Consider the following 72,089-nt stretch of genomic DNA (forward strand, 5'->3'; position numbering starts at 1 on the left):
TCCAATCATTATTTTTGAAAATATTTTGTTTTAATTTTTCAAAAAAATGAATACACTTTGTTAAAAATTGTGATCAGCTGGTGGCTCAACCTTAAATGTAAAGAACGCTTTTGCAGAAAGATTTGCGACATTGAAGTGTACTATACCTCCAAATATTCGGATTTTTTATGATTTGTAACATACTTTTCACCGGAACAACTTCAAAGTTGGTACTTGAAGTTCGGGTTTTTTTTTTTCTATCATTGGTGGAGATGATATTGAAAAAAGGCCAAACTTTAGATTCTTGCTTATGCTGGTACAGGACATATTTCTTATATTAATATCAGTAACCATTGTGTTTCTGTTCAAATTCCCATAAAAATGAAGAAGCCAAAAAGTAAGAAAAACAATTGTGGTTTAAATTGCAGTGAGAACATGACATTAATATATCGTTTCTATTTCTGCTTTAGTACTGGTATTTCGATACTCCCTCTTCAAATAAAGTATCGATAATATCGAATGCCATCAACTGTTTACCAGCTCTAAAACAGACGGAACTTTGTGAAAAATTGTCAAAAGAGAGAGAATTAAAATAAAATTAATTATTAAAATCGAAACGACTAGATCTAATTAATTTACTAGCAAAAAATACGAATAAGAATAACTTAAAGAATAGAAAATAAATTTAAAAAGAGTTCACACAAACATGTTTTCTAAAAATGTTTCGAGAAATGTTTAACATTAAAAAGTGAAACGAGAAAAGCAAGCAAATACAAAACAAGAACGACCAAGTTGCCTGGCAAAGAAATACGAAAAGGGGCACAACTAAAAACAAAGAGTGTAAAGTTCGCACAGCAGTGTCTGACTGACGTCGAGGCACAAGGTGTTTTTGGCGTAGCGTACCTACGTTCCGTTCCGTTTTTCGGTTTCTCTTTATTTTGGGCAAACAAAAGTCTTGCCTTTTCTTTATTGGGGAAGGCCTTTAACCTTTGTTAGCATTTGCCATTTGGTGTCTAATTATAGATCAATTCCCTAGGGATTGGAATGTTTTGTGTATAGTTTCCTATTGCCAAACCACTTTGGGAATCGGGAAGTGCAAAGCACTCACAACATTATCATTTCCAACAAACTTCGACCAAAGACATACCCTCCAAACCAACTGAAGTAGAAGAAGAAGCATTCCACATTGAGACTGCACTGAGAATTCCGACACTGTCTAACAAAAAAAAAATACTACTACCAACTATTTATTACTACGACAACTCATCGCACTGCACTAGAGGGAAGACCTTGAGAGATCTGGCTTATGGTTGCAAATAATCGCCAAATCGCTCTGATTGCCGTTTGCCGACGTTCATTTATGATTGTGCAAAATCACCATCACCAGGCAGCCTAAGCAAAATAGCCGACAACAACGTAAACGTAAACACTCACACACATTGGGTTTGTGTGTTTTGAAATTATTATTATTGTTGTTTTTATTACACATCTAGAAGCTGGTGTGATTGTGATTTTTGTCTTAACTCAATAATTATCATCAGCTGGAAATTATCGTAACTCTAAAGCAGAGTGGAGGTAACGGGAAGAAAAGTTGCCTACCAAACGTATTAGCAGCAGCAACAAATCTGAAACAGTTACCCTAAGCCGACACAATGTCAATACGAACCAAAGTTCTTGGCATGGTGGATGTCATTATGCGTGTTCCACCAATTTTAATTATAGATGAAATCCTAAGAATTGATATGGGACTTTCCAGTAGCGGCAGTAGTAGTAGTGCTGGTGCTGGCGGTGGAGGAGGTGTTGGGAGTGTTGATTCGACAGTAGATGTTGTGGATAGTAGTAATGCTGCCGGTGTGGCGGAATCAATTGTTGCAGCTGCAGCAACGGCTGCTACCACAGCGAACGCTACCAACCCCGGTGGAGGTTTTGTAGGACAAATGTTTGTTGACCTCGTCGAGGATTTTACAAGTGAAACATATATATCGGACCTGCTCGGATTAACATCAGTGAGATTTCTTATATGTCTGTTAGGTGAGTATTTCTATTATTTTACTGAATTTATTCTAGATGTGATTTAATAATATGTGACCCATTGTATCTCCCGCTTACGTTGTCCATGTTTTGGTCGTCATAGTTTCAAAGGTGGTTGTTTTTGTTCAATTTCGTTTGGAAGACAAAAGCCTTATATAATAAACTTCTCCAGTAATTTGACAATGAAACCGCACCACTCTCAAATTTATTACCTTAAACTCCCAACACCTCATTTTTAATAAATTCAAATAGATCAACACCCCCATAGTCCAATCGTTCGTTGATCTTATCTTCGAATTTTGCCGAAGGGTAGATATGATTCGACCATCCGGTTATCACTGTTTTCATTATTTGCTAATTTTTCTGCTTCTGTGGCTGTTTTTTATTTAACCATAACCCATAACAGAATGAAAGATTAAAAGAAGAAAAAAAAAAGCATTTGCGCTTTGTTTCATACAGGGGCACGACGTAACAGACCACCAACCTGTTAAGTGACTAAACGGAATGCAATAAAAAATATAAACAAATATAATTTTGCCTTGACTCTTTCTCACAAATGTTTTGTTTAAAAGAAAAACACATTTAAATAATTAACGCTCACAGGTTCCAAATTGTGGTAGCAGCAACGTAATTGTTGAAGAGATTATATTCTCAGATAATGTAATTTGGGATGCATATTTTAAGCTGGAATAAATATGCAGTTTTAAAATTATTCTATTTTCAGTTTCGATAACTCCAACTTCTTAATACCTGACTGTAGATTTTGTAATCATCTATTTAAAGAACTTATCAATAACAAATCTATATTATAGACAAGCGCGATAAAAAGGACTCATGTACTTGACGAATACGTGGAAAAGCAGAACAAAGTATAAATTTTGAAATGAGATGACTCAATATGGCTTTTGCATAATTTCTCATTTAGTCATGTACAAATCGTCGCTGTCATGCTTAAATGTTCCATAGATCATTTTTGATCAGAGAAAATGTGTTTGTTTCTGTATTACCTTTGCATGGCTTATTGACCTTGTTATCCAATCATTGATCTTATAGATTGACCTTGTGCCTAATTTTATTTATGTCTAGAGTAGTCAATGTATAGATGGTTATTTTTATGACCCAATGGGCTAGGTATCTGTATCTATCCTAGCGATAGTAAGAATTCGGCTCGACGGGACCAAATGTTTCTCCCTCATTTCTATGAGATGTCCTCCCATGCACACAAGCCGTGAACGTAAATAAAATAGAAAAGATTACCATTTATTAAATGGTGAGCTTCGAGGTTCGTATAAGAGAGAGAATGCAAGCAAATTCCCAATCCAGCGAGGTGGCTGGAACCAACGATGCTTCCGAAAAATCTCCAACAGCACTACTGGCTGAGAAGGTATCCAAAGAGAGTGTAGAGAAAGCTGCCTACGGTAGGCCCCAAGGAGAGTTTAAGGGAATATTTTCAGACTAGGAAGGGTTTTTTTCCTACGGTCCGTTCCAAGGGAATGTAGGCTCCTAGTGGAATTTTAGACAATCTTTTAGCCCATGAAAACATCTCTCAACGGTCCGCGCTAAGTGAATGTAGCCACTCTGTATCCTCTTGCAATATGCATTTGCATCATAAACACCCACCAATGTAACGCAAAAGTGTTACCCACTCGAATATTAATCCCCATTATGTTATTTTTTAATACTTCTCTTGTTGGAGGCCCCATCTAACTTAACCAAAGTATGTAGGGTCGTATATTAAGTTTGTCATTCCGTTTTTAACCCCTCGAAATATCCATTTTAGACCCTAAAAAGTATATACAGGGTGAGATGAAAAAACTGCAACCAACTTCAGACTGCTGTCATTTCAAAGCCACTCGTCCGATAGTTGTTAAAATTATTTCATTTACAACTCATTATATTGTTTACAAACGTACAAAAGCGTTTTGGTGAGAATTTTCCAGAAAAAAAGTAATTTTAGTAATAATTGATTTCTTTATATTTGGCTGGAAAACCACACGTGGCTATCGTTAGAGCCCTCCAACATTTAAATGTGAATGAATTTTTTGTGTCTCGTACCATCGCTCGTTATCATGATACCGGTAGCGTAGCCCGACGTCAAAGAAATGGACGGAAGAAAACAGCAACATCAGCAAAAATGGTTCGAAAAGTAAAGAAGCGATTTGGTCGAAACCCCCGTCGCAGTGGCCGAAAAATGTCTCGTGAGCTGAACATATTGCAATATTCCATTCGGCAAATATTGAAAAATGAGCTCGGAGTAAAGCCATTGGAACTCCAAAATGTGCAAGAAAACCGCAACAGAAAGAAAATAGCCTTGGCCGAAAGTGGTGAACTGTCGAATTTGGTTTTTTCCGATGAGAAAACATTCGTTGTCCAGCAGTTTGTAAACAAACAAAATTATCGTGTTTACTTGCCAAAGAGGTTAGCCGAAAATGTGCACCTTCGGTTGGCCACCAGAACTCAAGCGCCGGCCATTGTGATGGTGTGGGCCGTCATAACATCCGATGGTCACTCTCCGCTCGTATTAATCGACCGTGGCATCAGAAAAAATGCCGAATATTATCACGAAAATGTTCTGGAGGGTATATTAAAGCCTTGGGCATGCAAACATTTTGGCCACAGACCTTGGAATTTCAACTGGACTCAGCACGCGCCACCCAAGAATGGTTACAAAATGAGGTTCCTCGCTTCATTTCCAGCGCACAATGGCCACCAAAATCTGGGGATACCAATCCGTTGGACTATTGTGTCTGGAGCATTTTGGAAAGCAAGGTGGCACTAAAAAATACCAATCTCTCTACCTCAAGCAAGCGATTCGTCAGGAATCGACTAAAATACCGCAGAGCAACATTAGGCAGCGTGGGACGGTTTAATCGGGCATAATTCGTGCCAAAGGTGACCAATTCGAGCAAACCTAAACTTATTCTGAAATTTGATGCCATTTCCGACATTTTTTTGCTTTCATTCTATAAAATTAAAAAAAAAAACAATGTAAAAATTATGGCGTTTGACTTTGTTGCAGTTTTTCATCTCACCCTGTATAGGTCCACATCTTCGTATATCCCTCATAAAATGGTACCTTCCGATGTTTGGTATTTTTCCCGATTTTAGTCATATATCTCAAATATGTCTCAAAATTGATATTTGGAGTTCGCATCAGTTCTGGCAGATAATTAGCAAAAAAGCTCCAATCTTTCGTATAGCCCCCATATACCACTCGATATTTGGTATTTTGATCATTTAATAGGAAATTTTTAAACGGATTTTTTATGTGCAGCAAGATTTTTCGAATTTGTGGAGGGTATTAAAAGTTCGGTTCGACCGGATTTACATTTTGTTACAATGGCATTAGACAATTCAACAGGTTTTGAATATTTTAGCTGCCTTGTTCTGTAGCTATTTTCATTTTTTGTTAATTTAATTTTTTGCATGGTAACAATATATTTTTGATTCAATTTAACTTCCCCACAATTCTTTCGTAGTACAATGGTAATGTTTTATAAAATTAAATTATCTAAAACGCTTTGTTTACAAACTATTCCTTCCGATATGTTTGTCTATACATATTGTGGTTTGTGTAATCGACAGCATTTATCATGGTTTGTTTGCTTTTATATTGGTATTCCATAAAAATGGTTTGGCCAAACAACAAAGAAATTTTGTCAACTCATGTTTTCCCCCTCGAAGTAATTAGAATTGTGAAATAGATTTTATAGTATGTTATTTATGAAGAAAATCTATGTATATTATTGTTCTTAAAATAAATATATATATGTATCTCTTCCAACGAAAGTTTCTTCTTCACTCATGCAATATGAATTTTATATTTAATTACGCCCATATTTGCGTAATTACTTTTTATTAATAATTAATATTCAATGTTCTTTAAAACACAAAGCATTCAAAACGGAATGACCTTATTCGAGGTTAAAACCATAGAACAGGAATGGGGTTTGATTTTGTATCGTGATTGTATAAGAAAAGAACATTTGAAGATCTTTTGTACATTTTGAAGAATTGTAAATTTAATATTTAGATTAAATACGACAATTTTTGACCTTTGAAGAACTTTTGGTCTTCTATGAAAAATTGTTGATCTTTTATGGGAAGACTTTTTGGTATTCTATGGGAAGACCTTTTCGTCTTCCATAAGAAATCCTATGAGAAGAGTTTTTGTTCTTCTATATGAAAACCTTTTGGTGTTCTATAAAAAGACCTCTTAGTCTTCTATGAGAAGACCCCTTGATCTTCTAAAAGAAGATAAGACCATTTGATATTCTACGAAAACACTTCTTGAATTACTACAATGAGACATTCTGTGCCTCAATGAGAAGACTTTTGGGTCTTCTCTGAGAAGACCTTTTAGTCTTCTTTTAGAAGGCGTTTTGTGCCTACGAATATATTATTGGTCTTCTGTGAGAAGATATTTTGGTATTCTAACAGAAGATCTTTGGGCATTCTACAAGAAGATCTTTGTGTCTTCTATGACCTTATATGAGAAGACCGTTTGGCCTTTTAAGATAAGATTTTTGATCATTTTAGAGAAGGCCTTTTGTTCTTCATAGAGAAGGCCATCTGGTCATATAAGAGAAGACTATCTTGATATGTATGAAAAGACCTTCGGGTTTAACAAGGAAAGGCCTTTTGGTTTTCTATGAAAAGACTTTTTGGTCCCCGTTTAAGAAGGCATTTTGGTATTCTACTAGAAGAGCTTTGTGTCGTTTATGGTAAGACCATTTTGTTTTGGTCTTCTACAAGGGAACCTTCTTGCCCTCTAATAAATATTTTGATCTTCTATGAAGAGATCTTAGGGTCTTCTATGAGAAGACCATTTGGCCTTCCCTGAGAAGACTTCTAGTGGTCTACGAGAAGACCTTTTTTATCTTCTTAGGGATGGAGTTTTGTCGATCTATGAGAAGACTATCTGTTCATCTAAAGGAAGAATATCTGGACTTCTATGAGAAGACCATTGTGGCTTCTATGAGTAGACCAAGTCTTCTAGATTAGACTTTGTGGTCTTATATGGGAAGATTTATGGTCTTCTATTAGAAGGCCCTCTGGCCTTTGGTGGGTATTATTTCTGGTCTTATGCAAGAAAACTTTCAGATCTTATGTAAAAAAGCTACTGGTCTTCTGATCTCCTGACAAATAAAAGGACCTTAGGTTAGGTTAAAGGATGCGTGGTTGTTTTAACAACCATTCCACTCGGTGACCTGCTGGTCCATTGTGTTCATCCTATGTGAAAAAAGATTAATATCAGCGGTGCTCAAGAAAAAATACCTCTTTTCAGTCAAATTTCTCTTTTCTTATTTAAATCAATAACAAAACAGTGTTAAGTCATTATTTATCCATTTGCTTTATAAATTAATTTTTCAAACATTCGTGTTTAAAAACAATTTAATAGAACCGTAAAATATAAAGAAAAACAGAATTTTAATTTTCTCTTAAATTATCTCTTTTTTCGGTTCATGTTCTAGAACACGGTTTTTGAGCACTGCTGTTAATATAGAGAAAAGGAAAGAAGCAGAGGTAAGGAAATAGAGAAGAAGGATAGAGTTAAAATATGGGGATAAGAAAACGAAGGACCTTTAAGTCTTCTATGTACAGAGTTTCTTGTGAAAGCCTTATGTTCTTCTATGCGAAGACTTTTTGATCTTCTATGAGAAGACATTTTGGTTTTCAAGGAGAAGGCATTCGGGTCTTCCGTGAGAGGGACTTCTGACCATCTATAAGAGATTTATTAAAATAACTTTCTGAAAAAATGCAATCTTCTCCTAGCCTTATAGTTTGCATTCCAACCATTTAGAGCAATGTTATTGGTCTTTTAGCTCAAAACTGTGTACATTTGGGATAATAGTCTCTGCTATGTTATTTGGGAGTACGGAAGACTTTAAACATATCCAAGATATTTCGAAATCTCTTTTTACAATTTTGTTGCATGTGATTCAGATTTTGAAAATTTGATTCTCCTGACACTGAAATGTTTCCCAATTTCTTCTTAAAGCATATTTTGAAGAAAATTTTTAGTATTGCAACAGATAGTATACTTTTAAACTTGATCTTATTTACCACCGAAACCATTTTAAATATTTCATTTCCCTTGAATACAACTCAATAATATATCCCTTCTCTCCAGGTCTTATATGTGCTATTTGTGTTGTTGTGCTTTGGACGAGGCATCTGGTTGTGGTGTATATGTTTGTGATATCACTGGGTTTAACCTTCCTCTCACACTGGTCAAATATAACGGCTCTGGCGATAATCGAAAAAAGTCCCTGCATACTGGAGGATGTATTGTCGATGAACACAACACGTTTAATGGATACCGGTAGTGTTGTTGTGGCGGTAGCACCACATATTGTCGCTCAATGGTTTATGGGTATGCTATTTGCCTATATACATTTGGGTCCACGCTACAAGATGCTGCAAAAAAAGATGCCATTGATTTTTGCCAGTCCCATATTACTAGCCACTTTGCCACTGAAACCAAGATTAATAAAATATCTATCACTGCTGGCACATACCATACCATTGATATTAACGAAAATCACCCTCTTAACCAGTGCCATGGATGTCATTAAGACTGTCTGCAATGGCTATATGTATGCCATAAATTTTATAAGTAATTTTGGTGTATCCGCTTTGATTGAGAACGAATGGCAGCGGCTGAATGTGCCAAGTGTTTTGAGAGTTTTCTGGATCATAAGGTATGTCCTTGCTTTACTTATGATTATAACTAATAATCAATTTTTATTTTCACAGGATGACTCTTGAATTCGTTTCAATGATGTTGCGCAATGAAGTGAACTCTGGAAATCTTTTACCCACCATACAATCGCTGCTCGTCAATGGCTGTGGAACATTAACGACTGTCTTGGGCATGACATCTGTTATATCGGTGATATGTGATTACATAGGCAAAGCTTTCCAATGGTATCTCTTGACATTCGACAATGAAGAAGAGAAATCTCTGGGTACTGTGTCGGCAGTTTTGTTCTATGTTCTGGCCCTACAAACCGGCCTAACATCATTGGATCCCGATAAGCGTTTTGTGCGTCTATGCCGCAATTTAAGTCTTTTAATTACGGCATTGTTGCACTTTATCCATAACATTGTCTCACCCATGCTTATGTCGCTGAGTGCAGCCCGTAATCCATCACGTAAACGTCATTTCCGTGCCTTAACCGTGTGCGCATTCCTAGTCATTGCTCCGATTTGTTTGTTGATAACACTGTGGAAACGCCATTCGCCGTCGACATGGTTGTTGGCCGTGACAGCTTTTTCAGTGGAGGTTGTTGTAAAGGTAAGGCTTTGGGTGGAGCATATTGTCGGTTTAGAATGACGTTTAGCGATACCTTCTTTATATCGCCCACCTTAGAAAAGATGATATATCAAAACGTGTCCGTCACCTCCAAATGTTAGTCGGACCGAAACTCCATAAAGTGAAGTATTGAGAATAAGATATATGGGTCCATGCTTTCGTACAGACCCCATATAACTGTACCTCCCAATATTCCATATTCTGACGATTTAATAACATTTTGTTAAAAAATCGGCATTTGTGGCATATATCTATACCTCCGGATATTCGGTATTTTGACATCTATATAGATCCACAATTTTCCATAGCTCCCATATAACCATACCACCCGATATTTTGGCATATGTGTTTATAAAATTTGGCATATGTATTTAGTAGTGAATTCTACCTCCGGTGGCAGAACTTTATATAGATCCAAGTTTTCCTATAATCGCCACATAATGATAATGAGCTACATTTTCTATTGATTTTTTTTTTTAATTCGATATTTGTGGTTTGTAGTGTCTTCTACATCCTGTGACTTAATATTGTCTAAATAGATCCAAGTTTTTCCTGTGACTTTTAACGAATTTGTTTTAAATTCGACATTTGAAACGCCCAGTAGAAAACAACCAATTTAAGAGAAAATTGTCGGAGTATGTTCACGATTTGGTATTGTTCCCATATAGCCCTGCTGTCCATTTTATGAAGACCTAGACTGTCTTCTCCAAACAATTTCACTAGCATTTGCACATTTATTGTTTAAAATGGAACTCGTTCGAATTTTGAATACCGATACGTTTATTTATAAAGGTTTCAGTTGCCTCATGAAAAATGGTTTATGCCAGACTTAAGATTTTTTGTTTTATTTGTTTAAACTCTAATAATCGTTTTTCTTATATTTTATTTGTCTAGGTTCTCGTTTCCTTGGCCACCTATACCTTGTTCCTTGTGGATGCATGGCGTTCCACGTTCTGGGAGAAATTGGATGACTATTTGTATTATGTCCGTGCTTTTGGCAATTCCGTAGAATTTTGTTTTGGTATTTTGCTATTCTTTAATGGTGCTTGGATATTGGTCTTTGAGTCGGGTAAGTCCTATAAAAATGTTGCATTTTATCATTTGTGCTTTATGTTTTCATTGCTTTATAAGTTTGGTTGTGGAGTCTTTTTGTTTCACAATTTTTTGGTTGTTGTTTTATTTTTTTAAATTTTCATGTCATCGCAAATTTCTTGTATGTAGTCTCGATAATTGAGAGAATCAGTGATCGATCATTAATCAGGAGATGAAATTTGGAAATATGAAATATTGGAGTCAAATTTATCTAAATTTAATGTTTGTTTGATCGTTTCGAAGTTATTTCCCCCAATAAAATATTTAATGTAATTATTGTACACAAACTCAGTTATCAAGCCCATAGGTTCATGGATGGTTCCAAAAACAAGTCTATCCTTTATATGCTATATTTAATTTTTGTTACCCTCTCTAAATTCTAAACGGATTATCAATTTTTTTTATCAGGTTATAGCTTTATCCAAAATATTAACCTAGATCTTTTTTCTCTCATGGGACAAATTAAATATTTAGTCCATGGACGGTTCTAAAAACATTTATACATTTTCTACCCTTTTAAAACTTCATTAATCCTGGGTAATCATTTCTTAAAATTTCAACCGTATCCAGTACGAAATTCTAAGCATTTCAATCCATTTCCTGCTCAGTCTACATTAGTATGGAGACAGGAAAGTACACATAATCGTATCTTCTATTTGACGTGGGAATTTATTACCCTCTCTGAATTACAAAGGGAAATTTTCTGATAAACTATAGTCTTTTCTTCTATTTGACGTATTGTTTGTTCCTATCGGAAATTATTACCCTTTCTGAATTATAAAGGGAAATTTTGGATAAACTATAGTCTTATCTTCTATTTGACGTATTGTTTGTTCCTATCGGAATTTATTACCCTTTCTGAATTATAACGGGAAATTTCGAAAAAACTATAGTCTAAAGGTCTCTTTTTGTAGAAAGAAAGTTACCATTTGAAATATGTTTTCAAATTTTGATTTAAAAGAAAAATCATTTGGAATGGTTTCTTCTGTCGTATTCACTTTCGTTTAGCCATATACAGAAACATTCCATTAACTTTCACCCGATGGGAAATATTATTCAGATGTAGTTTATAAATTCCGCATAAATTCAATTTTTTGACTTAAAATGGAACTGAATATTCTTTAACGAGAACGCAAGTTCGTTCGGGAACAAAAATATAATTTCAAAAATAAAATTTCAGCAAATATTCAAAACCTATTCGGTCTTCTAGGTGCGCGAATAGCTTACTTTACAAATGTATGAAAAAATAAGTCGTGCAAATAAGACTCAATGCTAGTTCCCATATAATTTAAGTTTACAGTACAGGGTGAGATAAAAAAAACTGTAACAAAGTTAAAAGCCATAATTTCTACCTTTTTTAAAATTTAATTGAATAAAAGCAAAAAATGTCGGAAATAGTATCAAATTTTAGAATAAGTTTGGATTTGTTCGAATTGGTCATCTTTGGCACGAATTATGGCCTTAAATGAAACCGTCACACGCTGCCCGAATGTTGCTCTGCGATATTTTGGCCCATTCCAGGCGAAGCGCTTGCTTGAGGCGATCAACACTTTGGTATTTTTAGTGCCAACTGTGCTTTTCATAATACCCCAGACACAATAGTCCAACGGATTGCTATCCGGAGATTTTGGTGGATATTGTGCGCTGGAAATGAAGGTGGGGTTTCCATTTTGTAACCATTCTTGGGTGACGCGTGCTGAGTCCTGTTGGAATGTCCAAGGTCTGCGGCCAAAATTTTTGCGTGCCCAAGGCTTTATTACACCCTCCAGAATATTTTAGCGATAATATTCGGCATTTATTCTGATGCCACGGTCGATTAATTCATTTTGTTTGTTTACAAACTGCTGGACAACGAATGTTTTTCATCGGAGAAAACCAAAATCGGCAGTTTACCAGTTCCGGCCAAGCGAAGTTCTTGCACTTTTTGGAATTTTAATGACTTTACCCCGAGCTCATTTTTCAATATTTGCCGAATGGAATATTGCGATATGTTCAGCTCACAAGCCATTTTTCGGTCACTGCGACGCGGGATTCGATCAAGTCACTTCTTTATTTTTCGAACCATTTCCACTTCCTTGACGTCGGTCTACGCTACCAGTATCACGGTAACGGGCGATGGTACGAAACACAAAAGATTTCTTCACATTTAAATGCTGGAGTGCTCTAACGATAGCCACTTGTGGTTTTCACGCCTGAATTCCATCACGAATAACTTTTTTTTTTTGGAAAGTTCTCACCAAAATGCTTTTGTACGCTTGTAAACTATATAATGAGCTGTCACTGGAATATTCTTAACAGCTGTCGAAGGAGTGGCTTAGAAATGACAGCGGTCTGAAGTTGGTTGCAGTTTTTTCATCTCACCCTGTAGTAATTTAAAAAATCCATTCAGGGTCAAAAGTAAACCCAAAATGTAAATTTTTTCCATATTCGAATATGTATTGCATATATATCAAAACCAAAGAAAGATAGGAGCTCCATTAATTTGGCTTTAACAAGTATGGGCTACTTCATCAATTCAAAAAAAAAAAAAATGCTTCCAAAACAAATTCATATCCATAATCCATCATCCACCATAATACCCTACCCCCAAAACATTGTCATTTCAAAATGTCAAAGTTATCCATATTGCTGCAATGTAATTCCCAAACAAACAACAACAAAAAACAAATCAAACAAAATTTATCCTCCTTTCCAAAAAAATACAAAAAATTGCGTGTGCATGTAAATTTTTTTTATTTGGTTGATTGGTACCGTATAATATAACTTGATAGCACAAAATGCTACAGGCGGCGCCATCCGTGCAATTATGATGTGCATACATGCTTACTTCAACATTTGGTGTGAGGCTCGTGCCGGTTGGTCAGTGTTTATGAAGAGACGATCTGCTGTACATAAAATATCAACGCTGCCAGAGGCAACACCGGCCCAGTTGCAGGCTTTCGATGATGTCTGTGCTATTTGTTATCAGGTATGTTGGAAAAAAAAACACCTAAATGATGAGATATATAATTTTGCCTACTCAAATAATCCATATTGTTTTATTTCCCCTAGGAAATGCATTCAGCCAAAATAACCCGTTGCCGTCACTATTTCCATAGTGTATGCCTACGCAAGTGGCTATACGTTCAAGATAGATGTCCATTGTGTCACGAAATCATGATGTACACCGATCGAACAGATGATTCGCACAATAATGTGCCACACCAGCAGGATATGGATGCTCCATTAGTTAATCGTAATCGAGAGGTAAGTTTTTTTTACAGAAGGAATGTGAATTCGAAAACAAACTTATCAAGAACTGAACAGGCTAGAGTAGGCAAGTGGAGGAAATTTCTTGTAAATTGTTGTAAATCCAGCAGGGATTGATACCACCTTTTGTCTACATAATTCAAGATTATCGAGACCGAATACGTTTTTCAATCAGGGTATCTGCGTGCTTGAATTTTTATTATTATTTTTTTATGTTTACCCAAAAGTGCAGTAAACGAGAATAAATTGAGATAGGTTTTTTGTAAGCAATGATCGTACCAAGGCCAATTTACTAAGTTCACTCATGAGGCGAATTCAGGATTCATATTCTTCTCTTGCTGTCTAAAGTTCTTCTGCGTAAAATCTATCAAAAAAAGAGGAAAACACTAAAGATTGTTTCATAAATTTTACATTTCAAAAGTGCAGGAAAGGTAAAAAAATACATGAAATCTGTATTTGAATAAATAATACGGTTCATATAATTTCATGTTTGAAGAATATTTGGTGCAAATGTAGTTGAGTCCTATATGGCCCATCCGCTTTTTCTCATTTTGGCATACTCTTTTCGACATTTCGGATGATATCTCACAAATATATGTTTCAATGTCGCCTTCCAATGTGTCAATTAAAGCGAGTGTGTCTGTATAGCCATAAGCTTTAACATAGCTCCTCTATATAAATCCCAATGTTACGGGTGCTGTGTGGCATGTGCCACCGTCTTTTTGAAACCACATATTTTACACTTTGGGCAATAAAAGTTGTATATAATCTCACGGCAGCGCTCACCATTCACAGTTACGTTTCGACTCATATCACCTTTAAGAATGTATGGTCCAATGATGCCACCTGCCCCAAAACCGCACTAAATTGAGACCTTTATGGATGCATTGGTAGTTTTTCCAATGCTTCTGACTGATTTTCATTCCAGAGTCGACACAACACAATTTTTTGATAAAAGACACGGATTTTCGACCAATTTTCCGACCAAGAGCCCATTCATCAAAGATTCTGCGTTCGGCTTCATTTCTTGCATTAGCTGTATTTTTAAAGGTAAAATTTCGTTCCGCAAAATTTTCCATGTCGTTGAATAACAAAGGCCCATTTGCTGCGAACGGCGGATGGATAATTGATGGTCTTTCCGAAACAGTTGCAACATTTCTACACTCTACGTAAGCGTGTTGGTGGTTAAATTCCCAACGATGTAAAATTTGTGGAGAATTTTAGTCAGTGGATGTTGATAATGGGATCTACGCGTGAGAAGAACGTTAGAGTTCCTATTTCCACCCACCTTCCAAATAGCCTATGTCTCCTGTGGGCAGTGGTCAGTCAATGTACGTAGACTTACTAATTGATAGAAGGTATAGAAGTTCTTCTCGAAATTAACGGCCAAATGACCTTAGATACCCTGTAGTCGGGTTCAAGCTTTTGTCAGCTTTTTTTTGAAGCAGCTGACGTAAGTAATTAATTGATACTATAAATCGGTAAATTTATGGATTGGAAGATCTCCTCGATCCATTTCATTCCCGATTTTGTTGCTATGTCCAGAGAATCAAGGAACCTTAATGAAGTTCTTATATAGCAGTGGCCAGTCAATATTCCCACCTCGATTTTTAGATCAGTCTTGCTAATTGATAGAAGGGAGGTTATTCTTCTATCAATTAGCAAGACTGATCAAGACTGGTTTGATTAATTAACTACCGAGATATAAGCAGGCAATCCGAAATTTACTGTGTTCGTGTGGATGTAAAATGGTTACCGTAATAAGTGAACCCAAAGTCCATAGATATATTGATACAGAAGTAATATTGCTTGCTACCTCAATGATGGCCGCCAGCATTTCGGTTAATAGTCGCCATACGAACTTTTTGCCCAAATAATTGACGTGACAAAATAATGAAGCTTATTTTGAGAGGATAATCGAAGCTGGTAAAGGGTCGTCTAAGGAAGATAATACATTTTTTTGTATATCCCAATGTAGACAGAATGCCTCTATGGAGTTTCACTTTCGCATCAACACATTAAGATTGTTTCAAACCTGACCGGAGGCTATATAAAAATCTTAGTTGCTAGTATAGCTGCATTACATTTAGAGCTTATTCGAATAGCAGTTTAGGGAGAAGTCTATGATATATACACATGTATCCATTGCAACTGTCATGTATACATTCGATCAATCAGTGATTCAAAATATTATATATTTCCAGGATGTTGCCTTAGAAAATGCACGAAGTCGATCGACAGCTGATGCCGATAACAACACATCATCGTCGTCATCATCATCAACGTCTGCAACAACAACAACAGTATCTGCCAGTCTCTTGGCTACAGCTAGCGGCGTCGCTAGCGTAAGTTCTGGTCTAGTTAGCAGTAATTTTAGTGCGGGCAGTGCCGGTTCCAGCGCTGCATCACATTCATCATCGTCATCACAGATCAATACCACCGCACCCACAACATCCAGAACAGCAGCTGTTGCTGCCACCGCCACAGCGGCGGCGAGCAATTCAACGCATAGTTTTCGGTTTCCATCCGATTTTGATGTACAGGATTAACTATAACTATAATTTAATGTAATTAAAATAAAACAAAAAAAAAAAAAAAAAAACACAAAAAATAAATATACTATAACTACTACTTAAGGTGTATGTATAAATGAAAATTTAACAATAGAATGAAAACAAACAAACAAATCACATACGCAACATATGTTTATTAACGAAATTTAATTAAAATTAAGTTAAGAGGACACATTTCTATGCGACACGTTTTTGTTTTTGTTTTTCGTTTTCTTTTTTTTTATCGATATAAGTTATTTTTTGTTTAAACATTAATATAGGCATAGACTTGTGTTTGTTTTAGTAAAAAAGGGAAAGCTTTGCTTGATTGTTTTTTTTTTTTATAAAATAAAAGAATATAAAATTATTGATATGAAATGAAAATGATTTTAATGTCGTACACCAAGGAGTGAAAACTTTGTTTGAGTGCAAACCAAATTTATTATTAGTCTGTTCCAGGTTCTGGAACAGAGCATATTATAACCTCCCTTTGTTTTGTTGTTATTTTAGACTTATTCAGTATCTATTGAGAAGCTCTTAAATTGGGGATGTGGCAAATTAGCAAATACTTGGAACAAGAAGAAAAAAGGGATGTTTTTTTATATGTCGATACGTAAGTGAATGTCAAAAAAGAAAACCATTAGTTCGTTAAATCGCACCATCGCCTCTAAGCTCAAGTTCATTGTTACGCGTGCTGTGTGGCATGTGGTACTGCCTTGTTGAAAGCACATGCCATGCAAGTCAAGTTCTTAAATTTTGGTTCTAAAAGTTCGATATTATCTAATTGTAGCGCCCAACATTTACGGTTACGTTAAAATTCGTAGCATCTTTGAAGAAGTACCATCTAATGGTGCTAATAAACCGTACCAAACTGTGACTGTTTCTGAATGCATTGGTAACTTTTGCAATGCTTCTGGATAATTTTCACTCCGAACAACACAATTTTTCGTTTCTTGAACTCTCTTAACAGAGCACGCATTGTGATAATAAAATTCAATTGTTTGCAAGCTTTGTTCATTTGTAAGACGATTCACGGTTTAATTATAGACCAGGCAAACGTGCTTGACCTATTTAAGTCAGTGTTGTTAAAAAGATAATAGGTAAAGATGATCTCTTTACGGCAACCTTTGTATGTCTGTTTTCAGACATATAACTTAATCTTCTTAAGACCTTCAAATTGTTTTCTATTGTTAAAAGCCATTTTGGAGGACTTCTACGAACGCAAGACTTCGTTAAGGCATTTTTCAGACAGAAGACGAAGGTATTCAACTTCAATTGACAGATGTTCTTTTGAAGCTATTCTGGGTCTTGCCAGAGAGAGGCTAAAGAAGACCTTCAAATCTTGTTCTATTGTCTATTTGGAGGTTTTCTACAAAAACAAGGTTTCTTTAAGACCTTGGTAGAGGACTTTTTGAAGCTCTTCTTTTGATAGAATATCTTAGAAGGAGGTTCTTAGAGACGAAGGATTATTAAAAAGTCTTCTAAAGGTAAAATATTTTTTCGAATTTGTATTCTATCCACTATGTATGTTACGTTTTCACGTTTTGGTACTAAGGTTTTTTAAGGTTTTTTTTGGTGTTTTGTCACAATTTCAAACCGGCATCACATTCTCTGACAGGTAATTGGCTGTAGATGTCCACGGTTTTGTGAAGGCCCCATATAAGCAACCGATATTCAGGCATGTTAATGATTTGTTTTACGTTTTTTACCGAAATTGTTTCAAATTCGGATTTGGAAGTTCGTAGCGGGTACTGCTTCCTATGACCTAAAATGACCAACACAAGTTCACGTCTTCGTGTAGCTCCTATACAACGGTTCCTCTCAATATTTGGTATTTTGATGATTTTTGCTACATTTTTCAAACAAATTATCTTAAAGTTCGTGTTTGGATTTCGTAAAGGGGACCACCTTCTCTGACAGATAATTGGCTGTAAAAGTCTAGTTTTCGTATAGACCCATATGACTTTGATACCTGATACTCGGAAATTTTCAAATAATAGAGGCGTATTTCAAAGGAATTCTCAAATTTTGCTAATTTCTTCCAAATGCTGGGTGGTATTGAAAGTTCGGCCCGAATTTAGGTACTTCTTACTTTTATACCCTACACCACAAGGTCTTTGTTCATTTGTTTGTAACAGGCAAAAAGAAACGAGATAGACCCATAGTTCCTTTTGATGATTTGCATAAAGTTTGAGTCGATTTATACATGTCCGTCCGTCTGTCCATGTATTTTTGTAAACAAAGTACATGTCGCATTTATTGACCGATCCAGATGAAATTTTGCACAAATCATTTGTTTGGCCCAAGGACGAGCCCTATTGAAATTGGAGATAATCGGTCAAAATTTAGGTAAATATCCTATATATATCTTCGTGCGATTTGCTTTTTTGTGTGCACTAAACGTGTAATATCAGCCCAAATAGTATGGAATTTTGCACATACGAACAAATTAGGCCAGAAAATAAGTATGCAAATTTTGATCGAAATTGGTTCAGATATAGCAATAGCTCCCATTTATATTTTTCATTCGATTTGTTAGTTTTGTCCTCCTCAGCAGTAATATGCACTCTGTAATAACAATATTTGTGGAAATATATGAAATACAGCTCAAAAATATCTTTGCTAAATTTTATCGAGATCGGGTCAGATTTGAATATAACTTCGTACGATTTGCTGTGCACCAAACGTGTAATATAAGCCCAAATGGGATAGAATTTGGCACTTTCGACCGAATTGGGTCTAGAAGCTAGTATGTCAATCGTTTCAGACATAGCTCCTATATAAATTGTTCACCCGATTTGTTATATTTGTTCCCCACATCCGTAATATGCACTCCGTAACAACGATATTCAGGGACATATATCAAATGCAGCTCAGTAATTTCTTTGCCAAATTTTATCAAGATCGGTGCAGATTTGGATATAGCTCGCATATATATCTTTATCCGATTTCAAGTTAATTGTGCACCAATGGGACAATACAAGCCCGAAGTAAAAAGATACAAATGCTTCGGCACATTTAGACCTTTGAACTTAATATACCATTTGCCGTTATTTTGAATTTTCAAAATTGTCTGGAGTTCCTTTAAGTATGCTATAAAAATATAGAATATAAATTATGGAAATGCTTATTTAGATATGACTTTACATCATTTGTGATCGGAAAATTTTGAAAAAAAAAAATAGTCACAAATAAAAAGAATCATATAAACTCTAATTGATTTCTCAAATGTTGATGGAAATCGATTTTTTAATAAAAGCAATTTTTACTAAAATCCTGTAAAATATTCAAAACTTTCCCTTATAATTCCCGAATTGCGAACTTAAAAACCCATTTCTGGGCCGGGACTAAAAACAGTGTTTTATAGTGTGGACCAGTTTGTTGTTTTAATTTTTAAGTTTTTTTTTTTTTTTTTTTTTTTTTTTGACACTATGTATTTAATGGACCACCAAGAGATTTTGACGATTTTAATCACTTTGTTAAGGGCATATATTTAAGGATATGTTAGGATTGTTCGATCTATATTTTAATATGCGAAATGATTAATTATTCAAGCTCGAGTTCATATATAAATTTAAAATAATTTGGTCTTTTAACTTAAAATTAAAATAAGAACAAATTATGACTGGATGTTCAATTAAATAGTGTCCTCAAATGTTTTAAAGTATTGTGAAATATTGTCAAAGTTTCCTTGAATTACAAATGTCTCTATCACCAAATCCCATTGCATTCAAGGTTTAAATACTCCAAAAAAAGGCAGCAGTTACAAAAATATAACCCTTTTTCTTTTAAGATTACAAACAAAACAAGATATTAATAAATATATTGTGAAGTCTGATATGATGAAATCTTAAGCAGAACATAAACATTAACAAATTAGCAATGTATATTTTAAATAAAATATAATAAAAACCCCATAACTTAATACCAGAGTTAATATTCTAGGCTAATTTTATATAATGGAAACAAATATAAATAATTAATAATAATAAACAAATTTAAATAGCATTAAACACAAAACCACAAAATAAAACCAAGAAAAACTCCCAATCTTTATTATTACTCTATAAGTTAATGGCATATATTGTAAATTGGATAAGGATAAAGGAACAAAAAACGAATTATTAAATTATTTTTAAAAACAAATAAAATTGTATGTTATTTTAATTTAACTAATTTTTGGGATTCTTGTTTTATCAACAACAATGTTATTATTTTACAAATTCGTTGAATTATTTAAAGAAAAAGAAATCAATCTAATCATCTCTCGTCAAATGATCTTCCGCCAACTCCCGGAATACCTCAGGGGTGTTCAATTGAAAATCAAATCATTATAATTACTTAACAAATGGTAGGGCGACACACGACAACAGGTGGTGGTGCGCACCACTGTCACACGATCGGCACGTTCAAAGTTAGCCTTAACGGTTTCATAATAGCGACCATCACTGCAATATATGTTTATAAAATATTATTATTTTCATTGTAGATATGAAATAACAGGTCGTTACTCACCTCAATACCATGCATCGCAATTTCAAACATTTCACACGCAACAAATCGATGGCCTTTTGACTTTTATCCGAAAAACGCAGATTGTCTGGATCCCATCTGAAAAGTATTTGAAGTATTATTAGCGTATTTGAGATGTCTAAAGGTTTGTTTTAAAATAACATAGGATAAGCTTCCAATCGAACTTATTTTTATAGAAATATACAGGGTGAGATGAAAAAACTTCAATCAACTTCAGACTGCTGGCATTTCTAAGCCACTCGTCCGACAGTTGTTAAAATTATTCCAGTGACAGCTCATTATAATGTTTACAAGCGTACAAAAGCATTTTGGTGAGAATTTTCCAGAAAAAAAGTTATTCGTGATGGAATTCAAGCGTGACAGTGTGATTTTTTATGTTTGGCTGGAAAACCACAAGTGGCTATCGTTGGAGCACTCCAGCATTTATTTTGTGTCTCGTACCATCGCTCGTTACCGTGATACTGGTAGCGTAGCCAGCGTCAAGGAAGTGGACGAAAGAAAAAACAGCAACATCAGCAGAATTGGTTCGAAAAGTAAAGAAGCGACTTGATTGAAACCCGCGTCGCAGTGGCCGAAAAATGGCTCGTGAGCTGAACATATCGCAATATTCCATTCGGCAAATATTGAAGAATGAGCTCGGGGTAAAGCCATCGTATTATTCGACCGTGGCATCAGAATAAATGCCGAATATTATCGCGAAAATATTCTGGAGGGTGTATTAAAGCCTTGGACACGCAAACATTTTGGCCGCAGACCTTGGACATTCCAACAGGACGCAGCACGCGCCACCCAAGAATGGTTACAAAATTTATTTCCTAGCTTCATTTCCAGCGCACAATGGCCACCAAAATCTCCGGATACCAATCCGTTGGACTCTTGTGTCTGGAGTATTTTGGAAAGCAAGGTTGGCACTAAAAAATACCAAAGTGTCGATCGCCTAAAGCAAACGCTTCGCCGGGAATGGGCTAAAAAAACGGCAGAGCAACATTGGCCCTTTGAAGGTCCTAATTCGTGCCAAAGTTGACTGATTTGAACAAATCCAAACTATTTCTAAAATTTGATGCTACTTCTGACATTTTTTGCTTCCATTCAAAAAAATTTTAAAAAATGCAAAAATTATAGCTTTTGACTTTGTTGAAGTTTTTTCATCTCACCCTGTAGTTCAAAGTGGGTATATCGAAAAATGTAGAGAAGTCTTAGGTTAGGGTCGAAAGTGAAAATATTGGATTTTCTTGTTCCCCCACCCACAAAGAAAATATATCGGCCCAATTTTGGTACCTCCCTCACAAGTTCAAAAAGTTCAAGAAAAAGATTATACATATATTTTTTAAAAGTCGAATTACGGATATTTTCCAAACTTGGGCCGTGGTAATAGTAATAACAAACTTCAGGAGCAATTTTGGAAAATATTGGACCACTATTTCAAAATTGGACCAAATGTTCAAAATTGTGAAATATGAATTCAATTTTTGATTTTCTTCAAATTTAGCTTTCCATCATTAGACAGCATTAGATCGCACATGAATATGACAAATAACTTCACACATTGCAAAAAATTAAATCTAATTTAAAGTTGGGATATGTAGGACCAATATTTCGGTACGTCCTAGGAATTTTTGTTGGGAATTAATTTATCCATCCGAAATTGAAGCTTATTATAACACATAATTACTCTTTGGAAAGGTATAAAACCTGTTTTGCAAAAATTGTCTTTGTAGAATTATACATTGGCCCGGCTCTCTAGATACTTTCAAGGATTTTTAGCTGTGAAATGTATGAAACCTTCTTTCTCTTGAGAAATTTTCCTAAGTTTGTGTTGTTTCAACTCACCTTAATTCCAAACGTTCCAAATTGCCGCAACTCGATGCAATTGTGTCCATCAACTGATCAACATGGATGTTAACTCCCAATTTTTCAGATGTTCCCATAACCAGGATCCTGAAATATTTTAAAATTCATTAATATAAGAATCTACAAAATTAATATATAGAAGAACAACGATGTCAGTATTTAAAACTTGTTTTAACTTTCGAACAACGACTTTGCCATATATATGTTTGTCCGCGGCAATTATATGCACATGATGTTTCTTTCCACAGAGCTTGAGTTAAAATAGTTAGTTTTTGTTAATTTTTTTTTTTGAAGTTGAATATTTTTGTCGATTAAGAGAATTATCCAATTAGGCATTCATGCTGTTCCATTTTTCGACGAATTAACTCACTTAGCATTGGTCAGGACGGGTAAAATACTCATCCAAAGTTGATCGGTAATGTGAGGCATGCCGGATAGGCAGCATGCACTCAACTGTTGACCATGACGGGTCAAAAACTTTTGTAAACCATCGTCGGATACATTGTCCGAAGAATCCAAATCAATGGACATTAAAGATCTGGAAATTCAACAAAAAAACAGAATTAGTATCTGGAAAAAACATCAATTAGATCCACCTACCTCGTCATTCCTGATTCCATCCATTGCTTGAGGACCGTATCATTAAAGCCATTGATTTGACCGGCCGACAGAAAACGCAAATTCGGTATGCGCGTCAACATGTCCACCAAACATTCCGTGGACAGATCGGTGGCCGTAATATCCAACTCTTGCAAGGCACATTTATCCCAGTCTACTTGCATGACAAACTCAGATTTCAAACTCGTGCCATTCATTAGCAGACAGGTTAAACGTTTCGAGCGTTGGATCAGTGTTTTCAATGTTGAGCCAGTGACTTTATTGCAAAAATTCACGGCCAAACATTCCAGCTGAATACAGTTCGAACTGAAGGCATCGATATGCGAGTCATCAATGAAATTGATGCCATACAGATTGATGACCCTCAGATTTGGTGTGGCCGATTTCAATTTATGCACATTGATGACTTCGTAGATTTCCTCCTCTTCCTCTTCACATTTTTCATAGGTACCAATGAGATGCAGTACCTCCAGGCCGTTGATGAAATTGTAGATTTTACGCATAAAACCCTCCATAAAGATGACCTCCGACAGGCAAATGCACATGTAACGCAGTTTGGTGGGAAAGGCTTGCATTTCGCTGAAATCGTGCAATTGCATAGCTGGAAAAAAAGAGAGGAAAAAATAACCATTTAAATAAAATTACATTTTCAATATTTTACACTCTCTTACCAGTGGAGAAATCCAACAGCATGTGTGTTAAATTGGGACATTTGGCGGACAACTCATGCAGCACAGTGTGGGTAATCAGCTCAATTGGCAATTCAATGTAACGCAATGTGGGTCCAAAACGCACGGCAATCAACGACAGCAAGGATTCCAAGGAGCCAACATGTAAACCTGACACCTCGGGGCGCAGCGAAACATTTTTCCACAAACGTGTATCGTAGGCTATTTGACGCCAACGACGACATACTCGGGCCAAGCGGCAAATTTCACGATGTGACAAATATGAGAAAATCTGCAATATTACCTTATCCGGCAATTTTTCAATGGTCTGTAGGGGTAAGAAATGAAAAATGTATTAATTTACGTTATTACCACACATTAGTTTCCATGCAGTTTAAAAATGGAGGATGAGGTATGTTTCTAAGTCATTTTCAAATTAAGAGCGAAGCTTGTAAGTAGCTCAAGCTAGAAAATATTTCCTTAAACCTAACTTGTACCCTGTACACAATGTCTTTGTACAGTAGTTCATAGCAGGCAAAAGGACACGAAATAGACCCATAGTTCCTCTTCATAACCTTGACAGAATCACATTCTGGGTCCATTATGTCAATCCGTCTGTCCATGTATTTTATTTTTTTAAAGTATAGGTCGCAGTTATTGTTCGATTTTTTCGGCCATAGGACGAACACTATTGAAATTGGTAATAATCCGACCAGATTTTGATATAGCTCCCATTATTTTGTTGTGCACCAAACGCATTATAAATGTCCAAATAAAATGGATTTTGAAAATACGACCGAATTCTAGTATGATAAATTTGGTGAAAATCGGACAGGATAATATCTCCCATATAGGGTGAGATGAAAAAACTGCAACCAACTTCAGACTGCTGTCATATCTAAATCACTCGTCCGATAGCTTACAAGCGTACAAAAGCATTTTGGTGAGAATTTTCCAAAAAAAAGTTATTCGTGATGGAATTCAAGTGTGGTAGTGTGATTTTTTTATATTTGAAGAAAACAGCAACATCAGCAGAAATGGTTTGAAAAGTAAAGAAGCGACTTGATCGAAACCCGCCTCGCAGTGTCCGAAAAATGGCTCGTGAGCTGATTTGGCAAATATTGAAAAATGAGCTAGGGGTTAAGTCATTGAAATTCCAAAAAGTGCAAGAACTTACACCGCAACAGAAAGAAAATAGACTCTAAAGAGCTAAAGATTTGCTTTGCCTGACCGAAAGTGGTGAACTTCCAAATTTGGTTTCCCCCAATGAGAAAACATTCGGTGTCCAGCAGTTTATAAACAAACAAAATGATCGTGTTTACTTGCCAAAGAAGCCAATTAATGTGGTGATGGTGTGAGCCGCCATAACAGGTGATGGTCGTATTAATCGACCGTGGCATCAGAATAAATGCCGAAAATATTCTGGAGGGTGTATTAAAGCCTTGGGCACGGAAACATTTTGGTCGCAGACCTTGGACATTCCAACAGGACTCAGCACCATCGCACTCAGCACGCGCCACCCAAGAATGGTTACAAAATGAGGTTCCTCGCTTCATTTCCAGAGCACAATTGCCACCAAAATCTCCGGATACCAATCCGTTGGACTATTGTGTCTGGATTATTTTGGAAAGCAAGGTTGGCACTAAAAAATACCAAAGTGTCGATCACCTCAAGGAAGCGCTTCGCCGGGAATGGGCCAAAATACCGCAGAGGAACATTCGGGCTGCGTGTGACGGTTACATTGGCCGTTTGAAGGCCATAATTCGTGACAAAGGTGACCAATTCGAACAAATTTAAACTTATTCTTAAATTTGATGCTATTTTCGACATTATTTGCTTTCATTCAATAAAATTTTAAAAAAAAAATATGGCGTTTGACTTTTTTGCAGTTTTTTTATCTCACCCTGTATCTTCTTCCGATTTGCCTTTTTTGTGCACCAAACGTGCAATAAGTATGACTGAAATATAGTATGCCAAATTTTATCAAAATCCGCTCAGATATAGCTATAGCTCCAATATATATTGTTCATCCGATTTGTTATTTTTGTCATCCACAACAACAATATTTGGGGAAATATATCAAATACAGCTCAGAACTACATTTGCTAAATTTTATCGAGATCGGGTCAGATTTATATCTTATTTCCTATATATATCTTTACCCGATTTCAGGTTAATTTGGTGAACCAAATGGGCAATACCAGCCGCCATTGAAAATATACAAATTCTTAGGTATATTTAGTTCCTTGAACTTTTAATTATAATTATAATCAAAGTGGTGTAGGGTTTCATAAAGTCGACCCCGCCCGACTTTATGACTTTCTTTTCCAATTAAATTTAATTGTATGGAAGCAAGAATTCTTACAATACGATAGGTCTGTTGCTGCTTGCTGGATCCCCAATCTGAAAACTGTAACAGTATGGTTACTCATTGCCATAGTATCCTTTCCTTTCATTATACGGTTGAATGTTACCGCGAGAGTCACTTAAACAACATATAATGAAGCATCATACATTATATCGAGATATTTTGAATTAAATAAGAAAAAAACTTCAAAATTAACTAGTCTATCAGACAGTTTTGAACAGAATTCAAGCTCACAGAGGCCATAGCTCAAAACAGCACAAATATCAGAGTTCATTTCATATGAAAAACTTCGGTTGTCTAGGCAAAACAGGAGTTTTTGGGCCAGGCAACATTCACGATGATTCACGATGATTCACATTGGGCGCCACGTACAGAATATCTTTACAGCGTGCGATACAAACATACTTAACTAGCTACTGTATCTATTCAATTGGTTTTGCAACAAATGCAAACATATCTCAGAATATGACAATAGGCAAAGACCAGAACAAAGACGGTCATAGTTCTTCTAACAACAACGACGACGAAATTCTGGGAATTATCGTATTACATTCGTTCGATACATTACATTAAGTTTTAAATTCATGTAAAATTTCATGTTTTTCTCTCGTCGAAGACTAAAAATAATACCTCGACCCAACTGGACGTTCTTTTAGTTGTTTATTTTATATTTTTTTGTCTAAAGTAAATTTGTTTTTTAATACCCTTGTTGAAGGGAGATAGAAGTTTTTTTGAAGGGAGTTTCGATTTTCCCGATCACGAGTTAGGGACCACAGTAATGTAAATTTTTGTTTGTTTGTCCATTTTTAACATTTAAACATATACGCCGACGATATGGAAAGAATTTGATATTAACATCAATCTTTATACCCTACAACACTATGTGTTGGGGGTATTATTTTTACTAGTTTTTGAAAACTTTTCTTTCGAAATATTTTTATTATTATTTAAATATCAAATTTTTTACTCAAATTGTAATATTTTAAAATGCTTTTCTTCTGGATTTTAACATTGTTCACAGTTATTGTTTGATTTTCCTCGTTTTTTTTTCTAATTTTAATTTTCTATGTTGCGGGTGTCATTTGTGTATTAAAAACGTTCCACAATTTTTGTTTTCTTTTCTCAACTTTTTCGTTTTGGCTTATTCTATATTTAGATTTTCAAAAAAAGGAACACACATTTTTTGTTGTCGAAAAAAATTGATTTGTTACAGTAATTTTGACGTTGCGGGTGATTTAATTCAGTTTTTTCCAATATTTTTTTCATAAAATTACATTTTAAATCTTTTTTATATTTATTTTTTCTTAGATCATTTTCAATATTATTTTCCACGTCGAACTTGACCCGATTAAAAATTGTATGTATATATGTATATTAGACGTACCGTATCAGCAAAGGGACTACGAACTGTACCATCTGACAAATACACTTGGGATGCTTCCACCGCCAATTGTCCCCAGATGTCGGTAGACAAATCCATTTTTTTTTCTTTAAAATTTTGTTAAAAAAATAATGAAACGAAAAACTTTTTCCGATATCCGATAAATTCTTATGTAAATTTTTGTCTTTTCTTCTCAAAATTCCCGACCGCAAGCAATCAATACAACACCGTTACTGCCAAAGGAATCTCCAAAAAGAACAAAAAAACACTCTCGAGTGCCGTTGGAGAGCTATTCTAAATTTAGTATCTCTGAGAACATTGAAGAGCAAAGAGCATGGCTACGCATTCTGTTATCAATTTGAGATCACAACAATGCGATTGTTTTTGTTGGTGTTGTTGGAAAAACTTATGCAGTCAGTTAATTTGATAAATAAAATCAGCTGTTTTCAAAAATGTAAGATCAGACGGAAATAAACGGAAAACTGAAAACAAATATTGAAAAACCAAGTGCCTAGTTGTTGTTTAGAAAATCAATGGAATAACATAATGTGAGAAAATGAGAGAAAGGTAATTTTAATTCATAAATACTCACCAATTTCTCTTTGGATACCAAGTTAACGTCATCTCGGCCGCCAATGGCCGATTGGTGGGCTGTCAAAACATTCCAATTATCCATGTTTTAGGGATTTTCAAATTTCGTATTATGGTGTTTTGTGTATTTTTCTTTGCTGGTGCGTGAAAGCAAATTAACTCAAATTCAGTTGGGTTTGTTTTGGATTGTAGTAATTTCGGTTTTTAATTTTTTTTGTTTACTTTTTACAAGAGTTTCGGTTTTATGTGAATTGTAGGTGCAACGAAGCCAAAAAAACTGTATGTGCTAAAGTGACAAATATTTTTTTGTAAGTGTGTTTTTAAATTCCGAATAAAAGATGTGGCTAAGGCCCAAGCTATAAAAATTTAAACTTTTAACAAAGCTTTATATTGCGTTGGGTTTATTCGGGATGTGATGCCTAAAAAAATATTCAACTAGAAAGGTAAATTTGATTGTGTCATTATGAATTATTCTTATAAAACTATAATATTTAGAAAATAATTTTATAAGAATAAACCACAATTCGTAATAACGGATAAAATAAAAATTAGAATAAAATTAACACATTCGCAAAAATAAATACCTATCGTATCGTAATTGAAAGCAAAGTAATTTTAGGGACATCAAGGCAGATAAGTACCATAGATCAAGAACGTTCGTAGGGTGGGGGACTAGGTCTTCCCTGAAATGAGTAATTTTTGCTATTTTTGGTGTATTTAATAAAGTGTTTTGGAAATGCATTTCAAAGTACATTTCTAACGTCGCACTGAGGGGTGAAATCACAAATTGAGAAGATTAATTGAAACTACATTTTTATAGAACACAAATTACTAAGATGAGAAGAAGAAAAACAAGTTAGAGATATGATAATTTCAAAAGTAATAATTTTAATATGGAAAGATCGAATACAGATAGTTATCGGTGTTTAAGAATCAAAAAGTCTTAAAAACAGTGTTGTAAAAATATTTTAAAAATAAATTCGAAAAATGTCCATATTTTCTCCGTATCCGAAAAGTATATGGAATTAAAAAAATCAAGTTAAAAGCTGTTCATACCCTCCACCATTTTGAAAGAGTACAAAAATTTTCAAAAAAAAACCTTAAAAATTTTGTTAAAAATACCAAATGTTATTATTATATTAAGATCTATACGACGACGTGTCATAAGACATTACACTTTACAAATGCGAAACTTGAAAAGAGTTCCGGAATATGAATAATGTCTTTAAAATCATCAAAATGAATATCGGGAGGTACCGTTATATGGTGGCTACACGATGACGTGGACCTACACAGACAATTTTTCTGTCATAGGCTGTAGTATCCATTACGAACTACCAAATTCGAACCAATTCTGGTGAATAATGTCGCTAAAATCATCAAAATACCGAATATCGGGAGGTACCGTTATGTGAGGGCTATACGAAGACGTGGACCTGCACAGACATCTTTCTCTCATAGGCTGCAATATCCATTACGAACTTCAAATACCAAATTTGAAACAATTCCTGTGAATAATGTCGCTAAAATCATCAAAACACCGAATATCAGGAGGTGCCGTTATATGGGGGCTATACGAAGGCGTGGACTTGCACGGACATTTTTCTGTCACAGGCTGTAGTATCCATTACGAACTTCAAATACCAAATTTGAAACATTTTCTATGAATAATGTCGCTTAAATCACCAAAATACCGAAAATTGGGAGGTACCGTTATATGGGCGATATACCCAAACGTGGACCTATATGGCCCATTTTCAATACCAAAAGTACTGCAGACATAATTTACTTTTGAGTAAAATTTTATCAACCTACATCATTTCGTTCGGAAGCACGGACGGACATCGCTAAATCGATATTTATGCTGGCCAAGAATATATACACTTTGTGGGGTCTAAAATGTATATGACGGAATGACAAACTTAATATACCCTCCATACTATGGTGGAGGGTATAAAAAACAAGTAAAAAAAGTAAGTCCGGCCGGGCCAAACTTTGAATATCCTCCGACATTTGGAAGGAATTTCGAAATTAAAAAAAATAAACTTTGAAAATACTGTTCGAAGTCATAAAAATACCGAATACAGGAAGTTACCGTTATATGAAGACGTGGACCTGCATAGGCTATTACGAACTGCAAACACGAGTTTTAAAACAATTCCGTTGAATAAAAATCATCTAAATTCTGAATATAAGGAGTTACCGTTAAATGGGGACTATACGAATGCGTGGATCTGCATACAGAATTTTCTGTCACCGGCTATGGAACGTATTACGAATTGCAAATGCGAAATTTGAAACAATTCCAGCGAATAATGTCGCCAAAATCATTTAAAAAAACCGAATATAGGGAGGTACCGTTATATGGAGCGTATACGAAGACCTGGACCTGCATAGTCTATATTTTCTTATAGCTTGTAGTACAAACACACATCTGAGTAAAACTTTATCAACCTACTTCACTTTTTTTCGGAAGCTAGAGTGATTGCCGACATTGAATTTTATGCTGATCAAAAATCTATATACTTTGTGGGATCAAAAATATATACTCCAAGGTATTAAAACTATGGTGAAGGGTATAAAAAGAGAACAAAATATGAATTAATAAAATCTTTTATGCTTCCTTTGAATTCATCTCTGTTTTAAGATCTCTAACCCCACAGGGCTCAACAGAGACCTACGTTGAACTCAAAAAAATACCTAACACTGGAACAATCTTAGCATGAGGAGGTTATATCTACTCTGCACTCTAAATGTCAACTTACAGACGATTTGGTTTAAAATGATGGTCAAAACATTCTAAATATTTAAATTCGGGAAGTATCAGAGCCATACCGAAACACGGATATTGTGTATATGTACCATTTTTAATATCAAACATCATTGGTGTAATATAGATTGCTGATCAAAATGTCAAATTTGATCTCCATTTTTGCGTCGCTGTGCAACAAGAAGAAGGCGTATGATTGATACAATTTAAATTGTTAGAACAAATCATACGTCCAGTCAATCTCCTTTCTTTTTCTTCTATATCTATAAAAGAGGAAAATGTTTGTGTTTGTTTGTATGTATGTTTGTTTTTTTGTAATTTATGGATTCAAAAATCTAAAAATTTCCAAGGATACTACAACGTAGCCTGAAAGTAACATAGGCTATATACATTTTTGAAATACCACTTGGAACTGGATATATAGCATCAGAATCGGAGGTACCTCTCTAAAATTTCGATTTTATATGCATATATCTATTGATCGATTACAGTTAAAATCTCCAAATTTGGAATGCGTAACGGGATTCGGAACAAAAATAAATTTCCTAAATTATATGGAAATCGGTTCAGATTTAGATATAGCTCCCATATATATTTTCGGCCGATTTTATGTATTTGATACATTAAACAGACTTTGTACGCCACATTTCAATTAAATTTGGAATGTGTGATGGAATTTGTCTAAAAAATGTGTTTGTCAAATTATATTGAAATCGGTACAGATTTGGTGTAGCTCCCATATATATTTTCGACTGATTTCGTATATTGATGCCCCAAACACGATATGTATTATCGATTCCAATGAAATTTGAAATGTGTGACGGGATTTGATTAGAAAATAAATTTGCAAAATTATATTGAAATCGGTTCAGATTTCGATATAGCTCCCATATATATATTCGGCCGATTTACATATTTAGTGCACCAAACACGATACGTATGTCCGATTCCAATGAAATTCGTCATGAGTGGCTAATATTGGTACAAAAATTAATTTGTCAAATTTTATTCAAATCGGTTCAGATTTGGATATAGCACCCACATATATTTTCAGCCGATTTCACACAATTGAAGCATAATTTTTGAATTTGTTTTATTTATTTTTTTTAACCAACAAATATTCATGTATAACATTTTCTCACAAAGCTAAATTTTAGGGACCCATGGTAGAACTGAGTAGGTAAAGTCATGCAATCATATGTTTTCTTTTTTTCAAAATTATTCATTTGACAAGATATAGTCAAAATGTATATTTATAAATCCATTGTACATACACAAATCAGAGATGGGAATCGGCTTTCTATGCAGTGAAATTTGGCAAGGTAAGTTTCAGATAATGTAAAAAATGCTTACTTGGATGCTATCTTCTAATTTGCCATGAGTTGCTCGTTGAAAAAAATATTAATTGCGTACAATATAAATCCATTGTACATACACAAATCAGAGATGGGAATCGGCTTTCTATGCAGTGAAATTCGGCAAGGTAAGTTTCAGATAATGTAAAAAATGCTTACTTGAATGCTATCTTCTAATTTGCCATGAGTTGATCGTTGAAAAAAATATTAATTGCGTACAATAACCCAAAAATTGGAAGTAATTTTTACAAAATATTGTTCGATAATCCAAAAGTCCAGTAAAGAAGTTATCTCAGTTCCATTTGTGTTTAAAAAACAGCGAACTACCTCTGATACCTCCCCCAGAAGAGGTCAAAATTTTGTATAATCTTAAGTCTCTAACATGTAATTTCTATCAACCATAAATCCAATGTAAATATGGAAAAGAATCCAACAGACATCTAGCATATTTTTCTCTGAGACAAACTAGCAAAAACGTTCATTGCAAAATAATAGGTATCCTAATTCATTTTTGAGAGTAACCCATTATTTTACTGTCACTAGTATGCCAGAAGATATTTTGTTTACATTATGTTTATACCCTCAATTATATGGCTACAAAGGGGATATATCATTTGATACGGCCAAAACGTGTCTCATCGAAATAACTGTTTTAGACCCTAGGTCTCTTTGGACCAAATCCGTTTCATTTGGAGTCAATCTAGCGATGTCCGTCCGCCTTTCTATCTGTCTAGCTGGCTGGTGCGCACGATAACTCTCGAAGGGAGTATCCGATTTGATCCAAAGTTGGTACATCGTAATATTATAGTCAAACTTAGATCGAGTTTGCAGATGGACAATATCGGTCCACTCCTTCTGGTACATCCCACACAAAATGTCAAAATTTTCAAAGAAAATAATTTATTGCACAGAAAGAGAAAGGATAATCCTATTTAGCTCCAACTTTGCGAATCCTAATATTTTCATCAGTGCTAGGTCAGGTGCGAACAATATCGGTCCACTCCATCAGGTATCTCCCCTACAAAGAGTCAACATTTTGAATAATTACAACTCTTATAAAATGTGATGTATGAGTCCGATAGTCTTAATATCTCACGCATCACAATAATATTGTTAACCCAAGATCTGGTTTGAAAATGGAATGTATCGGTCCACTCCCTGTGGTACCTCCCACACAAAATGTCGAAATTTTCAAAAAAATATATTTTCTGCACAGAGAAGAAAAGATAATCCGATTTTGTTCCAACTTTGCAAGTCCTAGTATTTGTGTCAGTGACACGTCAGGTGCGAAATGGTCAATATCGGTCAAGTCCATCAAGTACCTCCCCAGCTATGGGTCAAAACTTTGAATAACTACAACTGTTATAAATTGTGATGAAAGAGTCCAATTATCTTGAAATTTCATACATCCCAATATTTTTATCAACCCAAGGTCTGGTGTTAATATGGAATATATCGGTCCGTTCCTTTTGGTAGCTCCCCCACAAAAGTTCGAAATTTTCAAAAAATATTTTTTGCGCAGAAAAAGAAGGGAAACCTGATTTTGCTCCAACTTTGCAAGTTCTAATATTTCTATCAGTGCTATGTAAAGTGCGAAAATGGACAATATCGGTCCACTCCATCAAGTACTTCCCCCACAAAGGTTCAAAATTTTGAATACTTCCAACTCTTATAAAATTTGATTTAAGAGTCTGATTGTCTTCAATTTTCACACATCGCAATAATTTTATTAACCCAAGGTCTGCAGCCAAGATGGAATACATCAGTCAACTTCTTCTGGTAGCTCCCCATAATAGATCGAAATTTTCAAAAAAAAAAAGAAAAAAAAAAGATTTTCTGCACAAAAAGTGAACCAATAATTCGATTTTGCTCCAACTTTGAAAATCCTAATATTTGCGTCAGTTCTAGGTCAGGTACAAAAATTAATAATATCGGTCCACTCCATCAACTGCCTCCCCCACAAAGGGTAAAAATTTTGAATATTTGTAACTCCTATAAAATGTGATGTAAGAATCCGGATCTATTTTTCTCCATTACTGCAAGGCCGCTACGGCTGAACCCTAGTTGACCTTCTCGACATCAAATTTTATTACTGGCAGTGAATCAAATCCCATCTCACATGCCCAAATCGGCTATAAACTAACTCGTATAAAATGTTTTCGTCAGAAAATATAACATTGTTGATATTTATTTGTTGGAACACCGAAATTAAAATTTAAAATCTGTCAATGAAAAAGCTTCCAAGTCCACTTAAACCATGCATATAATATGGTCATTGTTTATTTTCTCACGCTAAGCAAGCAAAAAATTTGTTGAATCATTTTCGATCATGCCGGCTCCCAAAAAAGAAAAGGCACTACTGTGCCACCGATTGGCACAGACAATTTGTTTGCGTTTTGTTATTCCTCGGGACGCTGGGGGAGATCGGAAAATTACAAAACAAACAAATTACACCAAAAGGAATGTCCATTACATGAAAAATTATTGTACCACAAATTCTCTTCGAAAATTTGTGAATTTTCAAGTTTTTTGGCGAGGCTCTCCTTTTCTCTGCGTGGTGTTGGTAGTGGTGATCCATCAAATTCAATAAACTTTTCATTTTCATCGTTGGAAACGAGAAAAGCAAAGCAAGTCAAGTGTGCCGTGCCACATGCTTCTTTCGGTTTTTCTTGGTTGATGGTGATCTGTTTTTCTTTTATTTTTCGCCATTGGATGGATGGGGAGGCTGCTAACCAAGCACCCAAAAGACATGAAAACAAACTCTACATATTTTTTGCATTGGCAAGGGCAGCAGCGTTGGACATCAAAAAAAAAAGAAAGACAACTATTGCGAATGTATGTGTGGTTGTTTTATTAAATTATTTTCATATTTACCCATTTTGTTTTTGGATTAGTTAGTTAGAATTGTTTAAATTTATTTTGAAATATTTATGTGATGTAGAAAAATAAGTTATTAAATGGCTTTTTGTTACATTTTTCCACAATTCTTTGACGATTTTTTTTGCTTGAGCTGCTGCTAAAAATAATGAATTTCAAGGGGTTTCATTTAGCTTATTCTGGGTTAAATTTTATTTTCTTCATTGATTTTCATTACATTTCAATACCTTTTTCTTTGGATTTTATTAATTATTTCATAATTTGAATTTATTTTTCTGAAAATATTTTCCACTTTCACCAAGACCTTTATTGAATACCTAGACCTTGCATAAGATTACTATAATTTTTCTTGATCTAGATATTGAGGTCTGTTTTTTTCTTGTGTAGTTGTTAGTATCCACTCGATCCGCCGCGTTATCTGGTTAGTGTACTATGTTAACGTTCTCACTGCAATTCCCGTACTGAACTGAATTTAAAACATTTCGAACATTTTTGGCCGAAACAGCGGCATTACGAAGAAAACATATTTCCGTTGTAAGACCCAACAACATTTGTTTCTGGTATGTGTCTGCACCAGATCATCATCTCTCATATGAGTACTTGTAGTATGTACGCCATTAAGTACAATTTGTTATATGAGCCATTTCACGTTAAATTAGCTGGGGCGCATTATTGATAAGGGGAAAATGAATCTCTCGATATTTCGGAAATTAAAACAAGTAAAAAAGAAGCTAAGTTCAGCCGGGTCGAACTTTTAATACCATCCACCATTTTGAAAAATTAAAAAATTAAAAAAAAAAAAATTCCCAAAACTACCACTTAAATGAAAACCGTTATATGGGACTATACGAAGACGTGGACCTGTATACGAAGTTTTTTGTCATAGGCTGTAGTGTCCATTACGAACTTCAAATACAAAATTTGAAATAATTCCAGTAAATAATATCGTTAAAATCATGAAAATACCGAATATAGGGAGGTATCGTTATATGGGGGCTAATCGAAGACTTGAACCTGCATACAGAAATTTTTGTCATAGGCTGTAGTACCCATTAGGATCTTCCAGTACGAAATTTGAATCGATTCCGGTGAATAATGTCGCTAAAATAGTCAAAATACCGAATATCGGGAGGTACCGTTATATGGGCGTTGTACGAAGACTTGGACCAGCATACAAACATTTTTGTCATGGGCTGAAGTACCGAACTTCAAATACGAAATTTTAAATAATCCCGGTAAATAATATCGCTAAAATCATGAAAATACCGAATATCGGAAAATACCGGACTATACGAAAACGTGGACCGACATGGCCAATTTACGAACTTAAACTGCCTACTGGTAAACTATGCATGCATGCAAAATTTTAGCCTTCTATCTCAATTCTTTCGAAAAATAGCGTAATTACAACAGACAGACAGACGGACGTCGCTAGATCGTCTTAAAATTTTCGGCTGATCATATTCGTAGGATCTATTATGAATATTTCGAGGAGTTACAAACAGAATGACAAAATTATAATAACCTCCATAGAATGGTGGAGGGTATAAAAATGGCATAAATTTCACACAAACAAACGACAAATTTCAGATTCAGTGTGAAAACGATGAAGTAAACAGATTGGGAGAGTCGATTTGATGTAGTTGGGACATGTAACTCGTATGTGTCTAAGGGTTTCCCTGAAGCATTGAAACCCATTCCAAAATTAAACCACTTTCGAAGTTTCAAAATTTAACATTTTGGTCTGGACTTGGATGGATCACATAATGAGTTCATTTCTTATTTGGACTTGGATAAATCACGTCGGGTCATATAATCTTTGTATTTCATGTTTAATATGTGGAACTTCCTTTCTAAAGCCGAATGTAAACACCTTTAAAATTTGGGCGTTTTGATTTCGGTTTGGATGAATTATTTTAGGTAATTACACTCACTGACCGAGGTCAAGGTTTCCAAGAAACCAAAACCATCTTTGCTGGTCTAAAAGGAAGAAAAAGTATAAAATCATTTGAAATACACACTTCTTACCTCCCTTACTTTTGTCAGTTGGTACAATTGATGAGATATTCCCTGTTTTATGACATTACCAAAAAACTGACTTTCTCTGAAAAAATTAGAATTATTAAATTGTTTTGCTGGTAGAAACTTTGTTCAACTTACAATAATATATTTGTTAATGATCCTGCAAAATCGGTATTAGCCCCAAACATATTCAAAGCCTTAATAAGAGTATTCATTGTTTCAGGTTTTCCCAGATCAATGCTTTTCTTAAGCAAAAATGTTACCCGGATGAATTATTTTAGGTCACTAAATGAATCTATTACTATTTTAAACTCGGATAAATCATGTCGAGTCGCATTATGTCTGTCCTTCCCTAAAGTCATGAAATCCCATTATAAATTTAAACACTTTTGAAATGACAAAATTTTGATTATTTTGGTCTACGCTTGGATGGATGATATAATGGGTCCATTTCTTATTTATACTTGGGTTAATCACGTCGCGTCATAAAATGTGTGTCTTTCATGGTTGGTATGTGGAACTCCTTCTCAAAATCCGTGAAATTCCATTTCCAAATGTAAACAATTTTAAATTTGGGCGTTTTGATCTGGGTTTGGATGAATTATTTTAGGTCACTTAATGGCTCTATTACTAGTTTGAACTTGGATAAATCCTGTCGGGTCACATAATGTGAGTATTTCAGTTTCAGACAATTCCATTGCAAATTGCCCAAATGTTTTGCATCTTAGCCAAACAGCCAACCCGGTATGATGAGCAAAATTTTGAATTTCTTACATTTTGTTGTTGCTTGTTCCTTTGTTTCAAACTCAATATACAATGTAGGTATTTGAATTGACTACTAGCAGATTTTCAAATTGCTCTTATATGTATTTTTGCAAGTATGTCTATGAGTAAATAAAGTACAAAAAACCACACACACACACTTGCAGATATTTGTAAACAAACAATTGGGATGAATTCTGCCGTTGGCTATTAAACTATTTGTTGAAAAATCGCTATGAATGAAAAATGTGTCGTATTTAAAATAAACAGTGGTCACTATTAGTTAAATGGTGGTGTGAAAAATTAGTTTTAAAATAACGTCTAAGATGTGATGATGACTTTCCACAAGAAATCCATTTTTTTTTGTTTTTCATGAACATCTTTACAAACATTTATTTTGAATAAAGTTTTGTTTTCACTCAATTCTTAAATATCTACCGAATTCTAAATATATTCTAATATTTAATTATAATAATAATCACACATTAAATTGTAACAGAGTATAAAAAATATAGCGAGAGAGAGAGAGAAAGCTTGAGAGATATATGAAATTAAAAACCATTACGACATCTGGCCAAAATAGCTTCCATTATCATTTGAAACCATTCGGTCGAATATGTCGAATAGTCCGCAGTCCGAAAGAGATTAACCTTAGCTTCAGTACTTATTGTTGAACACAAATAATAATTTATGGCCATCTCTGTCAATTCCACATGATAGTTTTTCATCGACCATTCCAGGACATTTAAACAATTGGTTTCATCCAACAAAGCAATCAATAGGTCCAATACAAATTGCTCCATTTCGGGTATAATATAGACGCGCGACATTTCAAAAGCTTCCAATAGGGCATGATATTGATTAACAGGTGGTATATTGTATTTTTGCTTCTTCGATTGCCTCACAATCAGATTGAGGAAATAACGTAGACCGCTCACAGTATAGTTGCGCAAATGTATTTCACCTTCGTTACCCTCACGAAAGTCACTGTTTAACATTGTATTGAAAACTTCACTGGTCGAACAAAGCATGGCCTTATTAAAAGCAACGGCAGTGGTTGTTTCTGCATTGTCATCGGCAGCAATGCCATTGGAATTTTCATTTTCCTTATTGTGTGGTGCATGTACCACAAAACGCATATCACAGTCCTCTTTCTGTAGAGATTGTCCGGCATTCTCCACAAATTCTTCATATTCATCTAAGCGTTTTTCCACATCTAATTGTGGCACATGGATACCCAATGTATAGCGCGACATACAGGTCAGGGAGTCCACTGCCTCAGCAGTAAATTCATCATCTTTTGCACTTAATATGATACCCAAAAGTAATGTCAAGGCATTGCCATCGTTAAGGAATTGATACAGCAATGGTTTACTTCTAATTAAATAGCCCACAGTAATGGCAGCACGTTTTTGTGATATAACATCATCGCTGCGCAGCAAACGGGCCAATTCTTCCTTGCCATAATTACACTCACTGACCGAGGTCAAGGTTTCCAAGAAACCAAAACCATCTTTGCTGGTCTAAAAACAAGAAAAAGTAAAAAAACAATTGAAATAATTATTTTATAAAACTATGTATTCACTTCATACCTCCTTTACTTTTGTCAGTTGGTATAATTGATGAGATATTCCCTGTTTTATGACATTACCAAAAAACTGACTTTCTCTGGAAAAATATAATTTTTTAATTGTTTCTACCAGTAACTTTATACAACTTACAATAATATATTTGTTAATGATCCTGCAAAATCGGTATTAGCCCCAAACATATTCAAAGCCTTAATAAGAGTATTCATTGTTTCAGGTTTTCCTAGATCAATGCTTTTCTTAAGCAAAAATGTTACCCGGAAAAGCAAATTGTCAATAACATCAATGGTATTGTGGGGCAGATGTCCCAATTGTGGCAATTTGAGGGCAGGTACATCTACAAAATAAAAAATAAAATTTAAAAAGTAATAAAGAATAAAATAAATTTTAAATGTATTTGTCGATTTTTATCAAAATATTTGAGCGACTGTTAGATATATCTTTTTTATTCTACCCAGAAGTGCATATATTTCAACGGCATAAAGCTTTGATTCCAATCCAGCCATAATTTCGTTAAGGAAATTTTAATTTAAATCTTGCTTCTGCAACAAATTTTTTACTTAATTTTGGATGTTTAAATCATTGAAAAACTCCTTCAATTCCCACTTAATTTTGACGGTTAATATCATTGAAAAGGCACTTCCTTCACATCTCTTCCGCACCCAACTATTATTAAAACATTTTCTCACCTTGGCTAACTTCTTCTTCATCCTCTATTAGAATACTGTCTTCTTCTGAACGAGCTGCCAAATCTAAAAGATTCATTATTATTGTGTGATCATTGCTATTAGCATTGGGATTATTGTAGAGATGGCTGGAGGTGTCTCTGGCGGGTTCATTTTCTTCATCGTCGTCTTCTTCATCGCTGCAGACAGGTGAATAGGACTCTTCATCGGAATCACCTTTAAAAGCAAGAATAGTTTTAATCTATCAAATCGGCATATTAATATTTCCTACCATTGTTTGGTTTATACACATGACCGCCACTGACTGGTGACATGCTGCGTGAACTGCAAGGACTTGATGGGATATTGTACGATCGAGGTGAACTACTGGGTGAATCACTGTCCAAATAGTTTTCCTCTCGCACTTTGGCAAACTTAAAAAAAACAAACAAAAAATAGTGTTATAAGTTATCTGTTCTCAAGATATTTTGATTACCTTGCATTTGGATTCTTTAACGAGTTCTGGTAGCTTTCTTTTCTTGCTTTCCGATTGCAGTTTTTCTTCCCGTTTCTTTTTGTAATATTCCTCGTCACTTGTCAAATAATTGTTAAGCTCTTTGACAAGAACTAAGACCAGACCTTCACGCATCATTAAATCCATGCTCATATTATCATATTGGAAGTTTATTAGGACATTCAAAATCTGTAAAGAAACAAAAAAATGTGAGTTTTCCATATCAACTGTTTTCAAATGATTTACTTACAGAAGCCTTTTCTGCCGGTGACACTGTATCCTTAATCATAACTATGAATTTCCTAAGGGCTCCCGATCGCCTTATCTTGGAACGATTACAGGCATCCGTAGACAGTATGCTGATAATATGAATACAATGTCTACGTTCACTTTCGCTGAGATCTTCGTCGGCCACCAAAAGTTCACAAGCTGCCAAAATAGCATCAGCCGAACTTAAAATATAAAATGCTCCCTGATTCTTAGATAAATTCGAGAGTATTTTAAGAGCTGCACTACGATGTTTACTTTTCTTTTCGTCCGTAATAAAGTGAACAATGGGCGCTAGAGTGCAGTGAGCACGATTTAATGAATCCCACACCAATGAATTTATTTGCAACTCCGAAATAACCAGAAGACATTTTAAAATTTCACAAACCAAGTCCAAAGCTGCCTGCTCTTGAGGTATAATATAGGCATTGGAAGTGCGTGTGGAGTTTTTCAAAACCTCATGATCGAATATATCACTACGAACACCCTCCAAGTTACGGGCAACTTCCTCGAAGTATTTTTCACGATGTTGATTGCGTTTAAGGCCCACCTTCAACTGGGCTTGTGCATCACACAACAATTTTTCCTCGGTATCTGTATTCGATTCGTTTTTCATTATAGCGCTCAGTATCCGCAATAGTATGGTAAAACCTGAGGATTGCAGAAAGTGTTTCAAAAACTGAGGGTTGGACAAAAGGAAACGACAAGAACGAAAAGCCATCATGCGTGTCTGTACATCAGAAGTGTCCTCAATGATGCGACACAAAGCTTGGGCTATAGCAGGACAATGGGTAGACAGTAATTGGTTGGTATCCACTTTGGCCAAATTGCCAAGGAGACGGCAAGCCCTGCATTGTATTACCGGATTGGGTATGGATTTCAAAATAGTGGCCAATGGTATGGCAATTTTATTTTCCAGAGCCTAAAAAGAATAAGAAAACATTAAAAATTTCTTCTACTCCCCCCCTCCCCCTCTTTGTAATCAACACTTACCTCCCTACAACTTTGTTCATCTGTACAACAATTACCCATTATCGACAAGGCCACTTCCAATATCTTTTCATGGGGTTTACTTAGAAATCTAACCATCGGAGCAACTCCACCCGCTTCCCGAAACAAAATAATACCATTTTTATCTTTGACCACATCTGTACGCAATTTCGTAAGGCCCTTAACAATGACTGCCTTGTCCGTCGATGTCTTTATGACGCCCAATATATTTTCCACCAATTGGCGATTCATAATGACCACGGAAGTTGGACTAATTCATTTAGACTTTTAAAAATATTTGTAAAAATAAAATTTTCTTCAAGGAAAAATAGATATTTTTTGCAAAAATCCTAGCTTCTTCTTCGACACTTTTTACCAATTCATTCACGTTGAATGGCTGACACAGTTGTTGTTTAAGTGTACAGTTAGTGGCGTAACGTAACGTAGCGTCGAAGTGAACATTGGCGGTATTTTTTAAATATTTATTAAATTATATGTTAAATGCGATATTAAATAAGGATATAAATAGAGGAGGATATCAACGATTAATAAATTTAATCATAAATTATATGCAATGAATATCCTATGGAATAAAGAATGGGAAACAAGATAATATGTCTTATAAATAAGTATGTATTCAGTGATATACTCCTAAAAAACAATTAAAGGAAAAATTACAGCTAAAGCCGTCTAGTATTTGACAACATTTATATGACTGAGACAATTTAATGGAACCAATATTACGAAATATTTTAATATTGCGGTTTAATTGGAAAATAATGTAGAAAAGTGTGGGTTAACTTTTGGCATAAAAGGATCCCTTTAAGACATTTGCGGATGACCATTTACAACCGGTAGTGGTACATCACAAATATTATACCATTAGACAACTATCAAATCTGTAAATGTATTCTCTATTGGAAATTTATTGAATAGTAATAATTTCCACGAAATATTAAATGACCTTTACATTATGATTATGACTCAATATAGACTGTTTCTCAAATCTTGTTTTATTATCTTTTTATTAGCATCTATATTGTAAAGCACTAATTGATATGCCTCTGTGGTGGATCCAACAGATTTTGCTAATTATGCAGAGACAAAGTTGTAAAATATTTTTATCCAAATCCAAAAATTTCCCTCGATGGGGATTTTTTCCGTTGTGAAAACCAAAATGATCTCTTGTCTGTAGCCATATGGCTAGGAGCAAAATGTGTCCCAAGTGTCTTTGGGCGATATCCGTTTTGAGACACTTGGAGTCGATCTAGCAAAGTTAGACTGTATGTGCATACGATAAATGTCGTATCCGATTTCATCCAAATTTGGTATGTCGTACTATTTTTATCAAACTAATGTTGAGTTCAGAGATATGCATAATCGGCCTACTCCTGCTGGTGGTTTTCTCAAAAAAGTACAATATAGTGGACTGGGTTTTTAAAAAATCGTTCTAATTGGAATGAGATAGAATTCTGAAAATTGGAAAAGTCTTAGAATTCTGATGGAGTGAAGAATAGAGGCACTAAATATTTTTTTTGGAAATTCGAACTTAAATGATACGATAAGTTCTGAAATGGTACTAAGCTTCTAAAATGGAATCATTTTGGAACAAATTGAACTAAAAAATTGTGGTATGAGAATCAAGGTTGGAAATTAATTTTGATATATGAAGGTAGTTTTGAAAATGTGTACTACAAGTGCATGAAACATACTTAATAGTACTATATTTGCTACACCTCGATATTGGGTGAACAAATAGTGCTTGAAATTTTGTATCAGGGTCGCTGTTCATGTATAGCCTGGATATATGGAGGTGATAGAAATACAATTCTGAAATTTGAATTATAAGGTTACTGATTGTATCTATGTTTGAGATTTGATGCTAGTTTGGATATACGTCCTATATTGGTACGAAACATACGAAATGCGAAATGGTACTAAATTTGGTATTGAGTGAAGGAATAGGGCTGGAGTGCCAAACATTGAGGTTTCTGTTGGTATATGTGGTTAAGATATGGCAGTGGGTTTGGAAATGTGTACTATAATTGTTTAAAAAGTACTAAATAGTACTAATTTCGGACTACTGTTGGTGTCTAGAATGGAGATATGAAGATTGTTTTGGATATGAGTACTAAATATTACTAAATTTGGTATTGGGTATATGTGAAATGCTGAAATTTGGTATCGGGTTCATTGTTGGTGTCTATGGTGGAGAGATGTAGGAGGTTGTTTTGGGTATGCCTAGTATTAGCGTACGAAAAGTTTGGTAATAAATTTAAGATTAGTTCTTAGGAAGGGAGCTGGAGTTTTGATATTAGGTATGGAGGCCACATTTGATGTATAGTTATTTTGGTATATACTTTGGGAATGCGTACTATGATTGTACAAAAAGTACTAAATGTTAATAAATTTGATATTGAGTGAGGGGATAGAGCTGAAATTTTGAAATTTGATATTGAGGTTTATGTTCGAATCTGGTTTTGCAAATGCGTACTATAATTGTTCGAAAAGTACTTGTACTGGATTACTGTTGGTGTCTAGGATGGAGAGATGTAGATTGTTTTGGATATGCGTACTAAATGTTACTAAATTTGGTATTGAGTGAGGGGATAGAGCTGGTATTCTGGTATTCTGATATTCTGACATTTGCTATTGAGGTCTCTCTTGGTTTCTTGGCTTTACATACGAAAACTTTTAAATAGTTTTGGACTGGAAAATTGGCAATGTGTCCATTTTGTAATGATTTTACTAATATCCTCCTCGGTGAACTTCAAAATGAAAAATTTAAAGACTTATGGTGTAAAAGGTAAACATTTTCATATCATTCTTACCGAAAAGTTAAAAACTTGAAAGCCTGAGAATTGAGAACGTTATATGAAGTTTTGGGTTAAAAAAATTGTCAAACTGAATAAATTGTGCATTTTAGTACTAAACATGACAAACAAAAAAGGTTGAAACGAATTTAAATTTTTAAGGTGGAATTTTCGCTGGCTAATTACTGGGCTCTTGCTAGTATCGTAATATTTAGATGGGACTTAGTTAAGGTTAGAATATGGACTATATTGGCTCACTCATTTTTTTTACATTCCCCATAAAAAAACTTAGGATCGAGGTAATATTTTCTTATAAAATTTAGCTTAGAAATAAAATGTTTCCCATAGCTTTTCACAAAAGATCTACATTTGAATACCAATAACTTTCGAATAATCCAATGTTCTTCAAACGCTTCACATCCTTTTTTTACTCGATTTTAATATACCCATATCTCAGCAGACGTTATTGAGTACATTTTACCTGAAAGTTACCGTACAGATCTATTAATCACATCAGAGCAATATTCTTTTTATTGTAATTTTAAATCCCAAATATTATTTAATCAACATTATTTAGCGGAAATGTTTAGAACAGGTTTAGAATGATTGAGAAATTGATTGCGTTTTTTGTCTTATGTTATTATTATTAAAATATATATATTTTCTGTTTTATATTGTTTACATTTTGAAAAAAATTATAGCTTTGTTCCTTTGCTTGCGAGAATCTTTCACTTTTACCTGGTTTGTAACTTTTTACTATAAAACCGTTCCCTTACATACTTTTCATCAAAAACTTGCAGTAAAATTAAGGAGAGTGCTATCTAAGATGGATTGCTCTTTTACTGAAGCCATGTTGCCAGCCTCTGATTGATTGATTGATTGATACGTTAATTTTAAATGATTTTCATTTAGTTCTGACATTTCTAATAGTATTCCATTGTATTAAGCTCTAGCTAAAATTGTTCTCTGAGAGTGAGTTTCACATTTCGCTCTTTTACTGGCGTTATCATTAAAATAAGTAAAGGAACAAAGCTAATACTGACAGAAAGTACGTAAATGAAATATTTTTTTTTATTTTGGAATAATTTCGAAAGTGCTGTTTACGAAAAGGAATTTTTTAAAAATCAAAATGTTACAAATTAAACAGTATTGTTAATTCAATTAATATGTACGTTAATATATGAACGTGTAACAATTAAACGAAATTACGCAAATACAAATCGTCGCAATAACACATGCGACATGAGATGACATTCTTTCTTAATTTAGCGTTATTTGAACTTGAATCTAATTTTAAAATATTTTTTATTGGAATTTTGATATTGATCGCCAATCAAATGGCTAACGTTGTAAATAATGATTATTATTCTCTCATTGTTTTTAGGTTTGGCTATTTTTAGGTTAGGTTATTTATTAAAAATTGGATTTGATTTTAAATTAAACGGCAATTCTAGATAATTCGAAAATGTATTTTCTTATTAAAGTATTGTATGAAATTGAATCTTTTTTTAAATTAATTGTATTATTTATACTCTAATTTTTTAAGATTTATTCTGAATCGAAGAATTTATTTAAATATTGTTTTGATTGCGATTCAAAAAAGGTAATTCGCGATTATTCTGAGAGCTATATACCTTTTTGTTTTCATTAATGATTTTTACTTTCATTTTCAAGGTTTTATTTATCGAAATATTTATTTATTAATCGAAATATTGGGATTCAATTGCGATTTACGATTCAAAAAGTTAATTCTAGATAATTCGAAAATTCTTTCTCACTTTAGCATTATTTAAATTTGGAACTTATTTTGATTTATGTTGTATTATTTTGTTGTAAATTGGGTTGTTAATGATTTTTACACTCATTTTTTACAAAAAAATCTGAACCAAAGAATTTTTTTAAAATATTGTTTTGCCTTTTCGATTATTCTGAGGGGTAACAAACGTTTTGTTCTCACTTGCAAAGTATATATAATCTTGGCCATATCAGATGTATTTTGGCTCCGTGGGATTTTTGATACTGAAAATTGGTCAAATTTGGTATAGCCCCCATATAACATTACTGGAAGATTTAATGGGTTTAATGGGTTGTACCACAATATTAAACCGAATTTGCTGAAAATGAACAGTGTGTGTTTCCACTTTCTAAGGACTATCCTTGCACAGAATTATCTGTAAAGGTCCAAGCTTTGGAATAGTCCCCATATAAGTGTACCTCCCGATATTTGGAATTTTGATGATTAGTGTGACAAAATTAACTGAAATTGTTTCAAATTTGAAATTTGGAGCTCAAAATTAAAATTTGGTATTTGGTAATATCCTGCTGCTAGTCTGCTTTCTATAGCAAATAATTGGCTGACATCTTCGTATCGCCCCATATATCTGCACCTCCCAATATTCTATAATTTTATGATTGTAGCTAAATTTTTCACCGAAATTTGGTATTTGAAGTTCGTAATGGATATTACCTCCTATGACAGAAAATTTTCTAAACAGGTCTACGTGTTCGCATAACCTCCATATACTTGTACCTCATCATGTTCGTTTTTTTGATAATTTTAGCCACATTTTAGACCGAAATGGTTTAAAAATTGACATTTGGAGTTCGTAATGGATACTACTTCTTATGATTGAAAAAAATATAACTGTACCTCTCGATATTCGGCATTTTCAAGATCTTTTCACATTTTCACGTGATTTTTTCAGGATTTCGCATGATTTTTTATTCGGTATTTTCATGATTTTAGCCATATTTTTCAAAGCGAATTTTTTAATGGTGGTATTATCTGTATAGGACCACATTTTCGTATAGACCCCATATAACTATACCGCCCTATTTTGGTGATTTATGATACATTTTTCGACCGAACTGTTTCAAATTTGGTATTTAGATTTAGGCTACCAAGTTCTGTGACAGCAAATTTCCTATGTAGGTATAAATCTTTGTACATTCACATGTAGTGGTACCTTTCGATAATTCGTATTTTCGCGATTTTAACCATACAGGGTGAGATAAAAAAAACTCCAACCAACTCCAGACTGCTGTCATTTCTAAGCCAATCGTCCGACAGTTGTTCAAATTATTCCAGCGGCAGCTTATTATATTGTTTACAAGCGTACAAAATCATTTTGGTGAGAATTTTCCAGAAAAAATGTTATTCGTGATGGAATTCAAGCGTGGTAGTGTGATTTCTTTATATTTGGCTGGAAAACTACAAGTGGCTATCGTTAGAGCACTGCAGCATTTAAATGCGAATAAATCTTTTGTGTCTCGTACCATCGCTTGTAGCATGGTAGTAAATTCCAAAAAGTGCAAGAACTTACACCTCACCAAAAAGAAAATTGACTCAAAAGAGCTTAAGAGTTGCTTCGCTTGGCCGAAAGTGGTGAGCTGCCGAATTTGGTTTTCTCCGATGCATAAAAATTCGTTGTCCAGCAGTTTGTAAACAAACAAAATTATCGTGTGGACCGCCATAACAGCCGATGTTAAGGGTGTATTACATGAACATTCCAACTGGACTCAGCACCATCGCACTCAGCACGCCCCAACTAAGAATGGTTACAAAATTAGGTTCTTCGCTTTATTTCTAGCGCACAATGGCCACCAAAATCTCCGGATACCAATCCGTTGGACTATTGTGGAGTATTTTGAAAAGCAAGGTTGGCACTAAAAATGCCAAAGTGTCGATCATCTTAAGCAAGCGCTTCGCCGCTTCATTGGCCGTTTGAAAGTCTTACTTATACTTATTCTACAATTCGATGCTACTTCCGACATGTTTTGCTTTCATTCAATAAAACTTTAAAAAATGTAAAAATTATGGCGTTTGACTTTGTTGTCAAGTTCCATGGTGAAGGATACTAAGAGTTCATCCCATCCGAACTAATCTGCATTTATATTTGCTTCCTTTATACTCGATCTGATGTATTCAAAATACATCTCATATTAAATGACAATATGTTGCCAAATTGAGCATTTTTCAATATGCCGACAATAGAATATTTATATATAGGTAAGTAAGTTGAAATATATATTTTATTGTAAACAAAAATAACATTAAGATTCCCAGACATGCAGTCACACCCTCACTACTCTACACGATACAAACCAGATATATTTACTTATGAATAAAAATTATAACTCAACCATTAATTATAACTAATTAATTCAAAAAAATAATTCGATGACACTGCAAGTCTGCTTGCATTGCGGAAACTTTTAGACAAGTTTAACGGTGGCTTCTTTGAAATAAAAAATAAATAAAATAAAATTAAAACCACAGCTGCAGCATTTTTGACAGTCCTAAACATCGGTGTGAACTTGAATTTATGCCAAGTCAAAGAAGTATTGGCCAATAACCATCGAATCTATTAATAATGTTGATAACACGCACTGCTCGCAACAAGACCATTTGAAATTGCCGGCATCACTTGTCGAGACTTCACAGTGGCGATGAAAACAACAAAAACAACGACGATGCCGATGATGTCGATCTGCAAGCCGAGGCGACAAACAGCCAACAGCTGCTGATGGAGAATATAAATGAAACAATCAAATGTATTGTTTTTTTTTTTATTAAAATTTGGAAGATTTTTGCTTCCTCGAAATTGACAACAGAAGATATAAACCTTGTCTTTAAACAAAGAATGACCAAAATTATACCCCAGACCTAGGTGATAATAAAAACAAAACCATTTGTTGAGATACAAAACAAATTTTTTATAGTTATTTATTTAAATAAAAACTGTTCTTTAATTTGATTGCATGCAAGAGGTGTGGAATATATTAAATGCAGTTTGTCATATAAACAAAGGTTAGTGGGGAATTGGAATGGGATTTAAAAGTTGTGGGAATTTTTAGAATACAAACATACATGTTACGAAAATACTTGTTGATATTTCATGCGTGTATATTGCGACACTGTGCGACAAAATTTAATTTCTACGATAAGAGGAAAAAATCGGGAGAAATTGTAAGAAAATTTGCACCGAATTTAAAAAATGTTATAACTTTTGCAAAAATAAAAAGCATTTTTTCATAATCCAAAATTTTAAATTCATACATTTCAATCCACATGCAAGTTACCAAAGGTGCCCTTCGAAATGGATACTACAGCCTATGACAGAAAATTATCTGGGCAGGTCTACGTCTTCGTATAGCCCCCATATAACGGTATCTCCCTATATTCGGTATTTTGATGATTTCAGCGCCATTATTCACCGGAAGTGTTTCAAATTACGTATTTAGAGTTCGTAATAAGAACTACAGAAAAATGTCTATGCAGGTCCAGGTCTTCGTATAGGCACCATATATCAGTACCTCCCTATACTCGGTATTTTGACGAGTTTAGGTACAATACCCACTGAAATTGTTTGAGATATCGTATTTGACGTTAGTAATGGATGCTATAGCCTGTGACAGAAAATTGTCTATGCTGGTCCAGGTCTTCGCACAGCTCCGTAATGGTACCTCCCTATATACGATATTTTGATGATTTTAGCCACATTATTCACCGTTTATTTCAAGTTTCGAATTTGAATATGGTAATGGCTAATGACAAACAATGCCTATGTAGGTCCACGTCGTATAGACCCCAATATAACGGCAATATTCGGTATTTTTAAAATTTTAACAGAATTTTTTAAGGATTATATTTTTTTTTAATTTCCAAATTCGTTCCAAATGGTGGAGGGTATTCAAAGTTCGGCCAGGCCGAACTTACTGCTTTTTAACTTGTTCAAATTATAATTATACCCTACAACACTATGTGTTGGGGGTATTATAAGTTTGATTGGGCCAAAAATTATGTAACACCACGAAATATTGATTTCCCACATAGGAAAGTATATATGGATCTTCCTATATCGTCGAGCTGAGTCGATCTAGCTATGTATGTCCGTCCGTCCGTCTGTCCGTCTGTCCATGTTAATTTGTAATCACTCTACAGGTCGCAATTATGGCCCGATCTTCACCGAATTTAGAATGGAGGTGGGGCTAGGGTCAGAATAGAACCCTATTTCTTTTGGAGATGATCGCCAAATGTTTAGGTGTTGAAATGGACCAAATACTGAAAAAATGTCGGATTTTGCAGTAGCTATACAGGTCGCAATTATAGACCAATCGACGCGGAATTTCGCATGTAGCTAGAGTTTTGGGCGGGGAAGAAGCCTACCAATTTGGCGGGTAAAATAGGACATATCTTTTTTGTTGAAAAAATTCAAAATTTTTCATTAAACCGCGAATATTTTAAATCCCGGCGAAATCACAAAGCCATGACAAGGTTACTTCTGATCTTTACATTGATGTTAAGATCCAAAAAATCTAATATATAGCAAATATATGCGATATATATGTCTATCGAAGAAAATATGCTTGAAAGATCTCATATATGTCGAGAACGGCTGAACTGATTTCGACAGTTCTCATTAATTCAGAATGGCCTCTTGGCAGGAAAGAAAAAACGTCTAAAAAAATCGCATAAAAATATATCTCTAAAGATGAAAATATTGATTTTGTAAAATTTTCTCATAGTTTTTAAATTTTGTCATATTTTTGGCATATTTTCATTTTGAATTAAACATTTGGTAATATTTCTACAGCTAACAAAACTAAGTATTTAGGATATCAGGATATCCTATACAGATCGCATTTATGGCCCGATCCTTACGAAATTTTGCATGGGGATAATATGAGGATCAGAATAGATGCCTACTCTTTTTGGAGATGATCACTATATATTTAGGGGTTGAAATGGACCAAAAACTCCAAAATTGTCAGCAGGTCGTAATTATCGCCCGATCCGCATGCACATTTTAATGGGGGTTACCGCACATTGCAAAAGCAGTTTTGGATGGCCATCCAAAAATATTCAATGTGTGAAATAGTTTGCCAACTTTTGTAGACTAAATACGAAAATGTCCATTACAGCGACTTTTTGGAGAATTCACAAATACAGGAAAGACGCACTTCTGACTATTTCATTAACGCTGATTTCGTTGAAGAATATAGTCAAATGTCTGTATCTCATATAGATGCGTTTCAGTCAAAAACCAATAATAAATGTTAATCTTTTGCCACTTCTGAGAGATTATAGGTCTTTGGGAAATATTGGTTCCAGATCTAGGAAGACCATTTAAGTGGAACATCCACCAATAAATTGGAAATGAGCAAATTAGTTTAAGTTGCTATTATTCGAAAATTAGAAAACGAAACATGATGGTTTTCTTTTATTATTTGTCACAATATCTTATGGAATTCTTTCGATTATCTTGCCTATATAAACTGTATGGTTTATTATAGTGTTGTAGGGTATTCAACGGTCGGCCCCGCTCGACTGTAGCCTTTGCTTACTTGTTTTAAATTAATGTTATTTTTTATACAATTCTACCATAGATCTGAGAACAGATCAAAACTCAAAATATTACCTAATAGTCAGGTATTCATAAATATTAAAAAACGTTTTAAGTTTAGAACCGAACTTCATGTGAGTTTATACAAAATTCATCTATTAATCATTATTTTAGAAGGAAATATTTTCTAATTTTTTTTGACACATTTTTTCTCGATCTTTTTTCGAGTTGATGCATGAACGTAATATCTAACTTCGTTTTATACCGGAAGTGTCAAACGAAGAAATATTCTACACAACATTTCACTTTAATTTTCAGAAAAAAACCATGTGTAAGCTACTCGTCCGAAACCTATTAAAATTATTCCAGTGACAGCGCATTATATTGTTTACAAGCGTACAAAAGCATTATGGTGAGAAAAGTTATTCGTGATGGAGTTCAAAAAGTTATTCGTGATGGAGTTCAAGCGTGATAGTGTGATTTCGTTATATTTGGCTGTAAAACCACAGGTGGCTATCGTTAGAGCACTCCAGCATTTAAATGTGAATAAATATTTTGTGTTTCGTACCATCGCTTGTATGATACTGGTAGCGCAGCCTGACGTTAAGGAAGTGGACGGAAGAAAACAGCAACATCAGCAGAAATGATTCGAATAGTAAAGAAACGACTTGATCGAAACCCGCGTCGCTGTGGCCGAAAAATTGCTCGTGAGCTGAATATATCGCAATATTCTATTCGTCAAATAATGAAAAATGAGCTCGGGGTAAAGTAAAAATTCCAAAAAGTGCAAGAACTTACACAGCAACAGAAAGAAAATAGACTTAAAAGAGGTAAAGAGTAGCTTCGCTTGGCCGAAAGTGGTGAACTGCGGAATTTGGTTTTCTCCGATGAGAAAACATTCGTTTTCCAGCAGTTTGTAAACAAACAAAATAATGGTGTTTACTTGCTAAAAAGGCCAGCTGAAAATGTGCACCTTCGGTTGGCCACCAGAACTTAAGCGTCGGCCATGATGATGGTGTGGGCGCCATAACAGCTGATATTCGCTCTCCGCTCGTATTAATCGACCGTGACATTAGTATAAATGCCGAATATTATCCCGAAAATATTCTGGAGGGTGTATTAAAGCCTTGGGCACGCAAACATTTTGGCCGCAGACCTTGGCCATTCAACAGGACTCAACACCATCGCACTCAAAACGCGCCACCCAAGAGAGGTTACAAAATGAGGTTCCTCGTTTCATTTCCAGCCCACAATGGCCACCAAAATCTCCGGATAGCAATCCGTTGGACTATTGTGTCTGGAGTATTCTGGAAAGCAAGGTTGGCACTAAAAACTAACAAAGTGTCGATCACCTCAAGCACGCGCTTCGCCAGGAATTGGCCAAAATATCGCAGTAAGTAAAGTGAGGATTTCAAGATATCTTAATCTTAAAGTAAAAATTGGGGAACTTACCCCTCAATTTAGATTGCTTTGCAATTAACACTGTCCTATGCTCATGCCTTCTATTTTTATACTCTCCACCATACGATGGAATATATATTATGTTTGTCATTCCGTTTGCAACTCCTCGAAATAATGATCAGCATAAGAATCTATATTTTGTGCACATTTTTCACCGAAGTTGTTTGCAAATTTGATATTTCGAGGTCGTAATGGGTACTATCTCCTAAGACAAACATATCCTGTGCAGATCTTTGCCTTTGTATAGCCTTGTTTCGCAAAATATGAGATATATAACTATTGACAATTGTGTGCTTTTTAAGGGAGGTACCAGAAGGTGTGGACCAATATCTATTATCTTCACACCAGATCTTGTGTTAATAGAAATATTGGGATGTGTGAAATTTGAAATAAATCGGATGGTTACTTCGTCTTTATAAGCGTTTTGGTTGTGCGGAAGGCACTAGAGGGAGTAAGCCGATATATCTTCAAAACATATATTGTGTAAGTAAAAATATTAGGATATTGGAAATTAGAAGAGAATCGGATGCTTATTTAGGATTTTATAATTGTTTTGGTTGGAGGTACCAGAAGGAATGGTCAGATCTCTACCATCTTTTTAACAGATCTTGTGTTGATAGAAATGTTGAGATGTGCGAAGTCTGAATGGAATCGGATGTTAATTTCCTGTTTTATGAGCTTCAAAATTTTGACCCATTGTGGGGGAGGTACAAGAAGGAGTGGACCTATATATTCCATATCAAATCTTGCGTTAGTAGAAATATTAGGATGTTAGAAATTAGAAGGGAACTGGAGGCTTATTTAGGTTTTTATAAACGTTTTGGTTATTCAAAACTTTGACCCGTTGTGGGAGAGGTACCAGAAGGAATGGTCCAATTTCTACCATCATTAGAGATCTTGTGTTGATAGAAAATTGAGATGTGCCAAGTCCGAATGGAATCGGATGTTAATTTCGTGTTTTATGAGTTTCATGGATATTCAGAAGTTGTACCCTTTTGTGGGGGAGGTACCAGAAGGAGGGGATTGATATATGCGACCTCCAAACCAGACCTTGGGTTTTTTTGTATTATGATGTGTGTAATTTGAACACAATCGGAATATTGCTTCACATTTTATCAGAGTTATAATTGTTTAAAATGTTGATCCTTTATGGGGGAGGTACTTGATGGCATGAACCGATATTGTCCATTTTCTCACCTGACCTAGAATTGATGCAAATATTAGGATTTGCAAAGTTGGAGCAAAATCGGATTATTCTTTCTCTTTCTGTACTGCAAAATATATATTTCTTTAAATGTCCACCTTTTGGGGGGGGAGTTACCAGAAGGAGGGGAGCGATGTTGCCCATGTCCGAAGTCGATCTAAGTTTGATAATTATATTATGATGTACCAAGTTTGGGCCAAATCGGATACTCCCTTAAAGAGTTGTCGTGCACACCAGCCAGACAGACAGACGGACGGACATTGCTAGATCCACTCCAAATGTCCTGAAACGGATTTGGTCCAAAGAGACCTAGGCTCTAAAATCGTTATTCGATGAGGCACGTTTTGGCCGTATTTTCAAGGCCCACTTTCGGATGGAGAATGCATAATTGCAGACACGTGTATAACTAATGTGTAACTTTGTTGGCAGCCATAACACGTTAAACCCTTTCCAACTTAACTATTTCCCTATTACCCAAATTAATGCTGTAGTTAAAACAGAATTGTCATCGCTCCCAACCCCACGGCCTGTCAATTGTGCATTAGCGTTACAGTTCTTTATGTTCGATTAAAATGTAATTCTGTGGACCAAAACACACACATTCACACACGAACTCACACACTTGGCAGTTACATTCATTAACCCCAGCTCCATAAATTCAATGCAATGCTGTAATGGAGGTAATACTTTTTTTTTTTGCTTTTCTTGAAAGCTCTCCGTCATAATTAGTAATTAATAATTATAACCTATTATGAAATAATAAATGATGTTTTCGGCTTCTCCTTCTCCTTTCGTTTTATTTTTTGGATTTTTTTGTGCAACAAAAAATGTTGAAAAAAAAAAACAAAACAAAGTGCTTAGTATGAATGGAAAAACAACAACAGCAATATATGTGGTCCATGGGTTGTTGCTGCGCTTCATTTCAATTTGATTGCCGTGTTTTATTTGGGTCTTAGTTTTTTGGTTTTGCTGGATGCTGTTTGAGAGCTTGCTGGTCATTTCGTCGTTATTGTTGTTGCTGGTTTTGCCATGTTTTTCTTTTGGGCTATCACAACATAAAACGTCCCAAAAAACACAACTCTTTGCTGGATGCTCGATCACAAATGCTGACCATTGTTAGCTATTGCTGCATATGTTTCTTCGCCTAGCATACCTGTGTACATACATATGTATGTTGGTATGTATGTCGGTATGCTGTGCACTGCTAATGTCTTATGACCTTGATATCATTTTCACCATGGAACTAATCGAAAAATTTGTATCGGAACATCTGACTTTGGCGGGAACAGGTATTACATGTGAACAAAAAAAAAAAAACGAACGATGGATGGTACCATAAACTCTGATAGATTTGACTTTGAAATATTGAATTTTTTATCATTTACACGAAATTTGCTATATGTGTGTGGCACACCTTCGTAGTCGATGCAGTCCAGTATTTACGGGTTATAAAATATTGTTATACACCCAGCCATATGGCTTGATACCCTAAATATCATTAAATACGGCCAAAACGTTCTTCATCGAAATATCCTAAACCCTAGATCTCTTTGGACCAAATCTGTTTCAGGGCATTTGGAATTGATCAGGCGATGCCCGTCCGTCCGTCTGCCTGTCTGGGTGGCTGGCTGGTGCTCGCAATAACTCTCGAAGGAAGTATCCGATTTGGTCCAAAATTGGTACATCGTAATATTATTATTAAACTTAGATCGAGCTCGGAGATTGACAATATCGGTCAACTCCTTTTGTTAACTCCTCAAAAGGTCGACAAACAAAAAATTACTGCAGAGAGAGAGAAAATAATCCGATTTTGGTCTAACTGTGGAAATCCTTATAATTGCATAAGTGGAAATCCTTATAATTGAATAATTCTAACTCTTATAAAATGTGATGTAAGATTAATTGCATATATCACAATATTTTTATTAATTCTCCACTCCTCCTGTATCTTCCCGACAAAGGGTCAAACAATTTTTTGAATATCCCTGAAGCTCATAAAACGCGAAATTAACATACGATTTCATTCAGACTTGGTACATCTCAATTTTTCCATCAATACAAGATCTGTTATAAAAATGGTAGAAATTGGACTATTTCTTCTGTCAACTCCCCCACAAAGGGTCAACGTTTTGAATAACAAAAATAATTATTAAATCCGCAATAAGCATCCGGTTCTCTTCATATTTCACACATCCTATTATTTGTACAAACACTAGACCAGCTGTGAACATGGGATATATTGGTCCACTCCTTCTGGAAACTCACCCACAAAGGGTCAACATTTTGTATATTCATGGGGCTCATAAATCACAAAATTAACATCGCATTCTATTCACATCTCATGGCACATCTCTATATTTCTATCAACACAAGATCTGTTATAAATATGGCAGAGATCTGATCATTCCTTCTGGTACCTACACCCACAAAGCATCAAAGATTTGAATAACCCAATCGATTATAAAATCCGAATTAAGCATCCCATTATTTTTACAAACACTAGATCTGCTGTGAATGGGATATATTGGTCCATTCCTTCTAGTACCTCCCCCATAAAGGGTCATGAAGCTCAGAAAATGCGAAACTAACATCTGATTCCATTCAGACTTGGTACATCTCAATATTTCCACCAACACAAGATCTGTTATAAAGATGGTAAAGATTGGACCATTTTTCTGGGACCTCGCCAACAAACACGAAATATTGAACAATTCCGGTTCATAACGTAGCTAAACTCATCAAAATACCGAATATCGGGAGGTGTCGTTATATGGGGGCTATACGAAGGCGTGGACCTGCACGGATAATTTTCTGTTACAGGCAGTAGAACCCGGTACGAATTTCAAATACGAAATATGAAACAATTCCGATGAATAATGTTGTCATAATGAAATTTGAAACAATTCCGGTGAACAATGTCGCCAAAAACATCAAAATACCGAATGTAGGGAGATGCAGTTATATGGGGGCTATACTTAAAAGTGGATCTATAAAACCCATTTTCAATACCAAAAGTCTCGGTCTGCGGGTGTAAAATTTTATCAACCTACTTCAATTTGTTCGGGAGCTAGAGTGATTTCCACCGACGGACGGTCATAATCAAATCGACATGCTGATCAACAATATATGTATATTCGTGATCAGAATAAAATTCAATGTCGACCCAACGATGCCCGGCCTGGTGGCTGAAATCAAATAACATATCACAACATATCGGTCCACTTTTCTGTAGTCTTCATATAATAATAACTATTTTGAATTTCCAACCAAATCATCATATTTCGGCTTCCTACTCACTAGGGTTTTTTAACTCGAAAAATACCCTGAAAAGTCAACGATTTCCCATATACATCCATACAACGATACTCCTCAATACGTTAGTCATAATTCCCAACAGGATTGTTAAAAATGTTGAAGCCTACAGATTGTGACGATTTCAAAGATACAAAATCAAAATTTCCATCGAATTTGTTGAAAATTCGGTAATTGTAGTTCGTAGGTTCATATATAGGTTACATTAATGCGAAATTTTAGCAATTTTAAAAGTGGTGAATCTGCCTGAGAGTTCATTAGTTGGTAGGCGAGAGACAAGTGAGAACAATAGTAGCATTGAAATGCGGTGTTGATGGAAATTCGATACTCGTTAGAATCTGCATTTTGGCAGTTCACCTTCAGACAGTATCCGTTTGATTAGGTATCAGATCAGATCTCTGCGTAACATATTTAGATATACCAAGTTTGAAAAGAATCGTTGATTTTTTCCCAAGTTATAAAATATATAAGTATTGAATAGTGTGACTCATTGTAGGAGAGGTGGAAGGAGGGTGTACCGATACCTGTCATCTTCACAGCAGATCTTGCGTTAGTAAAAATATTTGAATGTCTGAAATGTAAAGAAAATCGGGTGCTTATTTCGCACTCTAAGAGAGTTATTATTATTCAAAATGAGAAGAATCGGATGAATATTTCGTCTTTTATGAGAGATATAAGTATTCAAAATGTTGACCCGTTGTGTGGGAGGTACCAGAAGGAGTGGTCCGACCTACCCCATCTTCATATCAGTTGTTAGAAATATTAGGATATGAACAATTTTAAACAATTGTACTTTTATTTCACGTTTTATTAGCGTTGAGATTATTCAAAATGTTGATCTTTGTGAGGGAGGTATTACAAGGAGTGGGTCTATATTGTCCATTTTTAGGCTTTCCAAAGTTTGAACAAAATTGTTTTCTGTGAAAATCTTGATATTTTGTGGGGGAGGTACCGGAAGGTGTGGACCGATATTGTCCATCTTTGAACTGATTCATCATATTTGGTCCAATTTGGATACTCCCTTTGAAAGTTATCGTGAGCACCTGCCAGCCAGAGAGACAGACGGACAGATTCCCCCTACATCGCATCTAAATGTCCTGAGAGGGGTTTGGTCCAAAGAGACCTAGGTTCTAAAACCGTTATTTCGATAGGGCACGTTCCGGCCGTTTCAAGTGATATATATCTTCTGCAGCTATATGAGATATTATTCCAAATTAAACAATGGTACTGGTTGTGAATTATGACACTTAAAACGCGACAATGTTAGAAGAATGACGTTTGTTTCATTGCACTTCTACTAGAAGTTAGAATTTATCAACACTTTAAAATTAACTGTTTTTAAAGAAAATTGCTACACTTTTTTTTTCAAAATTAATCCATTAATATTACTTAAAAGTAAGAGAATTGCTGAGTTTCTCGTAGAAATGCCTAGCAATTTGTAGATAAAATATATAAATTAAGCTAAGTAATGCATTTTCCTATCGAAGATTGACATTCCGGTCACCATATGTAACACCAACTCAAAAAACTAGTCATTTAATAACACTTCCATTTGTTTAAACTGACACTTCCGACGGAGATATAAAATTGACGTCACACAACTGCAACGTACAAAGTTCTGCAAACAACGTTTAATTCAAATTCCTTGCGGAATGAAAGTGTTAAAATGCAATTTCACATAAAAAATCAATAACTCTTATTGGTCGTAATCGATATGACCTAAAGTGGCATTTCCTAATCGCATTATCGGCAATTATTCTATTAATTGTTAGTAATTTAGTTGTATTTCTAAAATTTCAAATGTTGAGAAATGGGGTTTGCTCTCTCGTAGAAGTAACCAGCTGTTGGATAATTTCCACTTCCACCGCCCCTAATGTTGCTGATGTTATCAAACATTTGTGAACCCATTGAACTGTTGGATGTAGGTAAATCGGTTCACCTAAATTGAAATTATGGAGCGTGTAGAGAACATGTAATTTAATGATTAAAAGTGTTATAATCTAGTTTTTTTTTTTAATTAAAATATGAGAAAATGCGCCAATGATTGTTTTTAATTATTTACCGAGAATCACTTTCTTATGCAAATTAATGCCAGGTTGGTTTAGGAAAAGATTTAAAATTTAATTTCATTTGAGAGGTATCCCTAATGAAATGTTTTACCCTGAAAGAAGATTGTAAAGTGTATCGAGTTGGAAATATTTTTTCTTTCCTTTTATCTGCAATTTCCCTAAAATTGAGCGATTATTCTTGAGAAATTCAAAAAATTCCTAAGTCTATATTCCATATATTTGGAAATTACTCCTCGAGACTTTTCACTTGTACCCACCGCTTCATTCTTAGTTTATGTTCTGTGGACCCTTTTAACTGCAATTTCCCTAAAATTGAGCGATAATTCTTAGGAAAAGTCTGAAATTCTTTTCTTCTTTTCCTTTGTTCACATATTCGGAAAGTACTCCTCGAGACCTTTCATTTGTGCCCAGCCGCGACACCGCTTCATTTTTAAATAGAGTTAAGGGTTTCAAACTTTTCAGCGTACATTTTAATTATGTTTTTATTTAGCGATTTCATTGTAAATTTGAAATTTGTGCGGAATGTTTTGAAATTTGATCAAAACTAATATAACTTAATTTACCTTTAATTTTTCTCTGGTTTACTAATCCCTCTCTCTCTCTCTCTCTCTCTCTCTCTTTATTAGCCCTTTGTGAACCGGAGAAAAAATCTCCTTCGTTTGAGTCTTTGCTTATTAAATTTATCTTGACGGACATTACATATAGTCACTTCCCTTTCTACTAAGTATATGATTGTTTTAAAAATTCGGAACTTTTGTGGGCCAGTTTCCAAAAGAAGTGTCTCCCATGGTACAATGAAGAGAAGGTAGGTCAACTTTGAAAAAATTGCAGGTATAGAGGTCTACCTGTTTGGCTTGTAATGTCAGACTTAGTATCAAAACAATAAAAAATCAAACAACTTGTTGCATTTCTTTTGAATAAATAATTGAAAAAACGCGATAGCTGAATGAAAGGTCAACACTTCTTTTCAAAATCATGTACTATATATCTCTAAAGGATTATTTCGCTACAAAAACTCTAGATTTTGTCGATGCATAAGTTGAAATAAACATTTTGAAAACACCCGAATTTGAATATTTTCTGAACAATTTTTTTGTTATTGAAAGGAAAACACATACATAAACAAATAACGATGACATATTAAGCCTAGAAAATAAAAAAATTGAAATCATATGGTATCATAGCCCTACCTTGATATCATTGTACCATGGTGTCTCCTATTTTTATTAGTATTGCTTCCACGAAATATTGAAATCTTTAAAATTTTAAGGAAATCCAGCATAAATTTCAATTTAAAACTTTTGAACATTAAGGGGAAGGAGCGAGATTGAATGGATCGATATTGTCCTTTTCGCGTCTGTCTTACTTATATTACGGTGATCCAGGTATTGACTTTATCCTGAACTTATTCGGTTTTATGTGATTTGTTATTTTCCAAAGAAATGGACCATTTCTAAACTTGATAGAAATATTGAGTTAGACGTTAAAAAATCTAAATCTAAACTAACATTTTTTTTCAAGAGATTTTTTTATTCAAATTTTTAACATTGAAGCAGAAGGTACCAGTAAGAGGGGGAGTTATCCAAAAAGAAAATATGTATACATCAGTCAATTTCTAGAATTTTGTCCATTTGAGGTGGAAAAGCCAGTGAAATTACAAGATTTTTACAAATATAACAATGTGCGATGTGCGGAGAATGATGGCCACTTGTGGATGACCACTTGGTACCTTTGGTGGGTCAATATGGCTCATCTTCGATCTGGATGTGATTTTTGATAGAAATATAGCTATGTGCCAGAAGTTATTGTGCGCAGCCAGGCAGACAGACGAGAGACATCCTTAGAGCGACTCAAAATGTCCTAAAACAGAATCAAACATAGAATCTTAAATCGTTAGTTCTATGCACCCTTTGCAGGCATGAGAGTTTGTCAAATAATCAAATTCAATTTTATTTAATTCGAAACACTAGTTGATTATCTTGCATTTTCCATATTTAGTATAAATATTATTAAGTGGTACTTATTTGAAAATGTAAATTCCTCAATGATGTTAAAGATAACTTCTTATTGTGACGGATTGACGTTATTCGATTACACTATCTTTGAAAATATCTAGCATTTAAAATCAAGATGAAACAATTAATACATATCATTTATCTTGTTGAAAAGTTCTTGCAAATCAGGTTCAAAAGAAATATCTCATGGAAGTAGCCAGAAGTCGACCGTTTTTATTAAAAAATTAAAAGCAATAAATATAATTGTAATTAATTATTTTGTGAATAATCAAATGTTTTTTTGAAAAACAACACTGACCTCATACAATTTTGCGAGTCGATTTTTTTATTTTAAATTATAAATTGTCTGATCATTCAACCCGAATTTAAAATTAATAACAGAAAAATAAATTAAAAATTCCAGAACATATTTATAACACCCCTTATGTTTTTGCCATCCTAAGTGCATGTATCGGTTCCGAATTTTTTGGAACAAATATTTGAATATCAAGAATATTCTAAGGATTTTTCTGCTAATTGTATGCTCCAGAAAAAATATAATTCTGTTTTAAAATCGGAAATAGTTGTTGACGGTGACATGTATAGGCTTGCAAAAGTTTGTTACGCTTCCAAATGACAGACGTGCAATATAAGAGATCAATAGCTGAGTACATTGTGTGCCCGACTACCAATTAGAAATTCGTAACATAATTCATACATAAATTTTTTAACCTACACCACACTGTGGTCAGGGTGATATGTCTTTGTGAATTTGTTTTATAACAATTAGAAGTAAACGACATGGACGAATTGTAACTTTTGAGGATCTTCATAGAACCACTTTCTGAGTCGATTTATGAATGTCCTTCTATCAGTCCATATATTTTTGTGAACCAAGTACAGGTCGCATTTATTGCCCGACCGAGATGAAATTTTGCACAAATCATGAATCCTATTGAAATTGGAGATAATTAGTCAATATTTAGATATAGATCATACATATCTTCGTCCGATTTGTCTTTCATTGTGCACAAAATATGTAATATTAGTTAAAAAAGGATAAACTTTTGCCAATGCGACCAAATTGAGCTTAGAAGAAAGCATGTCAAATTTGATGAAAATCGGTTCAGATACAGGTATAGATACCACATGTATTTTTCTTCCGATTTTTTATTTTTGTCATTCACAGTCGGAATATGAAGTCCATAACATCGATGTTAAAGAAAATATAACAAATATAGCTCAAAAATCGCATTGCCAAATTTTGTCGAGATCGGTTCAGATTTAGATACAGCTCCCATATATATCTTTAACCGATTCTAAGTTTATTGTGCACAAAATGTTTAATACTAAGGCAAATTAAATAAATTTTGGCACACATGACCAAATTTAGTCTGGGTCAATTTGAAAATCGGTTCAGATTTAACTGTCCCATATATATTGTTATCCGATTTTATATTTAAGTCCTTAACGCCCCTTCAATGCACTTCAAAACAATGATACTTGGTGCCAAGTACAAATACCTCTGCTAAATTTTATAGACATCAGTTCAGATTTGTATATAGCTCTTCATCCAATTTCGTGTTTATTGTGCAGCAAATGTATAATATCGGCTCAAATGGGCTTGATTTGGGGGAAATCCGCTTCAATCTAAGGATATTTAGAGTCAAGAGACACAAATGCCTACGTCAAATTTAGTAGTATTTTTCATGCCGTAAATATTAAAAGTTCCAAAAAATTTAAGAAATTTAGAACTTTTCTTGTGTTTTTAGTACGAATTCCTCGAAATTCCTCCTTAACTAAGTCTCAATTAAAAATACATTTTAGTTCTTTTTCGCTTCTCCGAAATATGCATTTCGAAATTCCTCCTTAATTAAGTCTCGATTAAATATACATTTTAGTTCTTTTTCGCTTCTTCGAAATATGCATTTCCAAAAAAATAGGCTCATTTCACCCCTGATAAATTTTAAACTTTTAACGATCGTGCTTAAAGTCCCGCCTTATCTCACCCATTCATACCATCCATGATCCGCGGTCAAATTCTAGTGTTATTGTTTCCTTTTTCTACCATGTCGGCATGTCGGTCCACATTTTCGTATGGTTCCTCCTGGTATTCGGTATGATGATTTAAGACTTATTTTTTAACGGAATTGTTACTCAGGGTTTGTAATGGGTTCTACATCCTGTGGCAGATATAAATATTGCCTATATAGGTTCACGCTTTGCTGTAGCCCCCTATGATTCGGTATTTCCGATATCCAATATTCTGATTTAAGTCATATTTTTAATGGGAAAATTTAAAATTCGGGATGTGATTGATTGATTTTAATTTTTATATCTGCTGTGGCAGAAAACTGCCCATTATTTCTTTTATCACTCATAAGACAGTACCTCCCACTGGAATTTTGGTATCTCCGAATTTGGAATTTGGTGAATTCAACCATATTTTAAATAGTTTCTATACCATCCACCTTGAAAAGGAGTGTATATTTACTTTGTCATTCCGTTTGTAACATCCCTAAATATTCGTTATAGACCCCATAAAGTATATATATTCATAGACAGCATATAATTCTAAACCGATTTAACGATGCCCGTCTGTTACGATACAACCCACATTATTTGACATAGAGCTTCAAAATTTGGCAGAAAAATTTGTATTGTGTTTAGGATGTTTGGTATTGAAAATGATTTAATACTCCTAAATCCGCCATATAACGGTACCTCTTGATATTATGTATTTCGATGATTTTTGCCACATTTTTCCATGGATTTGTCTTAAAATTGGTATATGTAGTGGGTTTTAGTTCCGGTGGCGGAACATTGTATGTATAGGTCTACGGATGTACCATTATATAGAGGTCTATAGCCTCTATAACATGGGACTTCCGGATATTCAGTATTTTTATGATTTTTGTCACATTTTCCACGGATTTGTATATATTTTTGTATAGCCCCCATATAACAGTATCTCTCGATATTCGGTATTTTTATGATTCTTGCAATATTTTTCCACGGATTTGTTTAAAAAAGGGTATTCGTAGTTCGAAATGGGTTCTAGCTCCGTTGCCGGAACATAGTAAATATACGTCTACGTTTTGGTATAGCCGCCATATAAAGGGACTTCCCAATATTCGGTGTTTTGACAATTTTCGCTGATTTTTTCACGGATTTGTCTTAAATTGGTATTTGTAGTTCCTAATGGGTTCGACCTACGGTGGCACAACATTGTATGTATAGGTCCACGCACATATAACGGTACCCACCTATATTCGGTATTTTGATAATCCTAGTCATATTTACCCTCGAAATTGTTCAAAATTTGGCATTAAACAAGATTTGGTAGATAACAATATTGGAAGTATAAAATTGTCTATAGAGGTTCCCGTTTCGCTATAGCCCCCATATGACAGCCTCACCCACTTTAAGGTTTTATGAAAAGTTTAAAAGCATTATCCAAACGGTCTTACTGTTATTTGTAGTTTAAAGTGGAACACGTTTGAATTCAGATACTTTTAGATAAACATGTTTTCTTTACCCAATGGTGGAGGGTATTAAAAGATCGGCCTCGTCGAATTTAATGCTTTTTACTTGTTTAAATAATAAATTTTCAACTTCCTAAGTTTTTTTCGGCAGGTTCTAAAATTGTTGTTGGGAGAGATAAAGTTTTAAGCCTTCTGACATCTCGCCCAAACTCTGTGTGTCGAAGGAAGTACCCAAATTTATCCAATTTTCGAACATGAGAGTATTTTTATGGGCTTTATCATAGGTAAAATGAACAACGTTGTCAGGTTATATTCGAAGATGCATTGTTCGTGTTCCTTTCTCCCAAACGGTGTAATTAAAAAAAAACAAATGTTGTTGTTTTTTATTTCTGACCTGTGGTATATTAATTATGCCCTACAATACTATGTGTTGGGGGTATTATAAGTTTGATTGGGCCAAAAATTATGTAACACCTCGAAATATTGGTTTCCCACATAGGAAAGTATATATGGGTCTTCCTATCTCGTCGAACTGAGTCGATCTAGCTATGTATGTCCGTCCGTCCGTCTGTCCGTCATGTTAATTGTAATCACTCTACAGGTCGCAATTATGGCCCGATCTTCACGAAATTAAAAATGGAGGTGGGGTTAGGGCCAGAATAGAACTCTATTTTTTTTGGAGATGATCGCATAATATTTAGGGGTTGAAATGGACCAAAAATTTTCCTGACTTTTTAGTTGCTCCACAGTTCGCACGGGGCTTTATTTTGGCTTAAGGTCAATTGAAAACATCAGTGTTTTATTTTTATAATTTTAATTTTTATTTTTCGATATATCGACCGTCTTCGACAGTCATCTTCAGGGAAAAATTGATTTCGAAGACAGTCGAAATATCGGAAAATAAAAATCAAAATTATAAAAATAAAGCACTGATGTTTTCAATTGACCTTAAGCCAAAATAAAGTTAAAAAGAAAAAAAAAAAAACAAATTTCACAAAAATTCTATAGAACCTTTTCTAAATCAGAAATTCAAAAAGTACTTCCGTTTTATGGTTTATTGACCTAATGGCTTAGACGGATATACACTGAGGGTATTAATCTTTGATACTTTCTAAATTGTTCTAAATGTAAATTAATAAAATACAAATAATTTATTTAATATCTTTTCAAAGACCCTAAAATATTTTAATACCTGAGATCTCTTTTATATATATTTTTTTGGAACGTCATTTAAAAATCGAAAACATTTGTTCTAAGGTCCCACAAAAATAATTTGTTGTTTATTCAACCCATCGGCAACCGCTTGCCTTTACAGAAAAAATCAATATTTTATTCCAGAATATATGACATCACAAGATTTTGTTTTTTTTTTTTATTGAATTAAAATTTATAAAAAAATAAAATAATATGTAGGCACGCTTAAATCAAAACAAAGTTATTTGTTTGTTTGTTTATATGTACATATGTGGATACATAATTTAAATTTAAAAAAAAAATATGGTGATAGCTTGATAAAGCACGGCAAAATAAACCAGTTTCCAATTCCATCCTTATATGGCTTATATGGCTTATATATTATTTAAAAATATTGTAAAATATATATTATTTAAAAATATTGTAATTAGTTATTATTATTGATAATACATTGACTTTGAAATTAAATATGGCAAGAGACAGCCATTATGGCGGCAAATTGGGAGCTTCTACAACAGATGATAATTACAAATTGTTTTTGGCCAATTTTCTTTTTTTTTTATTTCGTTTGGCTTTGATCAATGGAAGAGAATGTTTTCGACCAAAAAATTATTCAAAGGTCATTATCAATCGGAAGACGACGACAACGACGATGGCGGTGTTTGGACCCAACAACAACAACAAAAACCAAGTGACTTTTTTTTAGTGAAGTTAATACCGGTAAATCATTTTGTAAAACAAACGGAATTTCAAATGTCGTTTTGTTGTTTCTTCTATTGGTAGATGGCTTAGTTGTTGGTAGTAGTGGAGGAAGAAGAAAAAACAATGAAACACCACCGAAAACAAAATAGAAACCTATTAGCGATACATAAACTTTCCACTATAACAGCACTGGGGCGCATAATACATATTGTATTTTGTTTTCGTAAGAAGCCAAAATGAAATGAAAAAAAGCTAATATGATTATTGAAGCAGATGCTGATGATGATGATGTTTATTGGATGGCGTAGGGCGAAAAAGTCAGCTATGCGAATATTCCGATTGGTACATTTGGGATGTTTGTTGTCGTTCGAAACACCTTTGGATGCGCATAGCAAACTCTCCAATTGTGGAGAGAGAGAGAGAGAGAAAAACTGTTATACTAAAAGTCCCTCACATTTTTTTTAGTTTAATTTGAAATTCTAGTTCTATCTTGTGAAATTGACAGAACCCTGATTTATAGTTACGTTACCAGAAGAAAGGCAAAAACAGGTTCCTGTCTTGAATGGAATGAATATCGTTGAACTTTGATCAAGCCTTACGTCCAAGAAAGATAAAATCGATATACGTTTTTAATTTTGCCAGTACTCCGGCTGTATATTACTGATTAGTTTGCAGCACGTGCAGATTTGAAAACTTGGATTATGCGTCAAACAGTGATTATGAATCAATTTTCCTGGTCCATGTTCAATGACTTATTCTACAGTCAGGTACAGAACTTTCATATTTGACAACAGACAATATGTTAAGCTTGTTTCTTCAAATTATATTTCCTTAAAATCTGTATTAAGCCTGTTCCGGAATATAAGTTTAAAATCGAACTTTTGGGTTTAACTAAATGAGATTTTTTAATTATTAAATATTTTTCATAAAATCTAAAAAAATTATAATAGTGTAACTATATTAAATTAAAATTAAATGAACATTGAATAACCTCCACCATTGGTACAAATTTGGTAATTTTCACAAAAAAAAAAAAAAAAAAAAAAATCGGTAAAAATTCTTAAATTCTTAAAAATACCGAATGTAGCCATATATTAGGTTCTACACGACGACGTGGACCTGCATAGGCAACTTTTGTCACAAGCTATTACAATATTCAAATGCGAAACTTGAAAAAAAAAAATCTGTTTATAATGTAGCTAAAATCATCAAAATACCGAATATATGGAGGTACCATAGGGGTTATAAAACCAGGTCCACGTTTTATAAACAATTTTCTACCACAGGCAGAAATAAAATAATTTCGGTAAATAATGTCGCTAAAATCATCAAAATACAGAATATCGGGGGTACGGGTTATATGGGCGCTATACGAAGACGTAGACCTGTACAGACAATTTTCTGGCATAGGCTGTAGTCTCCATTACGAACTTCAAATGCAAAATTTTAAACAATTGTTTCGCAAGTTATGACAGATAAAAGTATTAAACATTGTGACCTTTGTTGGTGAGGTACCAGAAGGGGTTCGCAGATATATATCATCTTCAAAACAGATCTTGTGTTAGCAAAAATATTTGGATGTGGGAAATTTGAAAAGAGCTGTATGGTTATCTCGCATTCTTTTAGCGTTTTGTTTTTCAAAAATCTTGATTCCTATGTGTGGGAGGAACAAAAAGAATTGATCCGATATCTTCCATGTTTATAACAGATCTTGCGTTGATGGAAATATTGAGATGTACAAAGCCTTAATGAAATTGGATATTCATTTCGCGTTTTATGGGCTTCATGAATATTCAAAATCCTGCACCATTTGTGGGGGAAGTATCAGAATGAGTGCGCCAATATATCCCATTTCACAGTAGAACTTTTTTTAGTAAAAATAATGAGACATGTGAAATTTGAAGAGAAAAAGACGATCGTGTTTGGGGGAGGTACCAGAAGAAGTGTTCCGATCTCTACCATCTTTATAACAGATCTTGTGTTAATAGAAATAGTGAAATGTGCCAAGTCTGAATGGAATCGGATATTAATTTCGAGTTTTATGAGCTTCATGGATATTCAAATTTTTACCCTTTATGTGAGAGGTATCAGAAGGAGTGGACCTATATGTCTTCACTCCAGGCCCTGGGTAAAAAAATATTGTGATGTGTGTAATTTGAAGAGAACCGGATGCTTATTTCGGATTTTATGATGTGTGGGAGGTATCAGAATGTGTGGGAGGTATCAGAAGAAATGGTCCGATCTCCACCATCTTAAAAACAGATCTTGTGTGATAGAAATATTGAGATGCGGCAAATCTGAATGGAGTCAGATGCTAATTTCGTATTTTATGAGCTTCATGAATATTCAAAATATTGACCCTATGTTGGGGAGGTACCAGAAGGAGTGGACCGATATATTTCATCTTCACACCAGACCTTAGGTTAATAGAGAAAGGTACTTGATGCATTGAACCGATTTTGTACATTTTCGCACCTGTTCTATAACTGATGAAAATAGAAGAATTTACAAAATTAAAGCAAAATCGGGTTATCGTTTCTCTTTATGTGCCGTAAAATATTTTTTTATTTGAAAATTTCGACCTTTTTCGACCAGAAGGAGTGGACGGATATAGCCCATATCCGAATTCGATCTGAGTTCTATAAAAATATTACGATGTACCATATATATATCATATCGTATACTCCCTTCGAGAGTTATCGTGCGACCAGCCAGACAGAGGGACGGACGGACATGGCTATATCGACTCCAAATGTCCTGAAACAGATTTGGTCCAAAGGTTTGGTCTAAACCCGTAATTTCAATGAGGCATGTTTTGGCCGTATAAAATGATACATACCCTCTTTAGTCATATGGCTGGGGGTATAAAACACTGCAGAATGGACCCACATCCATTTTTTTTTTTTTTCAAAACTATTTCAATGTGTAAATTCTATAAACGAACTGTGACCTCAATATCAAAATTTAGGATTTCAACTTTATCCCTTTACCCAAATAACAAATTTAGTAACATTTAGTACGCATATCCAAAACAATTCACATCTCTCCATCCTTGACACGAACAGTGATCCAAAATTAGTACTATTTAGTATTTCTCGGACAATTATAGTATGCATTAGCAAAGCCACCACCAGATCTCAACACGAAATACAAACAGAGACTTCAATATCAAATTTTGGATTTCAGCTCCATACATTCACCCAATAATAAATCTGACATTTAGTATTTTTCGTAAATTTATACTACACATATCAACCAAAAACACCTCTATATATCAATCCCAGATACCAACAGAGACCTCAATGTCAAATTTCAGAATTTCAGTTCTATTCCTTCACCTAATACCAAATCTAGTACTATTTAGTACTTTTCGTACAATTATGTATGTAATGTGTACTATATTTTTCTAAAACCACCTTCGTTCATGAATTTCAGATAACAACAGAGATCTCTATATAAATTTAAGGATGTCAGTCCTATCCCCTCACCCAATAATAAATTTAGTACCTTTTAGTACTTTTCGTACAATTTCTTAAACCACCTCCGTACGTAAATTCCAGATACCAACAAAGACCTCAATATAAAATGTGAGGATTCCAGCACGATACCATTTAGTACTTTTCGTACAATTACAGTACCCATTTCAAAAACCACCTCCATATCATAATCACAGATACCAACAGAACCTTAGTATCAAATTTGAGGATTCCAGCCCTATCCCTTTACCCAATGCTAAATGTATTACTATTTAGTACTTTTCATACAAATATGGTACACAATTCTAGAACCACCTCCTTACTTCAAATTTCAGATTTCCAGCCCTATCGCTTCACCCAATACCAAATTTAGTACCATTTAGTACTTTCCAAACCACCGGGATTTTGGAATTCTAGTTCTATCCCTTCACCGAATATCCAAATATATTACTATATACTACTTTTCGTACAATTATAGTATATATTTCTAAAACCACATGCATATCTCAATTCCAGATACTGACAGAGACCTCAATATCAAATTTCAGGATTCCAGCCCCATCCTTCACCCAATATCAAATTTAGTACCATTTACTACTTTTTGTAGAAATGTAGGACTCATTTCTAAACCAACGTCAAATTTCAAATGCAGATTCCATGAGTAATCTAAATATTAGATTTCGGGATTCCAGCTCTATCCCTTTACTTCTAACCTAATATAGTTCCATTTAGTATATTTGTACATTTATAGTACACATTTACAAAACCACCTCCATATGTCCTGGACACATGAACAGCTACCATAATACCAAATTTCAAGCGCTATATGTTGACACAATAGCAAATTGTACCAAATAAGGTACTATTTAGTACTTTTCGTGCCCTTGTAGTACACATTTACATCTATTAAAAAAATTCAAAATGCCAGTTTTATCCGTTTACCCTTTACCAAACTGTTCCAAATCTAGTACCATTTCGCACACCTAGTACA

General features: G+C 34.4%; 3 protein-coding genes and 1 long non-coding RNA gene across 7 annotated transcripts; 1 reads left to right on the forward strand and 3 right to left on the reverse strand.

Moving 5' to 3' along the window:
• Positions 1-557: 557 nt before the first annotated feature.
• LOC131803068 (protein TRC8 homolog) lies at positions 558-19,362 on the forward strand. Of its 2 annotated transcripts, none has more exons than XM_059123994.1 (8): positions 558-1,401; positions 1,473-2,010; positions 8,144-8,714; positions 8,770-9,310; positions 10,223-10,397; positions 13,207-13,388; positions 13,472-13,666; positions 15,874-19,362. In XM_059123994.1, the coding sequence occupies exons 2-8, from the start codon at positions 1,632-1,634 to the stop codon at positions 16,216-16,218; spliced, it is 2,388 nt and encodes a 795-aa protein (XP_058979977.1). In that variant the 5' UTR covers positions 558-1,401; positions 1,473-1,631; the 3' UTR covers positions 16,219-19,362. The 2 variants fall into 2 exon arrangements, with proteins under 2 accessions (XP_058979977.1, XP_058979976.1); XM_059123993.1 differs by having other exon boundaries at positions 559-1,401; positions 13,192-13,388.
• An 887-nt stretch (positions 19,363-20,249) lies between these two features.
• Positions 20,250-35,755, reverse strand: LOC101891288 (F-box/LRR-repeat protein fbxl-1). Of its 3 annotated transcripts, XM_011293980.3 has the most exons (9): positions 35,461-35,755; positions 35,231-35,372; positions 28,233-28,291; positions 23,895-24,219; positions 23,206-23,824; positions 22,976-23,143; positions 22,585-22,692; positions 20,737-20,832; positions 20,250-20,669 (listed from the first exon to the last, which is right to left on the reverse strand). In XM_011293980.3, the coding sequence occupies exons 2-9, from the start codon at positions 35,232-35,234 to the stop codon at positions 20,534-20,536; spliced, it is 1,515 nt and encodes a 504-aa protein (XP_011292282.1). In that variant the 5' UTR covers positions 35,235-35,372; positions 35,461-35,755; the 3' UTR covers positions 20,250-20,533. The 3 variants fall into 3 exon arrangements, with proteins under 3 accessions (XP_011292282.1, XP_011292281.1, XP_005182941.1); XM_011293979.3 differs by lacking the exon at positions 35,231-35,372 and having other exon boundaries at positions 28,233-28,517; XM_005182884.4 differs by lacking the exons at positions 28,233-28,291; positions 35,231-35,372; positions 35,461-35,755 and adding an exon at positions 27,644-27,879.
• Positions 35,756-37,154: 1,399 nt separating this feature from the next.
• LOC131803069 (uncharacterized) lies at positions 37,155-37,641 on the reverse strand. Its single transcript, XR_009342468.1, has 3 exons — positions 37,394-37,641; positions 37,262-37,337; positions 37,155-37,213 (listed from the first exon to the last, which is right to left on the reverse strand). It is a non-coding gene; the product is annotated as an uncharacterized LOC131803069 (long non-coding RNA).
• A 764-nt stretch (positions 37,642-38,405) lies between these two features.
• Positions 38,406-42,435, reverse strand: LOC101891580 (uncharacterized). The gene is made up of 8 exons (XM_005182886.4): positions 42,046-42,435; positions 41,036-41,974; positions 40,768-40,974; positions 40,564-40,705; positions 40,296-40,508; positions 39,739-39,943; positions 39,610-39,685; positions 38,406-39,540 (listed from the first exon to the last, which is right to left on the reverse strand). The coding sequence occupies exons 1-8, from the start codon at positions 42,292-42,294 to the stop codon at positions 38,569-38,571; spliced, it is 3,003 nt and encodes a 1,000-aa protein (XP_005182943.2). The 5' UTR covers positions 42,295-42,435; the 3' UTR covers positions 38,406-38,568.
• Positions 42,436-72,089: the final 29,654 nt, after the last annotated feature.

The sequence above is a fragment of the Musca domestica genome, unplaced genomic scaffold (genome assembly GCF_030504385.1).
Source record: "Musca domestica strain aabys unplaced genomic scaffold, Musca_domestica.polishedcontigs.V.1.1 262, whole genome shotgun sequence".
Taxonomy (NCBI): Eukaryota; Metazoa; Arthropoda; class Insecta; order Diptera; family Muscidae; genus Musca; species Musca domestica.

Excerpts from the sequence above, each read along its gene's own strand:
- LOC131803068 (XM_059123993.1), top strand. The coding sequence starts at position 1,632 with ATGTCAATACGAACCAAAGTTCTTGGCATGGTGGATGTCATTATGCGT. Across the intron at positions 2,011-8,143 it reads ATTTCTTATATGTCTGTTAG|GTCTTATATGTGCTATTTGT; the intron begins GTGAGTATTTCT and ends CCTTCTCTCCAG. Across the intron at positions 13,667-15,873 it reads TAGTTAATCGTAATCGAGAG|GATGTTGCCTTAGAAAATGC; the intron begins GTAAGTTTTTTT and ends ATATATTTCCAG.
- LOC101891288 (XM_005182884.4), bottom strand. The coding sequence starts at position 27,739 with ATGGATTTGTCTACCGACATCTGGGGACAATTGGCGGTGGAAGCATCC. Across the intron at positions 22,693-22,975 it reads CCCGTCCTGACCAATGCTAA|GATCCTGGTTATGGGAACAT; the intron begins GTGAGTTAATTC and ends AAAATATTTCAG. Across the intron at positions 20,833-22,584 it reads TTGGAACGTTTGGAATTAAG|ATGGGATCCAGACAATCTGC; the intron begins GTGAGTTGAAAC and ends AATACTTTTCAG.
- LOC101891580 (XM_005182886.4), bottom strand. The coding sequence starts at position 42,294 with ATGAATCGCCAATTGGTGGAAAATATATTGGGCGTCATAAAGACATCG. Across the intron at positions 40,509-40,563 it reads TGTGTATAAACCAAACAATG|GTGATTCCGATGAAGAGTCC; the intron begins GTAGGAAATATT and ends TTGCTTTTAAAG. Across the intron at positions 39,541-39,609 it reads AACTGACAAAAGTAAAGGAG|ACCAGCAAAGATGGTTTTGG; the intron begins GTATGAAGTGAA and ends TCTTGTTTTTAG.